The 60,948-nt window shown below is 47.6% G+C and overlaps 9 non-coding genes and 2 pseudogenes across 9 annotated transcripts; 2 read left to right on the forward strand and 9 right to left on the reverse strand.

Annotated features, from left to right (window-relative positions):
* Positions 1–179: 179 nt before the first annotated feature.
* LOC147219891 (R-spondin-2 pseudogene) lies at positions 180–719 on the forward strand (annotated as a pseudogene).
* A 5,099-nt stretch (positions 720–5,818) lies between these two features.
* Positions 5,819–5,890, forward strand: trnap-ugg (transfer RNA proline (anticodon UGG)). The gene has a single exon. It is a non-coding gene; the product is annotated as a tRNA-Pro (tRNA).
* Positions 5,891–10,248: 4,358 nt separating this feature from the next.
* LOC147219893 (U1 spliceosomal RNA) lies at positions 10,249–10,412 on the reverse strand. Its single transcript, XR_015108256.1, has one exon. It is a non-coding gene; the product is annotated as a U1 spliceosomal RNA (small nuclear RNA).
* A 24,856-nt stretch (positions 10,413–35,268) lies between these two features.
* Positions 35,269–35,387, reverse strand: LOC147219894 (5S ribosomal RNA). The gene has a single exon (XR_015108312.1). It is a non-coding gene; the product is annotated as a 5S ribosomal RNA (ribosomal RNA).
* A 1,377-nt stretch (positions 35,388–36,764) lies between these two features.
* Positions 36,765–36,873, reverse strand: LOC147219895 (5S ribosomal RNA; annotated as a pseudogene).
* A 1,380-nt stretch (positions 36,874–38,253) lies between these two features.
* LOC147219896 (5S ribosomal RNA) lies at positions 38,254–38,372 on the reverse strand. Its single transcript, XR_015108416.1, has one exon. It is a non-coding gene; the product is annotated as a 5S ribosomal RNA (ribosomal RNA).
* Positions 38,373–39,752: 1,380 nt separating this feature from the next.
* LOC147219897 (5S ribosomal RNA) lies at positions 39,753–39,871 on the reverse strand. Its single transcript, XR_015108313.1, has one exon. It is a non-coding gene; the product is annotated as a 5S ribosomal RNA (ribosomal RNA).
* Positions 39,872–41,253: 1,382 nt separating this feature from the next.
* Positions 41,254–41,372, reverse strand: LOC147219898 (5S ribosomal RNA). The gene has a single exon (XR_015108314.1). It is a non-coding gene; the product is annotated as a 5S ribosomal RNA (ribosomal RNA).
* Positions 41,373–42,752: 1,380 nt separating this feature from the next.
* On the reverse strand, positions 42,753–42,871 carry LOC147219899 (5S ribosomal RNA). Its single transcript, XR_015108439.1, has one exon. It is a non-coding gene; the product is annotated as a 5S ribosomal RNA (ribosomal RNA).
* Positions 42,872–44,073: 1,202 nt separating this feature from the next.
* On the reverse strand, positions 44,074–44,237 carry LOC147219900 (U1 spliceosomal RNA). Its single transcript, XR_015108249.1, has one exon. It is a non-coding gene; the product is annotated as a U1 spliceosomal RNA (small nuclear RNA).
* A 596-nt stretch (positions 44,238–44,833) lies between these two features.
* Positions 44,834–45,024, reverse strand: LOC147219901 (U2 spliceosomal RNA). The gene has a single exon (XR_015108151.1). It is a non-coding gene; the product is annotated as a U2 spliceosomal RNA (small nuclear RNA).
* Between the last annotated feature and the right edge of the window lie 15,924 nt (positions 45,025–60,948).

A 60,948-nucleotide genomic window follows, 5' to 3' on the forward strand; every position in this document is an offset into this window, starting at 1 on the left:
CAAGATTGCCAGTTTATTTTTACTTGGACACATCACGTTGCAAATGTTTATGTCCTGTGACTAACTCGTGTCAGTGCCGCATGCTGGACTGTGACCGAATTCTCCGGCCAACATGCATTCGGGGAGCCCACCACCGGGGCCCGGTCTCAGCCCCGAGGTGAATCTGCGAGGCCGCAGAGATGACCAAGGCCGCTGAGACAATCACCCTGTTCCCGCTTTCAGCCCAAAGAGAGACGTCAGAGGACTGTCGCAGCTGCCTGGAGTGTTCCCACGACAATGGCTGCATGCGTTGCCCCGAGCGACTCTTCCTGTTTCTGAAGAGGAAGGGGATGTCTCACCACGGGACATGTCTTCATGCCTGTCCTGCTGGACATTATGGACAAAGAGGGAAGGACATCAGTCGCTGCTCAAAGTGTCGCTCCATGGATTGCGAACGATGCTTCAGCAAGGATTTCTGCGTAAAATGTAAGCCCGGTTTCCACCTTCGCAAAGGCAAGTGTCTGAGCCGATGTCCAGAGGGAACCATCCCCCACCAGATGGACTGCATCGAGGACTGCCTCCCATCTTTGCTGGGCGATTGGAGTAGCTGGACCACCTGCCACCTCGACGGCGCCGCCTGCGGCGTCAGATGGGGATATCCGACCAGAACCAGGGACATCCACTCTTCGATGGTGGCATCCAAGGAGAGAGCGTCAGCGTCCTGTCCTACACCCACCTAGGCCGGCTCCGCGGGGCGCCGGGAGGCGCCCGTTGGGGGGGGGGGGGGGGGGTACTGTCTCGGCAGCCGAGAGGAGACACGGCTGGGTCCCAATTGAGAATCGGCGGCCAGTTGCCGCTAATCAACATCTCCATAAAGAGCAGCGGCACGCTCTGCCTGGGGCCGGAGAATTATGGGACCCTGCATGGGACTCTGCCTGTGTCTCTTCACCTAACCCTGTTGCTCGGCTCCCCCCCCCCCATTTTGCCATTGAAATAAAGAGATCTGATCCGATTCCAGCCCTGGTGGTGTGGTTCCCTGCCCAACTCTGCCTGGACTGTGACAGATAATAGCAGTGCAGACCAAACCAAGGACTTACTACAATGGACAAATATATGAGTGATTCAGAAAAAGATGATTATAATGATTTGATTGTGGAAGATGACGATGATGTTGGATTAAGTGTTATCTTTAAACTGTGTACCAACATGGCGTGGTGATGCAGAAGTGTCTAACATTGTTTGTAATCCCATAAACAGGAGGGAAATATTAGTTATCTCTATATTTATAACTATGTTATTTCGATTGCTCACATGACCTATGTCCTTAAAATGACCTTTGTCCTTAAACAGGAATTGTGTCTTCCACGACCTTAGATTCCAATGGTCATAAACATATGTAGATAAGAATTTATCCCCCTTGAACGTAAATTCTAATGGACATAAACGCTTCAGGACAGAAACCTCCCCTCCCCTGTATATCATCCTGGACAACATAAGTATATGCATGAACTATAGTATCCAATGAACGTTGTTATGTAAATAAACACATTCACACAATAAAAACCAAGCGAGGAGGAACGCGGTGGGATTCTCTGGATCTTGCCTCCAAAGAGGGCGCTAAGTCTCCCCCTCTGCAGAACTCAAAAGAATAGTCGCTTATTTTATTTGATAGCCTCAGTCCCTCTTTACAGGCTTCAGTTTAGACCAGCATGAATTAGAATTACGCTCTAACAAATTGTGTGGAATTGCGTCCTATTCAACATATTTTAGCAAAAGATACAAGTTTTAAAGAATTCCCTTCTGATTTAACAGTTGTTCCGAACACTTCAACTTGGTGAGATAACCCTAGAACACCAACGTTAAAATTAGTAACACAATCACTAACGTTGGGTTTATTTTACCCAATACAATATCCTGGATTAATACAGCTTTCATCAATTTTAAAGATGGGCTGATGGGAGGTGTGACACAATCATACACTTAATAACATCAGTGAGCAGCCTGAAGCCTCCCAAGGACCCTCAAAACTCGGGCAATGGCAACACAATGAAAATCATATGATGAAAATTGTGTGGGTGAAAATAATCCAACATTAGTGTTCTAGGGTAAACAATTTTGACCAAATGGCTTTATCTTTTAATCCTGTGGCTGTATTTCAGTAAATGTGACATATATTGTGTAGAATCACATCCTATTCAGCAAATTTCAGCACCAGACACCAGCTTTAATGAATTCCAAAGTTATTTACAACTTGTGCCAAAATCTTTCAACTTTGTGAGATAAACACTTCTTGACCTTCTTTATCTCTGAAACCTGCAGCTGCATTTCAGTAAATGTGACATACTGTAATTGTGTAGAATCACATTCTATTCAACATATTTTACCACCAGACATCAGTTTTAAAGAATTCTCTTGTTATTTGAAATGTGTTCAAAAAGGTTAAACATGGTGCAATAAACAATTTTGACCAAATGGCTTTATCTTTTAAACCTACGGCTGGATTTAAGTAAATGTAAGAATTAGCATTAGAATAGGAACAACTTTACTTATCCCGAAGGAATTTGTTGTGCCAGAGTTACAAGAAAAACATAACGATAATAAATAATAGTAGAAAATTGTATAAACAGTTATAGAAAAAAAAGGGGGAGAATAAGAAATACAAATAAACTATAAAGTATCTTAAGTAACAAGTGAAGACGATAAAGTGTCTTAAGGTCTTAAGTACCAAGTAAAAGATAAGGAGTGCACAAGAATATTGTACATGAAGCTGTTATGAAATGAAATATTTCATAGTTAGGAATATATATACAGATAAATGATTACAATTTACAGTAAGTGGATGAGAATTATTATTATTTTCTTTAAGGTTTAAGATTTTGAGATTCCCTGCGGCTAATGAGAGATGAATTAGAAAGTCTGATAGCTTCAGGTAGGAAAGACCTCCTGTGGCGTTCAGTGGAGCTTCTCGGTGGTATCACTCTGCGGCTGATCGAGCTTTGACAGGACATCAGTGTGGCATGCAGGGGGTGATGAACATTGTCGATGATGCTGAGGAGCTACCTGCGGCTAGATTTCAGTAAACGTGACATTTTTTGTGTAGAATCGCATCCTATTGAACATATTTCAGCAACAGACACCAGCTTCAAAAAATTCCAAAGTAATTTTCAACTTTCAACCAAATGCCCTAATTTGGTGAGATGAACATTTTTTACCAAACAGCTTAACTTTTCAAACTTACAGCTGGATTTGAGTGAATTTAAATATTGCGTATATTTTTATTGCATGAAATCATATCGAATTTAGTATATTTCAATACCAGACACCAGCTTTAAAGAATTCCTTAGTTATTTACAACGTGTTCCAAAAAAATTCAATTTAGCGATATGAACATTTTTGACCATGTGGCTTTATCTTTCATTTTTGTGGCTGGATTTGACTGACTTATGCTTTTTGTAGATTCTACATTGTATAGAATCATATCCTAATCAGCATATTTCATTTCCAGACACCAGCTTTAAAGAATTACAAAATTATTTACAACTTGTGCCCAAAAACCTTCAACTTGGTGTGATAAAAACTGTATTTCTCAATGGTTTATTGTTTTAATCTGCGGCTGAATTTCAGCACATGTGAAATATATTGCGTAGAATCACCTCCTATTCAACAAATTTCGGCAACAGACCAAAGCTTTAAAGAATTACAAATTTATTTACCACTTGATCCAAAAACCTTCGAAATGGCAAGATAAAAATTTTTGACCAATTGGAATTATCTTTTTGACCCGCAGCTAGATTTCAGTATAACAACATATTTAATGAAAAATCACATCCTAATCAGCATATTTCTTCTCCAGACACCAGCTTTAAAGAATTACAATGTTATTTAGAACTTGTGCCAAAAACCTTCAAATTGGTGGAATGAACAATTTAAACCAAAATGGCTTTATCCAAAATCCTTCTACTTGGTGAGATAAACACTCCGTTTCCAATGGCTTTATTTTTAAACGTGCAGCTGGTTTTCAGTATATATGACATTTATTGTCCAAGTGGACACCCAGGTACTTATAACTGTACACCCGCTGAGTACCTGGGTGCTGCTAACAGGCTGTAAGAGTTAGTGTCCGGTACTTAGATAGGATGTGAATATACACTATATATGTCACATTTACTGAAATCTCGCTGCATGTTTAAGGGATAAAACCATCGGGTTATATTTTTATCTTATCAAGTTGAAGCTTTTTGAATAAGTTTTAAGTAACAAGGGAATTCTTTAAAACTGGTGTCTGGTATTAAAATATGTCTAATATTACATGGTTCTTCAGAATATAGGTCACATTTACTTCAATCCAGACGCAGGTTTAAACTAGAGGGACTAAGGAGGGATCATTTGATCCCTAACCTTTGGAGACTACAGAGGGGTCATTTGATCCCCCTGCCATGGAATGTGGTCTGTCCAGTATGCTAATAATGTGGCAGCCCTCCTGCTGGGAGTTGAATGCAGTTTATCAGAGGAGCAGCTCTGGGAGGAGGGGGGAGAAAGAAGTGTGAATCAGTTTTACATGGATTTCACCTAATCAAGGGTAATTGTAACTTCATTGCTTCTGACTCTGATCTTTCTCTTGAAAGCTTGAATGTGCTTGTTTTTTTTTTGGAAATATTCTGCATTGCTTGATGCTGGATAACCACTTCTTGTGCAGGCTTGATACAGCACATGGGTGTTCAGGGTTGCCATGTCGACCATGTTATGGAACACAGTGACTGGCCATTTTCGTGTTCCTGCCCGCAGGCTGTACTCGCGCACCATCTGATCCAAGGCAACGACACCGGATTTTGTGGAATGTTACTGGGTGATGGTGCTTGGCTTTCTTTTGTGGCTGTCCTCAGTCTGAACCACACCGTGTATACTGCTCATTACGGAGACAGTCTTCTTCCAGCTGGCTGCATACACTGTCAGGGTGGCGTCAGTCGTTGAAAACACCTGAGTGCTGAACTCATTGCATTTCATCTCCTGAGCCGAAGGGGGAATATCTCTGCAAATCTTATTGAGTGGCCCAAGACGGGTAGTTTTCCCGGTGAGCAACTTTTTGCAAGTGAAATTGAGGTGAAAAAAGTGTCCGTTGTGACGGTTCTGCCTTGGTTCAGAAATGGTCCCATCAACTTCATTACCACACTCTCGGACAGTCTCTCCTCTTTGGGACGACCAGGTTCTTTGCAAACATATGGAAATACATTGCAGATATATTTGATGTCAAATCACAAGCCACCCAGAACTTGATGCCAAACTTATCTGGTTTTGTAGCAATATATTGAATCAAAGGGCAACGTTTCTGATGGGTAAAGCTGTTCATCAATTGTGATGTGACGACCAGGTCTGTACAGTCATGGCCAAAAGTTTGGAGAATGACACAACAATAGAACCATCTGGCAAACACCTAAAAACCATGAAGGAACAGACATTGTGAAAGTGGCAATCTCAAAACTTTTGGCCATGACTGTAGAATGTGAAGACCACGGCCTCAGCTACATTTTACACCTTGCATTGTACTCCCAGCAAGTGGCTGCCTGCTATTAGTGCCATATTAGAATAAAAGCAGGTGGTCATCAGAAGGAAACCCCAAGGCTCAGGAATCTCATATCAGTTTCGAGCTGGTCAAGGGCAGTGTTTCCTCAAAGCATCTCCAAGTGCTTGTTTATTCGGGAATGTGGGTATTCTGTAAGTCTTTCCAAAGAGTGTGGTTCAGTCCTGCTCTATATTTGTACAGCATCATGGAAACGCTGTGTTTGGTGCTATATGAATAATCAAATTTGATTGGTCGTGACTTAACTCAGCAAGCTTTTGTGGCTCGTTGGTCTAGGGGTATGATTCTCGCTTTGGGTGCGAGAGGTCCCGGGTTCAAATCCCGGATGAGCCCGAGCCCTTCCAATGCTACATTCTGCTGTGTCATACGGACAGATCCGGTCTACTCTTCGCACACACCTTGCATACTTTGCTTCAGCAGCAATGTTCAACCACTTTTCCACTCAATGATTACTTGCAGAGAAGAAAAAACTCCCAAGTGTCAGCTTCACAAGGAAGACACCTTTGTAGTAGTTGGTTCTCAGGACCACTTCGCTATAATGTCATCCAGAATGGTGAGACTAAAAATAGAGTCTACTCGTAAGCCCTTTAGTACCAGGGCTTACAATGGGCCCATGGCATTGCTGGCTACCTTCTCATTTTCCATTGCAGTAACCAGGCACTTCACCGTTTGCTTGGGGCAACAGGTGAATCTGCCTTCAGATTAGCATGCAGGCTCTGATTATTCTTCAGGGGAGCCTGGTCTTACAGCCCTCAAGGATTTTCTTTGGGATTGCTTCGGCAGGACACTGGAAACAGGCTGGATCCTCTCCAAAATACTTTTATACTTTGGCAGGAGGGGGCAGGACATCATACATGGATCTGATGGTCAAGCTCAGCTTGTGGCCTCCATGTTCCACTGCCGCTCCAAAAGATCATACTACTTTTTACACCATCTCAGCTCACCCAGCGGCCATGCTTGGCGAGGGACAAAGCTCTGGCAATTCAGTCTGCTTCTTCCTGGTGGTGCATGTCCAGTACCACCAGCTGGTGCTGCTCAGCGGGAGAAGCCTTCCGTCATGTGGGATATTTTTGTTTTCCTGCACCTCTTGCCATGTTGAATTGGCCCACAATGTCCCTTTGTCTCACGGCAGACTTTGCCTTTGCTTTACTTTTCATTTGCTCCCAGTCTCCACGGTGGAAGCAGCACTGCCGCTGAAGAGATGTTGGGACTCTTTGACATTGTCTCATGTCTTGCTTAGTAATACTTGTATTTCTCCACCAGGCCCAATTATGGTGGGGATAGGGCTCCATTGATTGTGATCAGCGTTGCAGAGAAAATCAAGTCACATCTCATTTGCCATTAGGTTTTCTCACATTCAATACCTTTTCAAGGGTGACATTTTACCAGTTCTTCGGTCTTCCCTGTCCGGTCAGCGTCAAGGTACGCTCTCACCTATCAGTTGTCTTCAACATAGGTATCCTGTGCAACAAAGGAGTCGGAGCTAATATCCCGGTTCAAATGACAACAAAACAAAACAAACGTACTTGCTCACATTAAAGCGCTGTGAAAAAGTAGGAGCAAAGGAGATGAGAGTCAGGGAATCATCAGTGATATGAATCCGGGACCTCTCGCACCCTAAGCGAGAATCATACCCCAAGACCAACGAGCCACGCCCACTGCTTGCATGTTGACTGTTTTTGGCGCTTTATTAAATCTCTATTTTAGTTTGTTTTCTTTATTTATATTCCCTTCATCCACCTGGATGAGCCCATGAGGTGGGGTAGCTAAATGACTGGTGACAAGGAAGATGAAGAGGACAAAGGCAGAGCAGAGGACAAAGTGGTGGGAGCTGAAAAGGGAGGAGTGTTGCATGGTTTTAAGGGAGGAGTTGAGAAAGGGTCTGGGTGGTCACGGTGAGCTTACAGATGATTGGACAACAGCAGCTCGTGTTATCAGGGAGACAGATAGGAGAGTACTCGGTGTGTCATCTGGAAGAAAAGTAGACAAGGAGACTTGGTGGTGGAATGAGGAAGTGCAGGAGTGTATACAGAGAAAGAGGTTAGCAAAGAAGAAGTGGGATACTGAGAGGACTGAAGAGAACAGACAGGAATTCAGGGAGATATAGCGAAAGGTAGAGATAGAGGTAGCAAAGGCAAAACAAAAAGCGTACGATGACTTGTATGCTCGGATGGATAGAAAGGAGGGTGAGAATGATCTATACAGGTTGGCGAAAACAGAGAGATAAAGATGGAAAGGATGTACAACAGGTCCGGGTGATTAAGGACAGAGAAGGAAATGCATTGACAGATGCTAGAAGAGTGATGGGAAGATGGAAAGAGTACTTTGAAGAGCTGATGAATGGGGAAAATGAAAGAGAGGCAAGGGTAGAAGAGGGGACTATTGTAGACCACAAAGTAGCACAAATTAGTAAAAGTGAAGTGAGGAAGGCATTGAAGAGGATGAAGAGGGGAAAAGCAGTTGGTCCTGATGATAATACCTGTGGAGGTGTGGAAGTGTCTAGGAAAGGGAGCAGTAGATTTTCTGACTAGATTATTCAACAGGATCTTAGAGGGTGAGAAGATGCCTGAAGAATGGAGACAAAGTGTGATTGTGCCTATTTTTAAGAATATAGGGGATGTGCACAATTGCGGCAACTATAGAGGGATAGAGGGATGAAGTTATGGTAAAGAGTAGTGGAAACTAGACTGAGAGCAGAAGTCAGCATTTGTGAAAAGCAGAATGGCTTCATGCCGAGGAAGAGTACTACAGATGCAGTATTTGCGTTGAGAAAGCTAATAGAGAAGTACAGAGAAGGCCAGAGGGAGCTGCATTGTGTTTTTGTAGACCTAGAAAAAGCATATGACAGGGTGCCAAGAGAGGAGCTCTGGTATTATATGAGGAAATCTGGAGTGGCAGAGAAGTATGTTAAACTGGTGCGCGACATGTATGCTAGATGTGAGACATTGGTATGGTGCGCTGTAGGGGTAACAGAGAAGTTCAAGGTGGAGGAGGGACTCAACCAGGGATCAGCTCTGAGCCCGTTCTAGTACGCAATGGTGATGGACAGATGAGGTTAGACAGGAAACCCCTTGATGTTTGCGGATGACATTGTGATCTGTAGTGAGAGCAGAAAACAGGTAGAGGAAAATCTAGAGAGGTGGAGGTATGCTCTGGAAGGGAGAGGAATGAAAGTTAGTTGCAGCAAGACAGAATATATGTGTGTGAATGAGAGGAACTCAGCTGGAACGGTGAGGCTACTGGGAGTAGAGATCAAGAAGTTGGAAGATTTCAGGTACTTGGGGTCAAAAGTCCAGAGTAACGGAGAGTGTGGAAAAGAGGTGAAGAGACGGGTCCAAGCAGGTTGGGATGGGATTGAGAAAAGTGTCAGGGGTACTATGTGATAGAAGACTACGGGCCAGAATGAAAAGAAAGGTGTACAAGACTGTGTACTAACCAGGCCCGACCCTGCTTAGCTTCCGAGATCAGACGAGATCAGGCGTGTTCAGGGTGGTATGGCCGTAAACGAGAGAGGACCGCGCGGAAGGGCACTTTATAAGCAGCCGTCCACCTCCAGTCATTTCCACATCTGTCAGGAGCTCCTTCTATTTAGTCGCCATGATTACAGCCAGTGGCGCCCAAGGCTACTCTAACCAAAAATCATCAGACACACTTTACCTTCGGCTGCAGCCTCAGGTAAAGGGGGAGCTGCCAAAGGCCATACCAGGACTGGTATGCACGCCGGGACAGTACATGACAAGAGAAAGAGAAAAATAAATAAAATACACATGGAAAAAAGGAAGAGTACCACAGATGCAGTATTTGCGCCCAGCATGCTCATAGACAAGTACAGAGAGGGCCGGCGGGAGCTGCATTGCCTTTTTGTACACCTCGAAAAGGCCTACGACAGGTTGCCAAGAGAGGAGCTCTGGTATCCCAATGAGGAAGTCTGGAGCGGCAGAGAAGTGTGTTACACTGGTGCAGGACATGTATGCTAGCCGGGAGACAGTGGTGCGTGCGGTGTGCTGTAAGACGGTACCAGAGAAGTTCAAGGTGGAAGCGGGACTCCGTCGGGGATAGGCCCTGAGCCCCTTCTTGTTCGCAATGGTGACGGACGGGCGGCCTGACGGATGAGGGTCGACATGAATCTCCACGGACCGTGACCTTTGCAGATGCCGTTGTGATCTGTAGTGAGAGCAGAAAACAGGTGGAGGTCGAGATAAGATAAGATAAGATAAGATAAGATAAGATAAGATAAGATAAGATAAGATAAGAACAACTTTATTAATCCCGAAGGAAACTGTTGTGCCAGAGTTCCAGAAAATATAACAGTAATAAATAATAAAAGGCAGAATTAAAAATCAAAATACACTATAAACTGTAAAGTGTCTCAGTGAAACTATAGAGAGGTGGGGGTATGCTCTGGAAAGGAGAGGAACGAAAGTTATTCGCAGCAAGACAGCATACATGTGTGGGGATGAGAGGAACTCGGGTGGAACGGTGAGGCTACAGGGAGTGGAGATCAAGAAGCAGGAGCATTTCAGGGACTTGGACACTCTGGATTGTTTGTTGGCCCGATCGTAAATCCACGCTTTTGCGGTGCACCAACGATAACTCCCTCGTTGGGTCACAGCCCGGCCAGGGAGGGTGGGCGCGTGTGACCATTAACAGTGAACCCGGCCTCCAGCTCGACTTGCTCTTGAACAGCACAACAGGGGAGAGCGCGGACGCAGTCCCCCACTACCAGAAATTATGCAGTCGAGATTCCCACATTTGGGGAATTCGCAGGGGTCAGCACAGCCGCAGTGCAATGGCTGAACCTCGCACTGGGTGAACCACCTTCTTGATCATGGTATCTCTCCTGTCAGGTAAGTATGAGTCCCAGGCGTCCCGCGCACGGAACGCTTTCACACGCACGCCGTTCTCAGTCGGGGGGGAACCCACGCGGACTCTTCCGGGAGCTCACACACGATCCCTCTCGCACACACACAGACACACACACACACACACACACACACACACACTCCGTCAAGAAAACATCAACTCTGAGTTCTGACGGGCCGGGACGCCGAAAACGACACGGACGCTTCAGTTTTCACGAAGAAGTCAGAGGACAACCGGAACACGTTCCGTCCGTCCTCCTGATGCCGCGAGGGGTTTCTGCCGCTCTACGACCGGGAGAACTTCCCCCTGAGCCCAGTCTGACACAGTCTATCGGGGGCAATCCATCCGTTTCAAATGCGATCCATTTAGGCTCAGTTCCGGTCCAGTGGGATTTTATTGGGCAGCACGGTGCGAATGGTAGGGACAGGGTTTCAGGCAGACACGCTCGTGTGTCGCTATCTACCGCTCCCTACCGGCAGAAACAACGGGGACAGTGTCGCTGGTCACGCAGGGCACAGACAAGATCTGGATCCCGTGTATGTTGGTTACGTATGACGTTGTTGGAGGACACGGCAACCTTGACATCGGACACAAAAGCGGGGGGTGCACCGTTCCCAGAAATACAGCAATACCGAGTCGAAGAGTGGACGGAGCAAACCCCTAATCCGTCTTCCTGCTCCATAAATTGACTTAACGGCTGATCCGATGATACGGATCAGATATTTAAATGATGATGATGATGATGATGATGATGATGATGATGATGATGATGATGATGATGATGATGATGATGATGATGATGATGATGATGATGATGATGATGATGATTACTGCACTTGATGTCAGCCAAAATACCGTGGAGTAACCGCACTGCTCTGTCGCTCGACGCAACCCTATTCCCCGCACCGTCAGCTTCACTCACGACTTCATACAAGAAACAACATGGCTAAAGCATCTTCCGCATCTGCCCGGTCACGTGGTGCACGCCCCCCCGACAGGACGCCGAAGTATCAAAGTAAATCCAGGACTTCAACAACCAGACTCCTAGGAATCGTGTCCCCTTCAAATCCACCTGGAATGTGGCAAAAAGTCGCCCGTGAGGAGAAAAGACACATGTGGAAACGGGACGTTTGCACCGCTCACGATACACTGGGCTGCAAACGGGCGCCATCTTGTGAACCCGTCTGGTTACCGCATCGTTGCGACCAGCTCTCACAGAGACTCGTTGCTCATCGCCGGGAAACACAATTCAAAAAACGTCACGAACACAAGACAACAGTAAAATGGATTTAAATCCACATTTACATTTAATTACATTCATGTTTTCGTCACTACCAGCAGAACAATTTCTAAACACGACGGTAAATCGTCTCGTCACCCACTGGACCCCGGCACCCCAAACAGCCTTCGACGGCCTTGAACGCTAACCCCGCCCCGCACCGGCTAATACCGGCTGTTACGACGACTGCTGGTCTGGACGGAGCCGATCGCGCTCGGTTAGACCACCGCTTTATCGTTGTCGTTTGAGTCGCCAACACTCAATTACCGACGCGCTCCGAGGCAAGATGGCGGAAGGCCGCGAGCTAGTCTGTTTGGCTAGCGGAGCGGCTTAGTTAGCCTTACCTCAGCTCACCAAATCTGTGACGTCGTCGAGATTTCTCGGCCGAAAGGCCCTAAATTACCGTCAAAAATCACCGGGAGCTGCTTCGCGGTTGTTATAAACACGGTCAATTCGGTTTTAGGTCGAGAAATCGTCAAATTCTCTGTAAAAGTGAACTTACGTCGCGGGGCTGGACAGCGCTCTTGACCGGGAACACATCCTTCAGGGACCGACATAAACGGCCATAAACTCTTCGGTTCAATTCTACTTCGAACTATTTAAATTAATTCTACTTCAAACTATATGAATTAATTCTAATTCTAACCATATGAATTAACTGTACTTTAAATTATGAATTACGAAAAGAGAGGTGGGACCTGTGGAATCCCCTCCGTGGACACTTTCATCCCGAGTCCCGCTTCTCTGTACTCTTATACTGGCATTCTGTGGCTTAACTGATGCCAGACCACCATCGATGACATGCAGAGGTTTTTAAATGCACTGAATGGAGAGAAGTTCTGACACACTGTTGATGAATCAGGTCCAAGTCCAGTCACCCAGCAGCCCAGGAGTCTCCTTCTGTGCGCCGGTCTGCTCCAAGACCTCCAACATCATCCCCGTCTGCAGGAAAACAAAGAACCACAGGACCCTGACGTCCTCTGAGCACCTTGTTGTTCTGTCTTACCTGAGATCCAACACCGACCCGCCCTGGACCCCCTGCTGTCCACCTAGAGTGAACAGGACCAGAGGAGATGCTGTGATAATGAGCACTGTTGTGCAACTTGAAAGTCCTAGAAAGTGACATCTGGACATCTGGAGCTCATCTGAATATAAACCACAGCGGGTAAAAACACAAACACATAAGCTGCACTTGTCTGTAAACTGCAGGTGTTCACATTGTAACGAGATATTTACACATTAACCTTTTTTTTTTTTTACTTTTAATTAAATACATACTGGTAACATTTGCAAATATGTCCTGGAAAAGCAGTGCCTGTAACACGGCTGATGGAAAACGTTCATAATGAATAAAACAAGGAAAAGTTCATCCATTTTTTATCCCCACTTTGTCCCAATCCGAGTCATTTATGGCTTTGAACATTTCACTCTCTGTTGCTATTCAACTATGAGAGACAGTGCTGGGGTTAAAGAGATTTAATAAATTAACTGGTAAATTCTTCAGTAAAATAAGTATTTGGTTACCAATAAACAAGATATCACAGAGCTCCCACAGACCTGTAACTTCTTTTTTAAGATGCCCCTCTGTTCTCCACACCTCACCTGTATTAATGGCACCTGTTTGAACTGGTTACCAGGATAGAAGACACCTGTCCACAACCTCAAACCGTCACACTCCAAACTCAATCAGGCCAAGACCAAAGAGCTGTCTAAGGACACCATAAACAAAAATGTAAACCGGCACCAGGCTGGGAAGACTGAATCTGGACTAGGAAAGCAGCTTGGTGTGAAGACATCAACTGTGAGAGCAATTATTAGAAAATGGAAGACATACAAGACCACTGATAATCTCCCTCCATCTTGGGCTCCACACAAGAGCTCACCCCGAGGGCTCAAAATGATGAGACGCCCACAGGGGGACCTAGAGAATAAGCTGCAGAGAGCTGGGACCAAAGTAATAAAGGCTACCATCAGTAACACACTACGCTGCCAGGTACTCAAACCCTGAAGTGCCAGATGTGTCCCTCTACTGAGATAGCATGTGTCCCATCGCGTCATCTAAATTTACTGGAGGGCATTTGGATGATCCAAAAGAGGACTATGAATGTCCTATGGTCAGATGAAACCAAAATACAACTTTTTAGTAAAAGCTAAGTGTGTCGTAGCTGGGGGAAGGAATGCTGAATCACATTCAAAATAACACCATTGCCAGTGTGAAGCATTGCTTTGGGGCTGTTTTTCTACAAAGGGACCAAACGACTGATCAGAAAGGCTGAAAGGAAAGAATTAATGCGGCCATGGATTCTGAGATTTGGAGTGAAAATCTCCTTCCATTTGCAGGAGCATTGAAGATGAAACGTGGCTGGGTTTCAGCATGACAATGATCCCAAACACACCGCCCAGTCAATGAAGGAGTGGCTTTGTAGGCAGGATCTACAAGAGGTAAGAGGTCTGCATGGAGGAATGGGCCAAACTACCAGCAACAGTGTGTAAAAACCCTGTGAATACATCAAGGGTAGGCAAACCCTTCAGCCGAAGGGGATATTCAAATCTTTGTACTTTTTAAGACCTTAAAACACTTTATAGCCTTGCCTTTGACACTTTATGGTTTTATTTGTATTTCTTATTCTCCCTCCTTCCGACTATTATTTATTATTGTTATGTTTTACTTGAAACTCTGGCACAACAATTTCCTTTGGGATAAATAAAGTTCTTCTTATTCTTATTCTTAAACAGGCCACATCTGGCCCATCAAAGATTGGTACAGAATTCATGCTTGATATGTATGGTTGGATCAACGAATGTGGGAGCTCAAACTGGAGATTATCATTTTTTGGAGCTACTTCAGAACTCTTGAGAATTTATCCTGAACTGAATGACACGGATTGGCTCTGTTATTTAACATTTACTGTGGACCTACTGACACACATGAATGAGCTGGATGTGAAGATCCAACCAAAAAAACGGTTTGCGAATGAAATGCAAGCAAATGTCAGAGCCTTCAAAACCAAGTTGGTTTTATTTTCAAAGCAAATATCAAAAGAGTCTGATATGTACTGTTCACAAATACATTTTTTGTTTTACATGTATCGTATTGTCAAATTTTAAAAGTCAATCCGGCCCCTGAGCCAAAAAGTTTGCCCGCCCCTGGAATACCTTATGAAGACTTTTCAGAAAACCTTTGACCTGTCATTGCCAGCAAAAGGTATATCAGAAAGTATTGCAATGAATGTTTATTCCTGACCAACTACTTATACTCCATCATTATGTCCAAATAAGTTTGTTAAAAATCAGACAATGAGATTTTCTGTCTCTCATAGTTGAAGTATACCAATGATGAAAATGAAAGACCTCCATCATGTTTTTAAGTGGGAGAACTTGCACAATTGTTGGCTGACTAAATACTGTTTTGCCCCACTTTATCTGGATACTGGGTACTGACACCTATTCAAATCAACATTTTGAAATGAGCTGATTTAGACTGTAATGATCATTTTGAGCTTATTTTAATCAAATTGTCAAATATTCAAATACAACATTCAAGTTTTTAGTTTCACCTATGAACAGGGTGATGGCAATCAGCACCAACAACACACTGAAGTCTCACAGCACCTTGACTGGACTGAAAATCAATGTCAAAATTAAGCTATGACAAACAGTGCACCTCTGCGTGAATTCTGTCCTCTTTAAACATATCTTGAACCCCCGGTGCATGTCTTTGCGATAACAAGTCATAACTTCTCACTCCAAACTTACCTGAAACACAATAACAAATAAAATCTTCAAAGGGTACAGAAGAGACCTACATGTTTTATTCCTCAACCGAGCCAAGGCTTCTTAATCCATCCCCACATCTGTCATCTGGGAGGCCTTCAACCTCTTCCAAGTGCATGAAACCACCACAAACCTGGTCAGAAGCTTCCTCCAGCATTTCTTATTCTGTAAAACAACCACAGAGTACAAAATATGGTGATCATTGGAAGTGGGCTTCAGGGCAGGCTGCGCCACATCCCCTCTAGCCTTTACCATGGCAATGGAGATGATCATCGGTGCATCTTGGTGGAGCAACGGATGCTCCCGGCAGAGAGCTGTGTTCCACTAATACAAACCTACTAGCAGTACCTTTTGCTCGCCCTAAGCGATCTCAGGCTAAACTGTTCTCAGTTCTACTACCTCAGCGGTGGAACAAACTTCCAGAAGCAACAAGTGTAGCGTCATCTATCTCAACCTTCAAGAAACAGGTAAAAACTGTTCTCTTTCAGGACTTTTTACAGCGCTGATGCCCCAGATCAGGTTAGGCAGCAAGTTAGGCTATGCAGTGTGTGTGTGTGTATGTTTGTGTATGTCTTTGTCAAAAAAAAAAAAAAAGCTCACTAACCCAAGCTTACTGTTCTGTATATTTCATGTGCATCGTGTATTTTGCAGGTGTATTTGCAAGTGTATTTGCAGTCCCTATGTCCTCTATTGTAAGTCGCTTTGGATAAAAGCGTCTGCCAAATGCAATGTGATGTAATGTGATGTAATGTAACATGATCTTAGAGAGTGAGAAGATGCCTGAAGAATGGAGACAAAGTGTGATGGTGCCTATTTTTAAGAATAAAGGGGATGTGCAGAATTGTGGCATCTACCCTTGCCTCTCTTTCATTTTCCACATTCATCAGCTCTTCAAAGTACTCTTTCCATCTTCCCATCACTCTTCTAGTATCTCTCAATACATTTCCCTCGCTATCTTTAATCACCTGGACCTGTTGTACATCCTTTCCATCATCATCGCTCTGTTTCGCCAACCTGTATAGCTCATTCTCATCCTCCTTACTATCAACCGAGCATACAAGTCATCGTACGCTTTTTGTTTTGCCTTTGCTACCTCTATCTCTACCTTTCGCTATATCTCCCTGAACTCCTGTCTGTTCTCTTCAGTCCTCTCAGTATCCCACTTCTTCTTTGCTTACCGCTTTCTCTCTATATACTCCTGCACTTCCTCATTCCACCACCAAGCCTCCTTATCTACTTTCCTTCCAGATGACACACCAAGTACTCTTCTACCTGTCTCCCTGATAACACTAGCTGTAGTTGTTTAATCATCTGGAAGCTCACCGTGACCACTCATACCCTTTCTCAACTCCTCCCTGAAAACCATGCAACACTCCTCCCTTTTCAGCTCCCACCACTTTGTCCTCTGCTCTGCCTTTGTCCTCTTCATCTACCTTGTCACCAGAGTCATCCTACAAACCACCATCCTATGCTGTCTGGCAACACTCTTTCTGTAACTCTGCCTGGGACCCTTTCTGTATCTCTGCCTGGGACCCTTCCTATAACTCTGCCTGGGACCCGTCCTGTAACCCTTCCTGAGACACCCCGCCTGCTTGCCTGCCTGCCTGCCTGAGACACCCTGCCTGCTTGCCTGCCAGACACTCTGCCTACCTAAATAAAAGAGTTCCTACCCTGATTTCAGCCTTGGTGGTGTGGTTCCCTGCCCGAGTCCACCCCCGCCCCGTGACAGAACTCTCTGGCCAATATGGACTCGGGGAGCCCACCACCGGGACCCGGTCTCAGCCCCGAAATGGATCTCCAAGCCGCCCTGACCATACACAGCCAAGTGCTTGGACAACACGAGAGGATTCTGGGAGAGTTAGCAGATGCCAGATGTCAGGCCCATGGCAGGTTGGAGTCCATCTCCAACAGGCTTGCGCAGCTAGCCACCACCCCAGACACCTTAGATAGGCACAGCCAGACACTACGCGACCTGGCTGCCTCTCTACACCAGACTCAGGGGCAAGTGGAAAACATCTTCGCCCGGTTGAGCCAGATCTCCTCTGTCCTAGCCCAGAGATTGTTGCGGCAGAATCCTTCCGCTCCGCCGACCCCTGGTCCGGAACCAGCCCCCGCCCCTCGACATCAACCCGCAAGGGAACCGCATGTACCTGACCCCCCGCGATACTCCGGAGACCAAGGCAAATGTGGAGGATTTTTGCTACAGGTCTCACTAGTGTTTGGCTTGCAGCCGATGACCTACCAGAGGGATGAACAGAAAATAGCTTGCACCATCAGTTTACTTACCGGAGCTGCACTACGCTGGGGGTCGGCGGTGAGGCGGACTGCCATGTCGGTCCTATGCCGCTTTCACCGCCGAGATGAGAGAAGTGTTCGACCACCCTCTCCAGGGAGACGACGCAGCGAAATGCTTGGGCGACCTCACCCAAGGGGGGCGGAGTGTCGCTGAGTATGCCGTTGAGTTTTGGCCCCTTGCGGCAGCTTGTGACTGGAACGACCCAGCACTACAATACGCCTTTCTGAGGGGAATCAATGAGGAGCTGAAAGACGAGCTGGCGGCGAGGGACGGACCTCCGGACCTGCATGCATTGATCAACCTCGCAATCCGGATAGACAATCGTCTCCGCGAGAGGCGGCGGGAGAAGAAAGCCCAGGGACCCCCTTCGGACCGAGCCCGAACCCCAGTCCTGCCTCGCCCCTATCCCGGCTCCCGTAACCCCACTTCTCCACTCCGCCCGAGTTCATTTGCCCATCCTTTGCCCTCAGCCTCAGGTCCCGCCGCGTTGGGGGAGGAGCCCATGCAGCTGGGCCGAGCGCACCTCACCGCTGAGGAGAAGACTGCCCAGCGGTGCCGGAATGCCTGCCTCTACTGCGGTGAGGTGGGCCGCTTCGCTGCCACCTGCTCAGCCAAGCTGGGAAAAGCCAAGGCTCGCCAGTGACTCGGGGGGTCCTGGTGAGTCGTACGGTGATTCCCCCCTGGCCCACCTAGGGGTGCCAACCTCGCTGGAGTGGGGCATGCACCAGCGCTCAGTCTCGGCGCTGGTAGACTCAGGGGCAGAGGGCAACTTCATAGACGAGGCCCTGGTTAAAGAGCTCCTCATCCCCACCACAGCTATCCAACCACCCCGCTGCGCCCTGTCATTGAACAACCGCCGGCTGGCCCATGTACAGTGCCACACCGCGCCCGTCCGCACCCGGATTTCCGGTAACCATTCCAAATCAATCTCTTTCGCCATCCTGTCTGGACTTCACTCCCCCCTGGTGCTCGGGTTCCCCTGGCTGCAACACACAATCCCCACATCGACTGGGCCACTGGCAAAATCTGGACCTGGAGCACATCATGCCATTCAACCTGCCTGACCTCCGCCCCAACCCCCGGTAGTTCCGCAGCCCCAGATCGACCGTCAACCCCGGACCTATCCTGCGTCCCTTCCGAGTATCATGACCTCGTCCCGGTCTTTGTCAAGGACAAAGCCCTGACCCTCCCCCCTCACCGGCCTTATGACTGCGCCATAGACCTCCAGCAGGACACAGTTCTACACAGAGGTCGACTATATAATCTGTCAAGACCCGAGAGAACCGCCATGGAAGAGTATATTACAGACTCCCTGGCGACGGGCTTGATTCGACCATCCACCTCCCGGGGCGGGGTTCTTCTTCGTGGGGAAGAAGGATGGGTGCCTCAGACCCTGCGTGGACTACCGGGGTCTGAACAGGATCACCATCCGGAACAAGTACCCACTTCCCCTTATCGATTCGGCTTTTACCCACCCTCCACGGACCCCAGATTTTCACAAAATTGGATTTAAGGAATGGAAGACGGCCTTTAATACGCCCCTGGGGCATTTTGAGTATCTAGTAGTGCCCTTTGGCTCAACCAACGCCCCCGCCGTCTTCCAGCATCTCGTCAATGACGTCCTGCGGGACTTCTTGGACTGGTTTGTTTTTGTTTACCTAGACGACATCCTGATCTTCTCCCGCGGCGAGGAAGAGCACCGGCGTCACGTGAGACAGATGTTGGAGCGCCTTCTAGAGAACCACCTCTTCGTAAAGGCGGAGAGGTGGGCGTTTCATGTGCCGTCGGTGTCCTTCTTGGGTTACATCATCACTGCGGGAAAGATCGGGATGGACCCCTCCAAGATAGCGGCGGTGAGGGACTGGCCGGAGCCCGGGGACCGCAAGCAGTTGCAGCGGTTCTTGGGCCTCGCCAATTTCTACCGCCGCTTAATTCAGAACTACAGCCAAATTGCCGCACCCCTCACCGCACTCACCTCCAGCAAGATTCGCTTCTCATGGACCCCGGCCGCCCGCAACGCATTCCTAACCCTCAAAACTCGGTTCACCACCGCCCCAATCCTCACTTAGCCCGACACCTCACGTCAGTTTATCGTGGAGGTCGACGCCTCGGATAACGGAGTGGGGGCGGTGCTGTCTCAGCCCTCCCGCGGGGACAGCAAGCTCCATCCCTGTGCCTTTTTTTTCGAAAAAACTGTTGCCGGCCGAGTGGAACTATGACGTGGGAAACAGGGAGCTGCTAGCCGTCAAGCTGGCACTGGAGGAGTGGAGACACTGGCTGGAGGGGGCGTTCCTGAGAGATGCCGTTCCTGGTCTGGACCGACCACCGGAACCTGGAGTACCTGCGGACCGCCAAAAGATTGAACCCCAGACAGGCCAGGTGGGCACTCTTCTTCGATCGTTTTAGTTTCTCTTTGTCATACCGACCTGGTAATCGAAACATTAAGCCTGATGCCCTGTCCCGTGTCCACTCTAAAGAGGGGGGTTCCGAGCCCCCCGAGCCCATCCTGTCTCCATGCCACCTGGCCTGCTTGGTCTGGGATGTAGAAACCGCGGTCCGACAGGCTCAACAGAACCAGGTATTTCCGGAGGCCGGTCCCCCGGGGACGACGTTCGTCCCGGAGACAGCCCGGGCCGACGTCCTCCGGTGGGCCCACTCCAGCCAGCTATCATGCCACCCAGGGAGGTACAGAACTCTGAGGGTGGCGCGGCAGAGATTCTGGTGGCCCTCCATGTCCTTGTGCCGGTACATTTCAGCCTGCTCAGTCTAAGAGCAGTCTAAGTCCTCTACTCAACCTACCTCGGGGTGGCTACTGCCCCTCCCGATTCTCTGGCGACCTTGGTCCCATATTGCCTTAGATTTCGTTACCGGTTTACCCCCCTCTAAGGGGCACACAGTTATCCTGTCCATCACTGATCGTTTTTCTAAATTCACACACTTTATTCGACTACCCAAACTTCCCTCTGCACTAGACACGGCTAAATTATTAGTTTCTCACGTTTTCCGCGCTCATGGCATCCCCGTAGACATCGTTTCCGATAGAGGTCCCCAGTTCACGTCCAGCGTTTGGAAGGTCTTTTGTTTAGCAATTGGGGCCAAGGTCAGCCTGTCGTCCGGGTTCCACCCCCAAAGTAACGGCCAGACGGAGCGGCTGAACCAGGAGATTGAGGCGGCCCTCCGCTGCGTCACCTCTAGAAACCCCAGCTCTTGGAGTGATCACCTTCCCTAGGTGGAGTACGCGCACAACACCCTCCCCAGCGCCGCTACCCAGCTCTCGCCTTTCCATTGTGCGAACGGCTACCAGCCTCCCTTGTTTCCCGAACACAAGCGAGAGATTGCGGTTCCCTCGGTCGGCGTCCATCTCCGCCGGTGCGCTCTGACCTGGCACCAGGCACGCGCCGCCCTCCTCCGTGCTTCCCGGCGAACTCAGACACAAGCTAACCGCCGCCGATCAGAGGCGCCGATCTACGCCCCCGGTCACAAAGTCTGGCTCTCCACCCAGGACCTTCCTCTGAACGCATCCCCCAAGAAACTCTCTCCGCAATACATTGGCCCATTCGAGATCACTGCTATTATCAATGCGACCCTTCCTGTAACTCTGCCTGCGACACCCTGCCTACCTAAATAAAAGAACTCCTACCCTGATTTCAGCCTTGGTGGTGTGGTTCCCTGCCTGAGTCCGCCCCCGGCCCGTGACAGTCTGGTCCAGGCCTGGGAGAAGACAGAAACACTACAGATTCTGTTAGTGCAGCCCAATATGCTTTTTTTAACAGCGGGAGGGGTCCTGACACTGTCCGGACCCCACCAGCAGGATGTTCATACCCTCTTCTAGTCGGAAGCTGGTGCGGCGTGTACCAATATCAATCATTCTGGGCTTTATTTCTGATATTATGCAGTGCGATGACTAATGCTTCAAGCCATGTCAATTTGTAGTGGGAACAGATCTCTCTTTGTCCTTAGTCCTGGTTTGGGGTTGTGTTGGCTACATACTGTACAACCATCCAATGTTTCCCTTACCTTTTGTTTGAAATATGGCAACCACCAACCCCTGAGCCACCTTATTGTTTTATTGTATTGTGAGTTGGGCCGTGTGCTTCTCGAAATACACCATGTGCGGCTTCCAAAGGGGGCACCATTTCTCCCGTCGGTGTCTGCCAGAACCCTTCGTTGTTCTTTCTTGCTCCGTGCCCCGTCCAGACAGACTTTTCCCATGGGGTGCCTGGTTCTTGCAGCTGCTTTAGTTGGTCAGGGTTCATGCTTGTCCAGGAGCTTTGTTCTATTTCCGCTTGGGAGGCTTCCTGCTCCATCTCGTTTAGCATTAGCGGTAGTTCACCATCCGCTGGAAATCCTGCAACTAATTTCGCATATCTGTCTGCTTGTTCGTTCCCTTGTGAATCTTCATCCAGGCCCCCGGAGCGTGCTGTTATATTTCTGACTGCCAGTTCATCTGGTTCCAGGATTTCTCGTGTCAGTCGTATCACCAGGTCTCTGTGCTTACATGGTGTTCCTGCTGATATAGTCTGTCCAGACCTGGACATTCCTGCCGATCCTATATGGCATAAACCATATAAATATTGGGAGTCTGTTCAGATCTCTCCTCTCTGACCTTTGAGCTCTATGAGTGCTCCCACCATGACCTGTAGTTCAGCTCTCTGGGCTGAAAGTTTCCCATCCTCTTCCAGCGTTTTCGTTTTAAACACCTGCCATGTTCCTTCTCTTCTCTCCACAATTGCGAAGCCTGCTCTCAATTCATACGTGCCACACATTGTGCCGTGGCAACAGCCATTGATGTACAGTACTCTTCTATCGCCTTGTAGCGAGTCAGCTCGGAGGTCGGTTCGGAACTTCACGTCTTGGCGCACAATTGGGGTGCACTTGTGCAATGGAAACAGCAAGATCTCATCTGCCAGCAGAACGTCAGGTGTTTGGAATGAGATGTTTGGCCTCAGCAATATTTTGCTTTGACACCTTAACGATGTCATGGAGATGGCTGTGGACTCCAAGAACGCTTGCACCCCATGTGTTGTATACACTATTAATGGGTGATGCATTGTCACTGCGACATTTCAGTGGGGTCCAATTTTGAGCTGTAGTACATCAACACTTCTTTTTGATCCTTTGCCTGTCCACTCCCTCTCTGGAAGTGGCTGTCAACGCCGTTCTTTTTCAGCAAACAAAAGGGTTTAGAGTAATCTGGCACGGCAAGGGCGATTGCTTGGCTAATCAGGCCTTTAATTTTTGATGAAATGCACCTCCATTTGTGTAGTCCACGAAAGGGGAGCTGAGAGGTTAGAGTATTCTGCCTTGGCCATCATCTGTCTCATGGGAGCCGTCTGGTCCACGAAATTAGGGATGTGGTGGCTGTGATAGTTCAGAAGTCCAAGAAATCCCATCATATCACGTACAGTTTCTGGCCTAGCATATTGCAGAATCGAGGTCATTTGGATGGTTGTAAGGGATAGCCCTGCTGGGGAAAGTAGGCGTCCGAGGAATACCACTGATTGACGCACACATTAAAGTTTTTTCCTCGACATCTTGTGGCCATGGGCCGCTAGGGGCAGTAGGACATTCTTGGTGGCTTCAAGACATGATTGGGGATTCGTAGCTGCAATTAGGATCTCATCGACATATTGGATGACCTCAACCTCATTAGGGATTTGTACGTCATTCAACAAAGCACGTACGCAACGACTGAATATACCTGGAGAATTAGCCAAGCCCTGAGGGAGACGAGTGTACATATACTTGTTTCTGTAACACGTAAACGTGAGTTGGTCTCGGCTGTTGTCATGCAGTGGGATACAAAAAAGCAGTGGATAAATCGAGCGCCTTAAACCATGTTTGAGCTGGCATTATTGTGCCAAAAATAAGCAGTGGATTAGGAACGGCTTCTAAAGCCTTCACACACTGAGCATTGACTTCCCTCGAGCCGTGTGCTATTCGCCAGAATCCATCGGGTTTTCTAACTGGCAGCAATGGGGTGTTTGATAGAAGCTGGTGTGTTGCTTCCCACTAATTCGATATCAAACCGGCTATGGTCTCACGGATGCCCTCTGCTGCATCTGGTTTAAACGGATATTGTGGGTTATAATTATTTCTTGTTTAAATGCAAGCTCGACAGGTGGGGTGTTAATCAACCCTACATCAAAACTGCCCTTTGACCAGGAGGGTCAAACTCAAGTGGGCCGGAACATTAAAATAATAGCATACTCAGCAATAGATAATCATAATGTCATGTCTTTTCTCTGTTTTGGTGTGAGGAAGTACAAGGACATTTGGAAAATCTTGGAATTTAATGAACAATCCTTTTACAAAACATTTCATGAAACACCAAATATTTCCTGAGACAAAAGTGTAATTTACTTTTATCATTCACATGTATGCATTGCAACTGATCCCACTGATCTTACAAAGGCACAAAACTTTAACAAGTAATTGGTATTGAAAAATATAGAAAAGCACTTCAAGATTAAATGAGACTTGTAAAGAAAGGGATTTGTAAACCATATACCAGTGGTGGGCTGTCAGGGCCTGCAAGGCCTTCTCTGCTGGCCTAAAAAAATACCTGAATCACAAACGTTAATTAAAATTTGTCCATGAATACTTATTAAATAATTCCAAACGGTCTGTTCACTTCCATTCATAACTTTTCTCCTGGTTGTGCCGCTTCCAGACAAGCATTTTCATACTAAAGCTTTTAACCAAACACTTTTCAGCCATAATCTGTTGCTAGGCAGGGTCATAGTCAAAGGAGTCTGCCTGGGGGGGGCCTGCACAATCGGTTCTGCAAGCCCTTTACGCATAAAAAGTGTTGATGATGCTGTTGCTTCAACCAATCAGATTTTGAGCTGGCGTAGATTTTGAGGAGAAGCGTACTAGCGAGTTGTGAACAGAAATATAGTTGTGTTTGTTTAATTTCGTTTTTTTCAACCCACAATGGCTGCAGGAGGAGAAGAAACTGATTTAGTTACTAACATATTGTTCAAGTGATTTTCTTTTTGAAGAAAAGCTGGACATAGTAAAGAAAGGTCGGGCAACTCCTAAGCTCGTGAACCTGTCACAAACAGGAAAAGGATTTGTCCAACATTTCCAAGCCACGAACTACGACCGGTACCCCTGGGTCACAGGCTCCGAGGTACACTGCAAATTGTATTGCTGGGAGTGCTTGGAGACGAAGCGCAGGGATGATCTGTGCGACAGGATAATAGAACTCTATTTGAGGAAAGGAAGGAGGATGGATTTTGTCTACAAATCATCAGAATTTGAGTGAGTAAAATACTGCTATTTTCCTTAATAATACGGAAAGCTTATAAGGTTATTATTGGGTTTTTTTATGTGTTGCATACATTTGCTATAAAGGCATTGATTGTGGCTTCTGTCCGTTTTTGTGGCTTCCGCCACGGGACACCTGAATGCCACAGGGGTATGTAGAAAGTCCATTAATTTTTGCAGCAGAAATTCAAAAGGTCATTGCTGATTTACGGCCTGAAGCAGGAAAAAAACGCTGTGAAGAAAGCTCCTAAACCAAGAACAAAGAAAGAAATGGTGTCTGTCCTTGGTTTATGTAACTATTGTACAGCATTCATCGCAGAATTTGCAATCATCACCGCTTTTGAAAGTGGTATGTGAAAACCCATTGGCTATGAATGATGTTCTATCACCTGGACACCAGAAGCAGATGAATTGTTTGCGGAAAGCAAACACCAACTTTGCAGTGTATCCGTACTGGCACATCTAAACTACAATAAGCCATTTATCGTAACTGTGGACTGTAAACAGCCACACATGACGTTCTTACTCTTACAGAAATGTGGGGATAAATTTAGACCAGTAGCTTACCACTCAAAACAGTTGGACAGTGTAGCTAGAGCTTTCCCACCATGTGTACAAGCAGTAGCAGCAGCCGCTGTAGCTGTAGAAAATTCGGCTGATGTAGTTCATCCATTTGAACTATTAGTACCACATGCAGTTGATGTTCTCCTACTGCAAGCAAATTGTCTTTTCTATCTCCAGCTAGACAAATCAATTTTACAGCGGTGCTGCTAAGTCAACCACATCTTACCATCAAACAATGTACTCAACTCAATCCAGCTACATTTTTACCTTTACCAATAGATGGCACACCTCATGATTGCATAACAGAAACATAACAAGTAGTTCTACCAAGACCAGATTTGCAAGACACACCACTACATAATGGTTGTGTGTGGTTTGTAGATGGATCATCTTTTAAAGATGACAGAGGAGTCACACACACAGGCTGTGCTGTGGTAGAACTCCCGAACCAGGTCATAACTTCAAGGGCGTTACCAACATCACTATCAGCCCAAGCAGCTGAAATTATAGCATTGATAGAAGCCTGCCAAGTAGCAGAAGGGATTGATGTAACAATTTACACTGATTGCCAATATGCCTATTCCACACTCTTTGTATTTGCAAAAATGTGGCAACAGCGAGGCATGGTGACGACTACAGGAAAAACAGTGACACACGCAGCACTCTTAACAAAACTACTAGAAGTTATACTGCTCCCACGAAAATTAGCAGTAGTAAAACGTAGAGCACATCACTCAGGAACAGATGATTTTACAAAGGAAATGCCCTTGCTGACAAAATAGCAAAGGAAACAGAAAAACAAAAATACAGCATGCATGCTGAAAAACTATCTACCACACCATCATTAATTGACAATGATGTACTAAAAGATGCTCAGGAGAATGCGTCAGCTGCTGAAAGACAATCCTGGCTCAAGAGAGGAGCAACAGACTTCAATGGAATTTTGATGATAAATGAAAATGACCCATGGGCCTTGCCATGTGTCAACAGGAGGGATGGAGGTACTTACGTCAAAACACTTCTATACCATTATCCTAAATTCCTACTTAAAAAAAATCGTGTGCACAATGTATAACATGCTTTAAAAATAATACTCAAGGAAACTAAGACCAAAGAAAGGAAGGTTTCCAGATCCACAATATCCTTTAGAAGTGATGGACATGGATTTTATTGAATTCAATTCTGTAGGAAAATATAGATATTGTTTGGTAATGATTGACAGCCACAGCAAATGGGTGGAAATTGCAACGATGACGGCGCAAAGACCAGACATCCCCCTCTCTTTTTTTTAAATTTAATGTATTTTATTTCCTGAGTTAGCAACTTGCTCCTTTCCTCTCACTCACTGTTCGTAAGTATGTAGTACCACATTCCACCACAGGATGGCGTGAAACCAACTGTGATTAGTTTGCCGAGACGCCGTCACAGCATTAGTTCAGTGCTGTGTTGGACGTCAGTAATGTGGCTAATGTCTGTGTTACAGCCGACAACAAAACCCGCAAAACCTACACACTGAATCATCATCATTCACGTGTGCAACACAACCACTACAAAAGCTGATGCAGAAGCTGTAGTTAAACCTATCTGTAAATATATTCTGCCAACCCATGGCATACTGCAGAGAATAAATGAAGTTGTACACAATGGGTCAAGTTATGGACATTGACTTAAAGAGACATTGTTCTTATCATCCACAGACTGCAGGGTTAGTGGAAAGAACAAATGAAACAGTAAAAAACAGACTAAGAAAATGTATGGAACATACAGGAAAGACATGGCGAGAGTGCATATATATGGTAAAAATGTATATGCACATAGTTACCACAGTGAATGGTTTGACACCATTATAGATAATACATGGTGGACCATTCAGGTTACCGATGACACATCCAGATCTAGAGAAGGCCCACACAGAAGAAATTTAGTGGAATACATTAGAAATACACTAAGGCAATGAGACGTAACAGACGCAAATGATCTGCCTGAATCTCAATCTGCTCCACAGGTGAAGGTCCAAGTTGGTGATTGGATCTTCGTGAAAGTCATAAAGAGAAGCTGTTGGAGTTCAGCACGCTGGGAAGGACCATTCCAAGTACTTCTGACCACGCCGACTGCAGTGAAAACTGCGGAACGATCCACTTGGATTCATAATCACACTGTAAGGTACTCCCTGTTGATCCTACTAACACTGGCTAGAGGGGAAGGCTGACTACAAAGGGGAGTAAGAAGGATCGTCTTACTCGTCTCAAGGCATCGGCTGCATTAGTGAAGAAACCACCAGGTCCCTAACCGTTTAGGTTGGAAGGATCCAGGATGAGCCCTCCAAAACAGGAGCACCCAACCCAGCAGGAGAAGGCAGAGACAAACAATGGCAAGTCTGATGAGTAAAGAAGGGCCTATCTCAAACTTATAAAGAACTATGAAATGAGAACAATGCTCCACACTGTGACAGTCTCTGGTGGCGATTGATAAATATAACAGCAGGAGACCAAACTGATGCTATGTTTGTACTGTAATGCCAATATCAGTGTCTCCTAACCCGTCTATACAACCTCATCCAATTAATGAAAGTGAAACATTGTCCATAATATGGGTGTATTCCCAAGGACTGAATCAGAGATTTTGAATTTTTCAGAATATAACAAATACCTCAGTCCTTCCCTTTTTGCCTTACAATCCATCAAATTGGCGATTGCCAGCTAATTATTCTATGGCAACCAACAGAACTGTCATTTAGGGATTCATTCTAATTAAAATGAAAAAGACACCACCATTTTGCATGAAACGACAGTGTGGTAAAAAGGATCATTATCTGGGCCAACTTAAGTGTGACACTGTGCTAAATATGGAAAGGGATAGACTAGTTAGGAAAACTTATGACTCCTATAGTAATAGTATATGTGAGGTTGGAAAGTGGGGAATGGATGCGTGCGCCATGAATCTGACTGCCCTCAAGCCATTATTGGGTATTGAAACAAACCTCACCAAATTTGGTATTCCGCCATGGAGGATTTTCGCATTCCCACATAAATACGGTTCTCCATGCCCAAAAACACATGTATGGATTTGTGGCAGATGAGCATTTCTGTATCTGCCCCAACACTGGTGTGGCACATGCAATTTGGCCCGATGAAGATGCGCCATGACTTTTATACCACAGCATAACATGACTCATGGCATACAACCCATTAGGCCAGGGGTGGGCAATTATTTTTTCCATGGGGCCACATAAGAAACATAAAATATTGTGGAGGGCCGGGCCTAAAGGCTGAACTCAATTCTGCATAATATTGATTGTATTTCTTTATAAAAAGCAGTAAATAGCACTGTTTTGACAAGCTTGCAAGAGTATATGTTAAAGTTAAGCAATGAAAAAATGAGGTTGCCTTACAAAAATTTATTCATTCAAATTTCTCAGCACAATGGTAGACAAAATTTAAATATTTTTTACTATTTGTGACTCATATTAGTGAACATTTTCAGTCACATTCACTTCAAAACACATTTTGAGTTCCATATTGACTGTCACTGAACTGTGATTTTGAGAAAAAGTGTCCCAGTTCACTGTTATCTGATGCCTTAACATGCCTACATTTGTGGTCTAGCTACCTCATTTGGTGTTTTAAAGTTCTTCTTTCTTGTTCAGTGAGAGAAATCTAATCTCTGCTGGGCTTTAACGAGTGCATCGAAGTCAGGTTGAATGTCTGAAGTGGAGATGTGAAGCACAGCTGACAGATGATCATCAGTGAGAGGATCTATACCTGGATTTTGTAAACCTCATCATTGAAAATGTTTGTTCACAAATGTAGGTAGAGCCAAAGAGAACAAACATCTTCTGAGCATGTCTCCTAATGTTTGGAAAGTTCTCCTCCTTGAGAGAAGAGTAGAAATCCAGCAGAGATCCTGACTTAAAGTGCTCTGCCAGTACTACATCAGACTGCAGGTCAATGAGTTCCAGCTGAAAATCACTGGGTGCATCATCCACACGGAAGGTAAAGGGAGAAGAAATCATGTGCATGTCATCCTCCATTGCTGTAAGATCCTCAAATCACCTTGAAAACTGACCATACAATGCTCCCCACATGGATGAGTACCTGCAGAGGTTATCAGCTGGTGGTGTGACTTCTTTCAGGGTCAGCATGTGAGTGAGAGTGTTGCTCTCCTGTTGTCTTGAAAGCAACTGTATCTTTCTCATGAAAGCCTTCACCAGGCTGTGCATTTCATGCACAAAAAGGCCCTTGCCTTGCAGCTTGGTGTTCAGTTCATTCATCAGTGCAGTCACGTCAACAGCAAATGCAAAATCTGCCATACTGTCCTCATCTGCAAGCTCTGGGATGGCTTTGCCTTTTGTCTCACAAAACTCCTGGATTTCTGTTTTCAGATCCCAGACTCTTTTTAGCACTTTGCCCAGGCTGAGCCATCTCACAGAAGTGTGGTAGCCAATGTCACTGTGCTCACTCTCATGCTCCTCCAGAAGTGTTATAAACTGTCTGTGATTCAGTGCCCGCGCCCTGATGAAGTTAACTATTATAGTAACAACATCGATAACATGGTTAATTTTTAGCACTGATGTGCACAACACATGTTGGTGTAAAATGCAATGTAAAAATACCAATTTCTGATCAGGGTCAATTTCAGTCACTTTATCCTGCAAGCGTTTTAAAAGTCCGACATTTTTCCCTGTAAGATTTGGACAACCGTCCTTGGTGACACCTGCCAGTCTGTCCCATTTCAGTCCCAACGTGTCCATACAAGCATTTACCTCAGTGAAGAGATCGCTCCCTGTCGTCATCCCTTTTAACGACCGCATTGCTGCCAGCTCCTCCGTAATCTTGAAGTCCGGCGCTATCCCACGGACAAATACGAGTAGCTGGGCTGTGTCGCGGACATCACAACTCTCGTCCAAAGCCAAGGAGAAAACGTCAAAACTTGGCACTTCACGTTGCAGCTGTAGCTCCAGATTCCCCGCAATGTCCTCGATCCTTCTCGTCACGGTTCGCCTGGACAGCGGGACTTGCTCAAATGCCGCTTTTTTTCAGGGCATATTAGTGCTGCAGAGTCTACCAAGCACTCTTTCACAAACTCCCCCTCTGCGAATGGCTTGCTGTTTTTGGCTATTTTGTGGGATATCACGAAGCTGGTCTTGGTTGCTGCATCCCTGGATGTATGAAGCTTGGTAAAAAAGCCTTGCTGCGTTTGCAGCTTGGCTAGCAAAGCTTCCAATGTCCGCGTTCTTTCGTCATCAGTCAGGTTTTTATATTTCTCTGCATGTTTCGTCTGGTAATGCCGACTCAAATTGTAGTCCTTAAACACGACGATCTGCTCCCCGCAAACTAAACACACAGCTTTACCTCCAACTTCAGTAAATAAATACTTAGCTGTCCAATTTTTGTTGAAAATCCTACATTTGGCATCTACCTTTCTCTTTTTAGCCTGAGCGGATATTTTTGAGGGCGAAAATTGCCTTCTTGTGATTCAATCGCGCGCATGTCTTGATATTCGCATTACGTCATTATGTGCGTGAATTAAGAAAAAAAACAACAACTTCAGAATAAAAGCAGTGCAGCTTTAGCCCATGAATGAGGTGAAATTGGAAAGTATGTTTATTTTGTAATTTCCAATTAACCTTACACTGGCGGTCAGAGTCAACCAAAGGTATGTGGCCCGGGCCATACAATGCCCAGGTCTGTTATACAAGGTATGCTCAGGCATTTCCTACAAAGGACCAAAAGTCAGTTACCGTTGCCAAAGTATTGTGGGAAAGTACTTTGTTCATTATGGACTACCCGCTAGAATACATTCAGACCAAGGTAGAGATTTTGAAAGCCGCCTCATAAAAAAACTCTTATCCATGCTTGGAGTAAGAAAGTCGCACACCTCACCTTATCATCCGCAAGGTGATGCTCAACCAGAACATTTCAACAGAACACTTCTCTCAATGCTTGGAACTCTTGAAAATGTGCAGAAACAAAACTGGAGTCAACATATCAGTCAGTTAGTACATGCGTATAATTGCACTAAAAATTAGTCCACTGGATATTCCCCATACTACTTAATGTTCGCGCGCAATGCCAGATTGCCTGTTGACCTCTGTTTTGGTACAGCTCTCGACGGTAATTCAGAGACGTCTCACCTACAGTATGTGGACAAAATGAGAAAAGAACTCCAAAAAGCTTACCATTTAGCTGCAGAGTGTGCAACCAAGAGCCATCTGAGAAACAAAACCTGTTATGATCAATGAGTAAGAGACCAACCTCTACAAGAAGAGTCCTCATAAGAAATGTTGGCGTAACTGGGAAACAAACTACAAGATAGATGGAAATCCACACCCTATATTGTGATTAAAAAGTTTTCCAACTTACCTGTAGACAGAGTCAAACCCGAACAAGGAACTGGAAGTGTCAAAACTCTACACAGAGACCACCTTCTACAAATTGGTTATCTTGTCAGGATTCCCGATAATTCTGAACAAACTAAAAGAGTCAGAACACCAGTTACCAGGAGACAACATACTCTAAGACATCAAACACATCACCAAAATGATCAGACATCTGACATCTCTTCAAACTCTGAATCTGAGTATGAGTGTGTCTACGAGTGCCCAACCTATGATAAGGTCAGGAAACCACTGTCCATACCAGACCGAACCACCCCAGAGCATACTCCCTTTGAAAATTTCCCCTCATCTGAGAGTGAACCGGAGGTGGAGAAAGTACATTCTGTCAGTTCACAGGAAGAGGAATATCAGTCCTCCAACAAGGAAGCAGATACTAATGATACAGCTGAAGACACTGATGTGGAGTTGAGAACTCAAACCAGCCCTAGAAGCAGAAAGTCAATGCGTGAAGTAAAACCAGTGATCCGCTTGACCTATGATAAACCTGGAACTCAAGCTGGGGAACCTGTGACTATTGTGCACCGGGGCATGGTCATTCACTTGAACCTCAGTGCCAGAGGAAACCCTGATCTTGTGAAACATCCTAAAACATGCCCCTACAGATCTAAGTCTAAACAGTACAGTTAGATGAGGACATCTACACCTTTTAGAAGGGGGAGGATGTAGCCCGTCTAAAATTTCATTACAGACCATACAGGCTAAAATGTAAAGATGTTTTAACATTTAAGTAAAATTAATTAAGACTGAAATGGCTGTAAAACATTTAATATTTCATGTTTAAAATGTGTTCATAAATGGTTAAAAACAAGGTTTAATCTTATCTAAGGTTTTTGTCATTTATTTGGGAATCGTGCTTTTAATCGCCACAAGCTTGTGTGAAACGTACAGCTCAACATGTGCTTTTGTTTGCATCCGAACTTGTTAAGTGTCATTATGGTATTTTCTTGAATTGTATTGGTTGATGTACACTTAGTGTCCAATCCCATGCGTGATGGCGGGATCTGAATGAGGAAGGCAATAGAACATCTAGGCGCGAGGCATTCGACTGCTGCGTTTGCCGAGGGAAGTTTGTGAAGCTAAGCTGAAAGGAGAATGGTCATAAAACATTGTGGATGCAGAGTCTACGTTGCTGTTTTCGACTATTTAACCCTGTGATGAGTGAGTACTCGATGTATATGATTTTTATGCTTAGACGATATGTTTAAGTGCACATATGCGATGCTAATCGAGCGTTAGCATTGTTAGCATTTTACCGCGAGTTAATTTCATACTCTGTATGTAAAGTATATGAGCTTGGAATTGGAGACCTTTGATGCTCAGTGGACCGAGAGGAATTCTCTGGACGTTTCTGCTGAGGCTTAACCGATGAGTTTCACCGAGTGCACTTCGTGATGCCGTGATGCCAAGTCATTGCTAACCCGTTTGCCGAGAGGGAATCGCATGGTGATGGACAACATTTGACTATCCATTGCTTCAACGCCAAAAGAATTAGTGAGTACATCAAAGCACATGCATTTTATTTTGGGGCTTGTGAACAAGTGAAACGGACATTTTCTGTTTTTCTGGTCCAACGATCCCGAGCATCGAATCAGGCCTGCCACGATTGAACTTTCTGAGAAAAACAAAAAGGACTTTAAGGTTATGGTTTTTGAACTGGACTGAACTTGAAGGGATGTACATGGTTTTTGAATATGTTTATGTAGTTGCAAAGCGACAAAATCTCAAATGAACGCACTACCAATTTCATTTCATTTTTCTTTCTTTTAATTTTGTGAAACTAAACTTCAACTTTGTACTTAAAGAGATCTGTGTTTGTCTTAATTCATATTTTATCCTTAGGAGATGGAGGCACCGCTATAATCAAACAGCATAAATAAGTTTAAGTTATCAAAAAATAGGTATTATTGTTTCTCCTGTTTACCATTGAAAATTTCATCGAAGTAACGTTCCCAGGGCCCAAACCATTGTACTATCACTGCATTAACTAAGAGGTTGGGTGCTACACTGCTCTAACCAAAAATCATCAGACACTCTTTACCTTAGGCTACAGCCTAAGGCTAAAGCCTAAGGTAAAGAGGGAGCTATCAAAGGCCATACCAGGACTCAAATGCACGGCGGGACAGTTAATGACAAGAGAAAGAGAAAATTAAATAAAATACACATGGAAAAAGGAAGAGTACTACCGATGCAGTATTTGCGCCGAGAATGCTCATAGAGAAGTACAGAGAAGGCCGGTGGGAGCCCCATTGCCTTTTTGTACACCTTGAAAAGTCATACGACAGGTTGCCAAGAGAGGAGCTCTGGTATCCTATGAGGAAGTCTGGAGCGGCAGAGAAGTGTGTTGCACTGGTGCAGGACATGTATGCTAGCTGGGAGACAGTTGTGCGGTGTGCTGTAAGACGGGACCAGAGAAGTTCAAGGTGGAAGCGGGACTCTGTTGGGGATAGGCCCTGAGCCCCTTCTTGTTCGCAACGGTGACGGATGAAGGTAGACGTGAATCTCCACGGACTGTGACCTTTGCAGATGCCGTTGTGATCTGTAGTGAGAGCAGAAAACAGGTGGAGGTCAAGATAAGATAAGATAAGACCTCCGTCTCGTCCCGGACACGGAGGTCCCGGTGGAGGCTGATGTTCCTGCTTTAAAAAAATCAACATGGCTGATGCATCTTCCGCATCTGCCCGGTCACGTGGTACACGGCCCTCCGACAGGACGCCGAAGCATCAAAGTAAACCCAGGACTTCAACAACCAGACTCCTAGGAATATGATGAATGAATGGGGAAAAATGAAAGAGCCAAGGGTAGAAGCGCTGATTACTGGCGATCGCAAAAGGAGCAGAAACGAGTGTAAAAAGAAGCGAGGAGGGCATCGAAGAGGAGGAGGAGTTCAAAGGCAGGGGGTCCTGATGACGTACCGTACATGTGGAGTCCTGGAAGTGCCTAGGAGAGCCAGCGGTATGGAGATCAGCGGTTGGATTATTCAACAGCGACAGGTATAAACGAGAGAAAAAGAAATTCAGCACACATGGAGAAATACTGTACGGGGATGACAAGAACGGCGGCGAGCGACGGACGGAGGCGGCGAGACAACGGAAAGTGACCCGAAAGGTAAGGCGGGGAACTATGACTGAGCGCGTGTCGCGCCGGGCTTCACGGTGACTCCGGTGGGACAGACACAAGGGAATGAGCGGTGTGTGTCCGTGTGTGAAATGTTGGCGCTCTTGAGAGACAGCACCCCCTGCTTTTGACAGAGGGAACGAACATGAAAAAGCTTACGGCACCTGGTATTCCCAGGCGGTCTCCCATCCAAGTACTAACCAGGCCCGACCCTGCTTGGCTTCCGAGATCAGACGAGATCGGGCGTGTTCAGGGTGGTATGGCCGTAAACGAGACTAGCCTACGCGGAAGGGCATTTTATAAGCAGCCGTCCTCCGTCTTTTCCACCTCCAGTCATTTCCAGATCTGTCAGGAGCTCCTTCTATTGCGTTTCCATGATTACAGCCAGTGGCACCCAAGGTTACTATAACCAAAAATCATCAGACACACTGCACCTTAGGCTGCAGCCTAAGGTAAAGAGGGAGCTAGCAAAGGCCATACCAGGACTCAAATACACGGCGGGACAGTTAATGACAAGAGAAAGAGAAAATTAAATAAAATACACATGGAAAAAGGAAGAGTACTACCGATGCAGTATTTGCGCCGAGAATGCTCATAGAGAAGTACAGAGAAGGCCGGTGGGAGCCGCATTGCCTTTTTGTACACCTTGAAAAGTCATACGACAGGTTGCCAAGAGAGGAGCTCTGGTATCCTATGAGGAAGTCTGGAGCGGCAGAGAAGTGTGTTGCACTGGTGCAGGACATGTATGCTAGCTGGGAGACAGTTGTGCGGTGTGCTGTAAGACGGGACCAGAGAAGTTCAAGGTGGAAGCGGGACTCTGTTGGGGATAGGCCCTGAGCCCCTTCTTGTTCGCAACGGTGACGGATGAAGGTAGACGTGAATCTCCACGGACTGTGACCTTTGCAGATGCCGTTGTGATCTGTAGTGAGAGCAGAAAACAGGTGGAGGTCAAGATAAGATAAGATAAGACCTCCGTCTCGTCCCGGACACGGAGGTCCCGGTGGAGGCTGATGTTCCTGCTTTAAAAAAAACAACATGGCTGATGCATCTTCCGCATCTGCCCGGTCACGTGGTACACGGCCCTCCGACAGGACGCCGAAGCATCAAAGTAAACCCAGGACTTCAACAACCAGACTCCTCGGAATATGATGAATGAATGGGGAAAAATGAAAGAGAGCCAAGGGTAGAAGCGCTGATTACTGGCGATCGCAAAAGGAGCAGAAACGAGTGTAAAAAGAAGCGAGGAGGGCATTGAAGAGGAGGAGTTCAAAGGCAGGGGGTCCTGATGACGTACCGTACATGTGGAGTCCTGGAAGTGCCTAGGAGAGCCAGCGGTATGGAGATCAGCGGTTGGATTATTCAACAGCGACAGGTATAAACGAGAGAAAAAGAAATTCAGCACACATTGAGAAATACTGTACGGGGATGACAAGAACGGCGGCGAGCGACGGACGGAGGCGGCGAGACAACGGAAAGTGACCCGAAAGGTAAGGCGGGGAACTATGACTGAGCGCGTGTCGCGCCGGGCTTCACGGTGACTCCGGTGGGACAGACACAAGGGAATGAGCGGTGTGTGTCCGTGTGTGAAATGTTGGCGCTCTTGAGAGACAGCACCCCCTGCTTTTGACAGAGGGAACGAACATGAAAAAGCTTACGGCACCTGGTATTCCCAGGCGGTCTCCCATCCAAGTACTAACCAGGCCCGACCCTGCTTGGCTTCCGAGATCGGGCGTGTTCAGGGTGGTATGGCCGTAAACGAGACTAGGCTACGCGGAAGAGCATTTTATAAGCAGCCGTCCCCCGTCTTTTCCACCTCCAGTCATTTCCAGATCTGTCAGGAGCTCCTTCTATTGCGTTTCTATGATTACAGCCAGTGGCAACCAAGGTTACTATAACCAAAAATCATCAGACACACTTTACCTTAGGCTGCAGCCTAAGGTAAAGAGGGAGCTAGCAAAGGCCATACCAGGACTCAAATGCACGGCGGGACAGTTAATGACAAGAGAAAGAGAAAATTAAATAAAATACACATGGAAAAAGGAAGAGTACTACCGATGCAGTATTTGCGCCGAGAATGCTCATAGAGAGGTACAGAGAAGGCCGGTGGGAGCCGCATTGCCTTTTTGTACACCTTGAAAAGTCATACGACAGGTTGCCAAGAGAGGAGCTCTGGTATCCTATGAGGAAGTCTGGAGCGGCAGAGAAGTGTGTTGCACTGGTGCAGGACATGTATGCTAGCTGGGAGACAGTTGTGCGGTGTGCTGTAAGACGGGACCAGAGAAGTTCAAGGTGGAAGCGGGACTCTGTTGGGGATAGGCCCTGAGCCCCTTCTTGTTCGCAACGGTGACGGATGAAGGTAGACGTGAATCTCCACGGACTGTGACCTTTGCAGATGCCGTTGTGATCTGTAGTGAGAGCAGAAAACAGGTGGAGGTCAAGATAAGATAAGATAAGACCTCCGTCTCGTCCCGGACACGGAGGTCCCGGTGGAGGCTGATGTTCCTGCTTTAAAAAAAACAACATGGCTGATAAATCTTCCGCATCTGCCCGGTCACGTGGTACACGGCCCTCCGACAGGACGCCGAAGCATCAAAGTAAACCCAGGACTTCAACAACCAGACTCCTAGGAATATGATGAATGAATGGGGAAAAATGAAAGAGAGCCAAGGGTAGAAGCGCTGATTACTGGCGATCGCAAAAGGAGCAGAAACGAGTGTAAAAAGAAGCGAGGAGGGCATCGAAGAGGAGGAGGAGTTCAAAGGCAGGGGGTCCTGATGACGTACCGTACATGTGGAGTCCTGGAAGTGCCTAGGAGAGCCAGCGGTATGGAGATCAGCGGTTGGATTATTCAACAGCGACAGGTATAAACGAGAGAAAAAGAAATTCAGCACACATGGAGAAATACTGTACGGGGATGACAAGAACGGCGGCGAGCGACGGACGGAGGCGGCGAGACAACGGAAAGTGACCCGAAAGGTAAGGCGGGGAACTATGACTGAGCGCGTGTCGCGCCGGGCTTCACGGTGACTCCGGTGGGACAGACACAAGGGAATGAGCGGCGTGTGTCCGTGTGTGAAATGTTGGCGCTCTTGAGAGACAGCACCCCCTGCTTTTGACAGAGGGAACGAACATGAAAAAGCTTACAGCACCTGGTATTCCCAGGCGGTCTCCCATCCAAGTACTAACCAGGCCCGACCCTGCTTGGCTTCCGAGATCAGACGAGATCGGGCGTGTTCAGGGTGGTATGGCCGTAAACGAGACTAGGCTACGCGGAAGAGCATTTTATAAGCAGCCGTCCCCCGTCTTTTCCACCTCCAGTCATTTCCAGATCTGTCAGGAGCTCCTTCTATTGCGTTTCTATGATTACAGCCAGTGGCAACCAAGGTTACTATAACCAAAAATCATCAGACACACTTTACCTTAGGCTGCAGCCTAAGGTAAAGAGGGAGCTAGCAAAGGCCATACCAGGACTCAAATGCACGGCGGGACAGTTAATGACAAGAGAAAGAGAAAATTAAATAAAATACACATGGAAAAAGGAAGAGTACTACCGATGCAGTATTTGCGCCGAGAATGCTCATAGAGAAGTACAGAGAAGGCCGGTGGGAGCCGCATTGCCTTTTTGTACACCTTGAAAAGTCATACGACAGGTTGCCAAGAGAGGAGCTCTGGTATCCTATGAGGAAGTCTGGAGCGGCAGAGAAGTGTGTTGCACTGGTGCAGGACATGTATGCTAGCTGGGAGACAGTTGTGCGGTGTGCTGTAAGACGGGACCAGAGAAGTTCAAGGTGGAAGCGGGACTCTGTTGGGGATAGGCCCTGAGCCCCTTCTTGTTCGCAACGGTGACGGATGAAGGTAGACGTGAATCTCCACGGACTGTGACCTTTGCAGATGCCGTTGTGATCTGTAGTGAGAGCAGAAAACAGGTGGAGGTCAAGATAAGATAAGATAAGACCTCCGTCTCGTCCCGGACACGGAGGTCCCGGTGGAGGCTGATGTTCCTGCTTTAAAAAAAACAACATGGCTGATGCATCTTCCGCATCTACCCGGTCACGTGGTACACGGCCCTCCGACAGGACGCCGAAGCATCAAAGTAAACCCAGGACTTCAACAACCAGACTCCTAGGAATATGATGAATGAATGGGGAAAAATGAAAGAGAGCCAAGGGTAGAAGCGCTGATTACTGGCGATCGCAAAAGGAGCAGAAACGATTGTAAAAAGAAGCGAGGAGGGCATCGAAGAGGAGGAGGAGTTCAAAGGCAGGGGGTCCTGATGACGTACCGTACATGTGGAGTCCTGGAAGTGCCTAGGAGAGCCAGCGGTATGGAGATCAGCGGTTGGATTATTCAACAGCGACAGGTATAAACGAGAGAAAAAGAAATTCAGCACACATGGAGAAACACTGTACGGGGATGACAAGAACGGCGGCGAGCGACGGACGGAGGCGGCGAGACAACGGAAAGTGACCCGAAAGGTAAGGCGGGGAACTATGACTGAGCGTGTGTCGCGCCGGGCTTCACGGTGACTCCGGTGGGACAGACACAAGGGAATGAGCGGCGTGTGTCCGTGTGTGAAATGTTGGCGCTCTTGAGAGACAGCACCCCCTGCTTTTGACAGAGGGAACGAACATGAAAAAGCTTACGGCACCTGGTATTCCCAGGCGGTCTCCCATCCAAGTACTAACCAGGCCCGACCCTGCTTGGCTTCCGAGATCAGACGAGATCGGGCGTGTTCAGGGTGGTATGGCCGTAAACGAGACTAGGCTACGCGAGGAAGAGCATTTTATAAGCAGCCGTCCCCCGTCTTTTCCACCTCCAGTCATTTCCAGATCTGTCAGGAGCTCCTTCTATTGCGTTTCTATGATTACAGCCAGTGGCAACCAAGGTTACTATAACCAAAAATCATCAGACACACTTTACCTTAGGCTGCAGCCTAAGGTAAAGAGGGAGCTAGCAAAGGCCATACCAGGACTCAAATGCACGGCGGGACAGTTAATGACAAGAGAAAGAGAAAATTAAATAAAATACACATGGAAAAAGGAAGAGTACTACCGATGCAGTATTTGCGCCGAGAATGCTCATAGAGAAGTACAGAGAAGGCCGGTGGGAGCCCCATTGCCTTTTTGTACACCTTGAAAAGTCATACGACAGGTTGCCAAGAGAGGAGCTCTGGTATCCTATGAGGAAGTCTGGAGCGGCAGAGAAGTGTGTTGCACTGGTGCAGGACATGTATGCTAGCTGGGAGACAGTTGTGCGGTGTGCTGTAAGACGGGACCAGAGAAGTTCAAGGTGGAAGCGGGACTCTGTTGGGGATAGGCCCTGAGCCCCTTCTTGTTCGCAACGGTGACGGATGAAGGTAGACGTGAATCTCCACGGACTGTGACCTTTGCAGATGCCGTTGTGATCTGTAGTGAGAGCAGAAAACAGGTGGAGGTCAAGATAAGATAAGATAAGACCTCCGTCTCGTCCCGGACACGGAGGTCCCGGTGGAGGCTGATGTTCCTGCTTTAAAAAAAACAACATGGCTGATGCATCTTCCGCATCTACCCGGTCACGTGGTACACGGCCCTCCGACAGGACGCCGAAGCATCAAAGTAAACCCAGGACTTCAACAACCAGACTCCTAGGAATATGATGAATGAATGGGGAAAAATGAAAGAGAGCCAAGGGTAGAAGCGCTGATTACTGGCGATCGCAAAAGGAGCAGAAACGATTGTAAAAAGAAGCGAGGAGGGCATCGAAGAGGAGGAGGAGTTCAAAGGCAGGGGGTCCTGATGACGTACCGTACATGTGGAGTCCTGGAAGTGCCTAGGAGAGCCAGCGGTATGGAGATCAGCGGTTGGATTATTCAACAGCGACAGGTATAAACGAGAGAAAAAGAAATTCAGCACACATGGAGAAACACTGTACGGGGATGACAAGAACGGCGGCGAGCGACGGACGGAGGCGGCGAGACAACGGAAAGTGACCCGAAAGGTAAGGCGGGGAACTATGACTGAGCGTGTGTCGCGCCGGGCTTCACGGTGACTCCGGTGGGACAGACACAAGGGAATGAGCGGCGTGTGTCCGTGTGTGAAATGTTGGCGCTCTTGAGAGACAGCACCCCCTGCTTTTAACAGAGGGAACGAACATGAAAAAGCTTACGGCACCTGGTATTCCCAGGCGGTCTCCCATCCAAGTACTAACCAGGCCCGACCCTGCTTGGCTTCCGAGATCAGACGAGATCGGGCGTGTTCAGGGTGGTATGGCCGTAAACGAGACTAGGCTACGCGGAAGGGCATTTTATAAGCAGCCGTCCCCCGTCTTTTCCACCTCCAGTCATTTCCAGATCTGTCAGGAGCTCCTTCTATTGCGTTTCCATGATTACAGCCAGTGGCAACCAAGGTTACTATAACCAAAAATCATCAGACACACTTTACCTTAGGCTGCAGCCTAAGGTAAAGAGGGAGCTAGCAAAGGCCATACCAGGACTCAAATGCACGGCGGGACAGTTAATGACAAGAGAAAGAGAAAATTAAATAAAATACACATGGAAAAAGGAAGAGTACTACCGATGCAGTATTTGCGCCGAGAATGCTCATAGAGAAGTACAGAGAAGGCCGGTGGGAGCCGCATTGCCTTTTTGTACACCTTGAAAAGTCATACGACAGGTTGCCAAGAGAGGAGCTCTGGTATCCTATGAGGAAGTCCGGAGCGGCAGAGAAGTGTGTTGCACTGGTGCAGGACATGTATGCTAGCTGGGAGACAGTTGTAAGGTGTGCTGTAAGACGGGACCAGAGAAGTTCAAGGTGGAAGCGGGACTCTGTTGGGGATAGGCCCTGAGCCCCGTCTTGTTCGCAACGGTGACGGATGAAGGTAGACGTGAATCTCCACGGACTGTGACCTTTGCAGATGCCGTTGTGATCTGTAGTGAGAGCAGAAAACAGGTGGAGGTCAAGATAAGATAAGATAAGACCTCCGTCTCGTCCCGGACACGGAGGTCCCGGTGGAGGCTGATGTTCCTGCTTTAAAAAAAACAACATGGCTGATGCATCTTCCGCATCTGCCCGGTCACGTGGTACACGGCCCTCCGACAGGATGCCGAAGCATCAAAGTAAACCCAGGACTTCAACAACCAGACTCCTAGGAATATGATGAATGAATGGGGAAAAATGAAAGAGAGCCAAGGGTAGAAGCGCTGATTACTGGCGATCGCAAAAGGAGCAGAAACGAGTGTAAAAAGAAGCGAGGAGGGCATCGAAGAGGAGGAGGAGTTCAAAGGCAGGGGGTCCTGATGACGTACCGTACATGTGGAGTCCTGGAAGTGCCTAGGAGAGCCAGCGGTATGGAGATCAGCGGTTGGATTATTCAACAGCGACAGGTATAAACGAGAGAAAAAGAAATTCAGCACACATGGAGAAATACTGTACGGGGATGACAAGAACGGCGGCGAGCGACGGACGGAGGCGGCGAGACAACGGAAAGTGACCCGAAAGGTAAGGCGGGGAACTATGACTGAGCGCGTGTCGCGCCGGGCTTCACGGTGACTCCGGTGGGACAGACACAAGGGAATGAGCGGCGTGTGTCCGTGTGTGAAATGTTGGCGCTCTTGAGAGACAGCACCCCCTGCTTTTGACAGAGGGAACGAACATGAAAAAGCTTACGGCACCTGGTATTCCCAGGCGGTCTCCCATCCAAGTACTAACCAGGCCCGACCCTGCTTGGCTTCCGAGATCAGACGAGATCGGGCATGTTCAGGGTGGTATGGCCGTAAACGAGAATAGGCTACGCGGAAGGGCATTTTATAAGCAGCCGTCCCCCGTCTTTTCCACCTCCAGTCATTTCCAGATCTGTCAGGAGCTCCTTCTATTGCGTTTCTATGATTACAGCCAGTGGCAACCAAGGTTACTATAACCAAAAATCATCAGACACACTTTACCTTAGGCTGCACCCTAAGGTAAAGAGGGAGCTAGCAAAGGCCATACCAGGACTCAAATGCACGGCGGGACAGTTAATGACAAGAGAAAGAGAAAATTAAATAAAATACACATGGAAAAAGGAAGAGTACTACAGATGCAGTATTTGTGCCGAGAATGCTCATAGAGAAGTACAGAGAAGGCCGGTGGGAGCCGCATTGCCTTTTTGTACACTTTGAAAAGTCATACGACAGGTTGCCAAGAGAGGAGCTCTGGTATCCTTTGAGGATTTCTGGAGCGGCAGAGAAGTGTGTTACACTGGTGCAGGACATGAATGCTAGCTGGGAGACAGTATTGCAGTGTGCTGTAAGACGGGACCAGAGAAGTTCAAGGTGGAAGCGGGACTCCGTCGGGGATATTCCCTGAGCTCCCTCTTGTTCGCAACGGTGACGGACGGCCTGACAGATGAGGGTAGACGTGAATCTCCACGGTCCGTGACCTTTGCAGATGCCTTTGTGATCTGTAGTGAGAGCAGAAAACAGGTGGAGGCCAAGATAAGATAAGATAAGATATGATAAGATAAGATAAGATAAGATAGATAAGATAAGATAAGAACAACTTTATTTGTCCCGAAGGAAACTTGTGCCAGAGTTACAGAAAATATAACAGTAATAAATAATAGAAGGCAGACTTGGAAATCAAAATAAACTATAAACTGTAAAGTGTCTCGGTGAAACTATAGAGAGGTGGGGGTATGCTCTGGAAAGGAGAGGAACGAAAGTTAGTCGCAGCAAGACAGCATACATGTGTGGGGATGAGAGGAACTCGGGTGGAACGGTGAAGCTACAGGGAGTGGAGATCAAGAAGCAGGAACATTTCATGGACTTGGACACTCTGGATTGTTTTTTGGGCCGATCTTAATCCACGCTTTTGCGGTGCACCTGCCATGTGCAACGACAACTCCCTAGTTGGGTCACAACCCAGCCAGGGAGGGTCGGCGCGTGCGACCATAAACAATGAACCCGGCCTCCGGCGACACAGACTTGCTCTTGAACAGCACAACAGGGGAGAGCGCGGACGCAGTCCCCCACTACCAGAAATTATGCAGTTGAGATTCCCACATTTGGGGAATTCGCAGGGGTCAGCACAGCCGCAGTGCAATGGCTGAGCCTCGTCCTGTGTGAACCACCTTCTTGATCATGGTATCTCCCCTGCCAGGTAAGTATGAGTCGCACGCGTCCCGCGCACGGAGCGCTTTCACACGCACGCCGTTCTCAGTCGGGGGGGAACCCACGCGGACTGTTCCGGGAGCTCACACACGATCCCTCTCGCACACACACACACACAAACACACACACACTCCGTCAAAAAAAAACGTCAACTCTGAGTTCTGACGGGCCGGGACGCCGAAAACGACACGGACGCTTCAATTTTCACGAAGAAGTCAGAGGACAACCGGAACACGTTCCGTCCGTCCTCCTGATGCCGCGAGGGGTTTCTGCCGCTCTACGACCGGGAGAACTTCCCCCTGAGCCCAGTCTGACACAGTCTATACAAGGCAATCCATCCGTTTCAAATGCGATCCATTTAGGCTCAATTCTGGTCCATAGTGGGATTTTATTGGGCTGCACGGGGCGAATGGTAGGGACAGGGTTTCAGGCAGACACGCTCGTGTGTCGCTATCTACCGTTCCCTACCGGCAGAAACAACGGGGACAGTGTCGCTGGTCACACAGGGCACAGACAAGATCTGGGTCCCGTGTATGTTGGTTACGTATGACGGTGTTGGAGGACATGGCAACATTGACATCGGACACAAAAGCAGGGGGTGCACCGTTCCCAGAGGCACTGCAATACCGGGTCGATGCGTGGAGTGGACGGAGCAAGCCCCTATTCCATCTCCCTGTTCCAAAAATCAATTTAATATTTGGTCCCCGGATAGGGGACGTATCTGATATTAAACTGATAAGAACAGATACTACACTTGATCTTAGCCAAAAGGCCGAGAAGCGATAGCCCCACGCCCTCGCTCGACGCCAGCGCATTCCCCGCACCGTCAGCTTCACTCACGACTTCATTCCCAAATAAACCCCCACCCCGTCTAAGCCGCTCGGCCCGGAGCGACGGCGCATCTCCCCCATCGCCCCCATCGCCCCGGAGACGGAGGTCCCGGTGGAGGCCGATGCTCCTGCTTGACAAGAAACAACATGGCTAAAGCATCTTCCGCATCTGCCCGGTCACGTGGTGCACGCCCCCCCGACAGGACGCCAAAGCATCAAAGTAAACCCAGGACTTCAACAAGCAGACTCCTAGGAATCGTGTCCCCTTCAAATCAACCTGGAATATGGGAAAAAGTCGCCTGTGAGGAGAAAAGACACAGGTGGAAACAGGACGTTTGAACCGCTCACGATACACAGCGCGGCAAACGGGCGCCATCTTGTGAACCCGTCTGGTTACCGTATCGATGCGACCAGCTCTCACAGAGACTCGCCGCTCATCGCCGGGAAACACGATTCAAAAAACGGCACGAACACAAGACAACAGTAAAATGGTTTTAAATCCACATTTACATTTAATTACATTCATGTTTTCATCACTACCAGCAGAACAATTTCTAAACACGACGGTAAATCATCTCGTCCCGTGGCGAACACCCACTGGACCCCGGCACCCCAAACAGCCTTCGACGGCCTTGAACGCTAACCCCGCCCCGCACCGGCTAATACCGGCTGTTACGACGACTGCTGGTCGGACGGAGCCGATCGCGCTCGGCTAGACCACCGCTTTATCGTTGTCGTTTGAGTCGCCAACACTCAATTACCGACGCGCTCCGAGGCAAGATGGCGGAAGGCCGCTAGCTAGGTTGTTAGCTAGCCTTACCTCAGCTCACGAAATCTGTGACGTTGTCAAGATTTCTAGGCCGAAAGGCCCTCAATTACCGTGAAAAATCACCGGGAGTTGCTTCGCGGTTGTTATAAACACGGTCAATCCGATTGTAGGTCGAGAAATCGTCACTATTCTCTGTAAAAGTGAACTTACGTCGTGGGGCTGGACGGCGCTTTTGACCGGGAACAAATCGCGGAACCCCGGAGCCTTCAGGGACCGACAGCTCCCTTCTTCACTTCCGTTAACGGGGTATGTTCGGAAAATGGCCATAAACTCTTCGGTTCAATTCTACTTTGAACTATATAAATTAATTCTACTTCAAACTATATGAATTAATTCTAATTCTAACCATATGAATTAACTGTACTTTAAATTATGAATTAAGAAAAGAGAGGTGGGACCTGTGGAATCCCCTCCGTGGACACTTTCATCCCGAGTCCCGCTTCTCTGAACTCTTATACTGGCATTCTGTGGCTTAACTGATGCCAGACCACCATTGTTGACATGCAGAGGTTTTTAAATGCACTGAATGGAGAGAAGTTCTGACACACTGTTGATGAATCAGGTCCAAGTCCAGTCACCCAGCAGCCCAGGAGTGTCCTTCTGTGCGCCGGTCTGCTCCAAGACCTCCAAAATCATCCCCGTCTGCAGGAAAACAAAGAACCACAGGACCCTGGGTACAGATCTTCCATCCTGGCTCTGTAGGAGTGACTGACGTCCTCTGAGCACCTTGTTGTTCTGTCTTACCTGAGATCCAACACCGACCCGCCCTGGCCCCCCTGCTGTTCACCTAGAGTGAGCAGGACCAGAGGAGATGCTGTGATAATGAGCACTGTTGTGCAACTTGAAAGTCCTAGAAGTGACATCTGGACATCTGGAGCTCATGTGAATATAAACCACAGCGGGTAAAAACACAAACACATAAGCTGCACTTGTCTGTGAACTGCAGGTGTTCACATTGTAACGAGATATTTACACATTAACCTTTTTTTTTTTTTACTTTTAATTAAATACATACTGTTAAAATTTGCAAATATGTCCTGGAAAAGCAGTGCCTGTAACACGGCTGATGGAAAATGTTCATTATGAATGAAACAAGGAAAAGTTCATCCATTTTTTATCCCCGCTTTCTTTATTATTGTTATGTTTTACTTGAAACTCTGGCACAACCATTTCCTTTGGGATAAATAAAGTTGTTCATATTCTTATTCTTAAACAGGCCACATCTGGCCAATCAAAGATTGGTACAGAATTCATGCTTGATATGTATGATTGGATCAACGAATGTGGGAGCTCAAACTGGAGATTAGCAATTTTTGGAGCTACTTCAGAACTCTTGAGAATTTATCCTGAACTGAATGACACGGATTGGCTTTGTTATTTAACATTTACTGTGGACCTACTGACACACATGAATGAGCTGGACGTGAAGATCCAACCAAAAAAACAGTTTGTGAATGAAATGCAAGAAATGTCAGAGCCTTCAAAACCAAGTCGGTTTTATTTTCAAAGCAAATATCAAAAGAATCTGATATGTACTGTTCACAAATACATTTTTTGTTTTACATGTATCATATTGTCAAATTTTAAAAGTCAATCCGGCCCCTGAGCCAAAAAGTTTGCCCGCCCCTGGAATACCTTATGAAGACTTTTCAGAAAACCTTTGACCTGTCATTGCCAGCAAAAGGTATATAAGAAAGTATTGCAATGAATGTTTGTTCCTGACCAACTACTTATTCTCCATCATTATGTCCAAATAAGTTTGTTAAAAATCAGACAATGATATTTTCTGTCTCTCATAGTTGAAGTATACCAATGATGAAAATGAAAGACCTCTATCATGTTTTTAAGTGGGAGAACTTGCACAAATGTTGGCTGACTAAATACTGTTTAGCCCCACTTTATCTGGATACTGGGCACTGACACCTATTCAAATCAACATTTTAAAATGAACTGATTTAGACTGTAATGATCATTTTGAGCTTATTTTAATCAAATTGTCAAATATTCAAATACGACGTTCAAGTTTTTAGTTTCACCTATGAACAGGGTGATGGCAATCAGCACCAACAACACACTGAAGTCTCACAGCACCTTGACTGGACTGAAAATCAATGTCAAAATTAAGCTATGACAAACAGTGCACCTCTGCGTGAATTCTGTCCTCTTTAAACATATCTTGAACCCCCGGTGCATGTCTTTGCGATAACAAGTCATAACTTCTCACTCCAAACTCACCTGAAACACAATAACAAATAAAATCTTCAAAGGGTACAGAAGAGACCTGCATGTTTTATTCCTCAACAAAGCCAAGGCGTCTTAATCCATCCCCACATCTGTCATCTGGGAGGCCTTCAACCTCTTCCAAGTGCATGAAACCACCACAAACCTGGTCAGAAGCTTCCTCCAGCATTTCTTATTCTGTAAAACAACCACAGAGTACAAAACATGGTGATCATTGGAAGTGGGCTTCAGGGCAGGCTGCGTCACATCCCCTCCAGCCTTTACCATGGCAATGGAGATGATCATCGGTGCATCTCGGTGGAGCGACGGAGGGGAGCTACCGCAGGCTTGACAGCGGCTGCCTCCGATTCGTGCCTCCAAATAATTATTGGAAAAGCCCCCCAGTACAACAGTTGAAGAACATGAAATGACCACCTAGATCCCCACCATCACCTCTACCAAATGCCAGCTGGAGAAGCTTCACTCCAACACTACCTGGGGAAGAAGAAGTTGGAAGCCAACAAGTAAGGGAGCATTTCCATCGTGAAAGGAAAGCTTACTGGCCACGGTTCCACCTCGTCGAAACAGCCATTCCTTTGATATCAGAGCTGCAGGTCCAGCCTTGGATGGTGGAAGCCTCAGATGCAGAACAGACCAACGCTGCATTGAATCCCTTCAGTGGGTTGTAGGACAGGATACAGATTGGATTGGAAAAGCAGGATTTCCCTTGAAAGGTAGTAAACATCAGACTTTTCTACTCATCCTGAAATTTATTACAAAACACACAAGAGATGTGTTTCAGTATTACACATTTACAATACGCAATTAAAAATGTGTCTGTAGATCTTTGTGCAAGTCGCTACAAATCAGCCTTGCTTGTTCAGAGATGATTAAAAAATCCTTTTCACAGAAAGGTGGATTTAGAACTCAGTAAAATAAAAAAAAAACATTGTAGCAGTTTTACCAGAGATTTTCAATAATAATGTTTTCGTTTCCCATATGAACAAGTAGATGAAAATGTGTACAAACAACAGACGAGAGTGCCACATGACCACAAGCATGTAATTGATTCCTAAGTACAAATACAACCACTAATACAAAAGTTTTTGAGTCATGCATTGCTCCATTCAGAAGCTGATCCAGGGTCAGCCATCGCAGCCATTCAACGACAAGAAAAACGTAAACTCTGAGTTCCGATGGGCCAGAATGACCGAAACGACACAGTCGCTTCATTTTTCATGAAGAAGTCAGAACACAGAACACATTCCGTCCATCCTCCTGATGCCACAATTGGTTTCTATTGTTTTACAAACGGGAGAACTTTGCCACGATCCCGGTCTGACAGTCTTTAAACGCGACCAGTGTGGTGGACGGATCAGGGCTGTCGTCTTTTGTCGTCAAACACAATCCATTTGCGCGAAGATCAGATTCCTTGGTGGGAATTTACTTCGGTACACGGAAGCAAGGCGTAGAGACAGGTTGTCCAGTTAACAAACTTATGTCACACGTCACCCACAACCCTCCTGCCTCTTTGCATTATCATCTACCAACACAATACAGTAGACGCACCAAATGGCACGTTAAACATTCGTCTCCACGATCTTTGAGATGTCTCCCATCGAATATGTTATTATTTGCAATTTGAGAGGGTGCACCGTCAGCTTCACTTAAAACAACATCGCTGATGCATCTTCCGCATCTCCCCGGTCACGTGGTGCACGGCCGACCAATAGGACGCCGAAGCATAAAAAAAATCAACAATCAGACACATGGAAATCCTCCTCAAATCCACGGGACGATGAACGGGCGCCATCTTGTGGACACCACCGGTTACTGTGTCTACTCGACCCGTTCTCGTGGAGACTTGGCGCTCATCCACGGGAAACGAGATGCAAAAAGCGCAATGGACACAAGCAAACTGTCAACTGGATATAAATGTAATTTAAACCGTGGGACACCTCGACCGGGAAACCTCTATCAGCCGTACCTTCGACTGCGTTCGCCACTATCGCCACCCTGTTGTCAGTCACCAAAGTTAAATTACCGTAAACTCATAAATAGATATGGCCCGCTTGTCTAAATCACACAGGGAGAAGTCCATCCATTTCCTATTCCTGCTTTGTCAGTACAGAATGCTGCAGCACGGTTGGTATTCACTTAATTATTGGAAAAGCCCCCCAGTACAACAGTCAAAGAACATGAAATGACCACCTAGATCCCCACCATCACCTCTACCAAATGCCAGCTGGAGAAGCTTCACTCCAACACTACCTGGGGAAGAAGAAGTTGGAAGCCAACAAGTGTCAAGCATAAGGCCCTGACCCTGGCATTCAAAACCACCTCAGGAACAGGTCCAGCATATCTGAACGAAATGATAAGACCTTATGCTCCCGGCAGAGAGCTGCGTTCCTCTAATACAAACCTACTAGCAGTACCTTTTGCTCGCTCTAAGCGATCTCAGGCAAAACTGTTCTCAGTTCTACTACCACAGTGGTGGAACAAACTTCCAGAAGCAACAAGACTAGCATCATCTATCTCAACCTTCAAGAAACAGGTAAAAACTGTTCTCTTTCAGGACTTTTTACTGCGCTGATGCCCCAGATCAGGTTAGGCAGCAAGTTAGGCTATGCAGTGTGTGTGTGTGTACGTTTGTGTATGTCTTCGTCAAAAAAAAAAAAACCTCAGTAACCCAAGCTTACTGTTCTGTATATTTCCTGTGCATCGTGTATTTGCAAGTGTATTTGCAGTCCCTATGTCCTCTATTGTAAGTCGCTTTGGATAAAAGCGTCTGCCAAATGCAATGTAATGTAATGTGATGTAATGTAACATGATCTTATAGAGTGAGAAGATGCCTGAAGAATGGAGACAAAGTGTGATGGTGCCTATTTTTAAGAATAAAGGGGATGTGCAGAATTGTGGCATCTACCCTTGCCTCTCTTTCATTTTCCACATTCATCAGCTCTTCAAAGTACTCTTTCCATCTTCCCATCACTCTTCTAGTATCTCTCAATACATTTCCCTCGCTATCTTTAATCACCTGGACCTGTTGTACATCCTTTCCATCATCATCGCTCTGTTTCGCCAACCTGTATAGCTCATTCTCATCCTCCTTACTATCAACCGAGCATACAAGTCATCGTACGCTTTTTGTTTTGCCTTTGCTACCTCTATCTTTACCTTTCGCCGCATCTCCCTGAACTCCTGTCTGTTCTCTTCAGTCCTCTCAGTATCCCACTTCTTCTTTGCTTACCGCTTTCTCTGTATATACTCCTGCACTTCCTCATTCCACCACCAAGTCTCCTTATCTACTTTCCTTCCAGATGACACACCAAGTACTCTTCTACCTGTCTCCCTGATAACACTAGCTGTAGTTGTTTAATCATCTGGAAGCTCACCCTGACCACTCAGACCCTTTCTCAACTCCTCCCTGAAAACCATGCAACACTCCTCCCTTTTCAGCTCCCACCACTTTGTCCTCTGCTCTGCCTTTGTCCTCTTCATCTACCTTGTCACCAGAGTCATCCTACAAACCACCATCCTATGTTTTCTGGCAACACTCTTTCTGTAACTCTACCTGGGACCCTTTCTGTAACTCTGCCTGGGACCCTTCCTATAACTCTGCCTGGGACCCCTCCTGTAACCCTTCCTGAGACACCCTGCCTGCTTGCCTGCCTGCCTGCCTGAGACACCCTGCCTGCTTGCCTGCCTGAGGCACCCTGCCTGCTTGCCTGCCTGAGACACCCTGCGTACCTAAATAAAAGAGTTCCGACCCTGATTTCAGCCTTGGTTGTGTGGTTCCCTGCCCGAGTCCACCCCCGTCCCGTGACAGAATTCTCTGGCCAATATGGACTCGGGGAGCCCACCACCGGGACCCGGTCTCAGCCCCGAAATGGATCTCCAAGCCGCCCTGACCATACACAGCCAAGTGCTTGGACAACACGAGAGTATTCTGGGAGAGTTAGCAGATGCCGGATGTCAGGCCATGGCAGGTTGGAGTCCATCTCCAACAGGCTTGCGCAGCTAGCCACCACCCCGGACACCTTAGATAGGCACAGCCAGACACTACGCGACCTGGCTGCCTCTCTACACCAGACTCAGGGGCAAGTGGAAAACATCTTCGCCCGGTTGAGCCAGATCTCCTCTGTCCTAGCCCAGAGATCGTTGCAGCAGAATCCTTCCGCTCCGCCGACCCCTGGTCCGGAACCAGCCCCCGCCCCTCGACATCAACCCGCAAAGGAACCGCATGTACCTGACCCCCCGCGATACTCCGGAGACCAAGGCAAATGTGGAGGATTTTTGCTACAGGTCTCACTAGTGTTTGGCTTGCAGCCGATGACCTACCAGAGGGATGAACAGAAAATAGCTTACACCATCAGTTTACTTACCGGAGCTGCACTACGCTGGGGTCGGCGGTGAGGCGGACTGCCGTGTCGGTCCTATGCCGCTTTCACCGCCGAGATGAGAGAAGTGTTCGACCACCCTCTCCAGGGAGACGACGCAGTGAAATGCTTGGGCGACCTCACCCAAGGGGGGCGGAGTGTCACTGAGTATGCCGTTGAGTTTCGGACCCTGGCGGCAGCTTGTGACTGGAATGACCCAGCACTACAATACGCCTTTCTGAGGGGAATCAATGAGGAGCTGAAGGACGAGCTGGCGGCGAGGGACGGACCTCCGGACCTGCATGCATTGATCAACCTCACAATCCGGATAGACAATCGTCTCTGCGAGAGGCGGCGGGTGAAGAAGACCCAGGGACCCCCTTCGGACCGAGCCCGAACCCCAGTCCTGCCTCGCCCCTATCCCGGCTCCCGTAACCCCACTTCTCCACTCCGCCCGAGTTCATTTGCCCGTCCTTTGCCCTCAGCCTCAGGTCGCGCCGCGTCAGGGGAGGAGCCCATGCAGCTGGGCCGAGCGCACCTCACCGCTGAGGAGAAGACTGCCCTGTGGCGCCGGAACGCCTGTCTCTACTGCAGTGAGGTGGGCCACTACGCCGCCACCTGCTCGGCCAAGCTGGGAAAAGCCGAGGCTCGCCAGTGACTGGGAGGGTCCTGGTGAGTCATACGGTGATTCCCCCCCGCTGGCCCACCTACGGGTGTCAACCTCGCTGGAGTGGGGCATGCACCAGCACTCAGTCTCGGTGCTGGTAGACTCAGGGGCAGAGGGCAACTTCATAGACGAGGCCCTGGTTAAAGAGCTCCTCATCCCCACCACAGCTATCCAACCGCCCCGCTGCGCCCTGTCATTGAACAACCGCCGGCTGGCCCATGTACAGCGCCAGACCGCGCCCGTCCGCATCCGGATTTTCGGTAACATTTCCAAATCAATCTCTTTCGCCATCCTGTCTGGACTTCACTCCCCCCTGGTGCTCGGGTTCCCCTGGCTGCAACTACACAATCCCCACATCGACTGGGCCGCTGGCAAAATCTGGACCTGGAGCACATCATGCCATTCAACCTGCCTGACCTCCGCCCCGACCCCCGGTAGTTCCGCAGCCCTAGAGTCGACCGTCAACCCCGGACCTATCCTGCGTCCCTTCCGAGTATCATGATCTCGCCCAGGTCCTCGACAAGGATAATGCCCTGACCCTCCCCCCTCACCGGCCTTATGACTGCGCCATAGACCTCCAGCAGGACACAGTTCTACACAGAGGTCGACTATATAATCTGTCAAGACCTGAGAGAACCGCCATGGAAGAGTATATTACAGACTCCCTGGCGACGGGCTTGATTCGACCATCCACCTCCCGGGGCGGGGTTCTTCTTCGTGGGGAAGAAGGATGGGTGCCTCAGACCCTGCGTGGACTACCGGGGTCTGAACAGGATCACCATCCGGAACAAGTACCCACTTCCCCTTATCGATTCGGCTTTTACCCCCCTCCACGGAGCCCAGATTTTCACAAAATTGGATTTAAGGAATGGAAGACGGCCTTTAATACGCCCCTGGGGCATTTTGAGTATCTAGTAATGCCCTTTGGCCTAACCAACGCCCCCGCCGTCTTCCAGCATCTCGTCAATGACGTCCTGCGGGACTTCTTGGACTGGTTTGTTTTTGTTTACCTAGACGACATCCTGATCTTCTCCCGCGGCGAGGAAGAGCACCGGCGGCACGTGAGACAGATGTTGGAGCGCCTTCTAGAGAACCGCCTCTTCGCAAAGGCGGAGAGGTGGGCGTTTCATGTGCCGTCGGTGTCCTTCTTGGGTTACATCATCACTGCGGGAAAGATCGGGATGGACCCCTCCAAGAGAGCGGCGGTGAGGGACTGGCCGGAGCCCGGGGACCGCAAGCAGTTGCAGCGGTTCTTGGGCTTCGCCAATTTCTACCGCCGCTTAATTCAGAACTACAGCCAAATTGCCGCACCCCTCACCGCACTCACCTCCAGCAAGATTCGCTTCTCATGGACCCCGGCCACCCGCAACGCATTCCTAACCCTCAAAACTCGGTTCACCACCGCCCCAATCCTCACTTAGCCCGACACCTCACGTCAGTTTATCGTGGAGGTCGACGCCTCGGATACCGGAGTGGGGGCGGTGCTGTCTCAGCCCTCCCGCGGGGACAGCAAGCTCCATCCCTGTGCCTTTTTTTTCGAAAAAACTGTCGCCGGCCGAGCGGAACTATGACGTGGGAAATAGGGAGCTGCTGGCCGTCAAGCTGGCGCTGGAGGAGTGGAGACACTGGCTGGAGGGGGCGGAGATGCCGTTCCTGGTCTGGACCGACCACCGGAACCTGGAGTACCTGCGGACCACCAAAAGATTGAACCCCAGACAGGCCAGGTGGGCACTCTTCTTCGATCGTTTTAGTTTCTCTTTGTCATACCGACCTGGTAATCGAAACATTAAGCCTGATGCCCTGTCCCGTGTCCACTCTAAAGAGGGGGGTTCCGAGCCCCCCGAGCCCATCCTGTCTCCATGCCACCTGGCCTGCTTGGTCTGGGATGTAGAAACCGTGGTCCGACAGGCTCAACAGAACCAGGTATTTCCGGAGGCCGGTCCCCCGGGGACGACGTTCGTCCCGGAGACAGCCCGGGCCGACGTCCTCCGGTGGGCCCACTCCAGCCAGCTATCATGCCACCCAGGGAGGTACAGAACTCTGAGGGTGGCGCGGCAGAGATTCTGGTGGCCCTCCATGTCCTTGTGCCGGTACATTTCAGCCTGCTCAGTCTAAGAGCAGTCTAAGTCCTCTACTCAACCTACCTCGGGGTGGCTACTGCCCCTCCCGATTCTCTGGCGACCTTGGTCCCATATTGCCTTAGATTTCGTTACCGGTTTACCCCCCTCTAAGGGGCACACAGTTATCCTGTCCATCATTGATCGTTTTTCTAAATTCACGCACTTTATTCGACTTCCCAAACTTCCCTCTGCACTAGACACGGCTAAATTATTAGTTTCTCACGTTTTCCGCGCTCATGGCATCCCCGACATCGTTTCCGATAGAGGTCCCCAGTTCACGTCCAGCGTTTGGAAGGTCTTTTGTTTAGCAATTGGGGCCAAGGTCAGCCTGTCGTCCGGGTTCCACCCCCAAAGTAACGGCCAGACGGAGCGGCTGAACCAGGAGATGGAGGCGGCCCTCCGCTGCGTCACCTCTAGAAACCCCAGCTCCTGGAGTGATCACCTTCCCTGGGTGGAGTACGTGCACAACACCCTCCCCAGCGCCGCTACCCAGCCCTCGCCTTTCCATTGCGCGTACGGCTACCAGCCTCCCTTGTTTCCCGAACACGAATGAGAGATTGGTTCCCTCGGTCGGCGTCCATCTCCGCAGGTGCGCTCGGACCTGGCGCCAGGCACGCGCCGCCCTCCTCCGTGCTTCCCGGCGAACTCAGACCCAGGCTAACCGCCGCCGATCTGAGGCGCCAATCTACGCCCCCGGTCGCAAAGTCTGGCTCTCCACCTGGGACCTTCCTTTGAAGGCATCCCCCAAAAAACTCTCCCCGCAATTCATTGGCCCATTTGAGATCACTGCTATTATCAATCCGTCTTCTATCCGTCTCCGACTCCCGCCTTCACTAAAGCTCCACCCCACGTTTCACGTTTCCCAGGTCAAACCGGTCCGTAAAGATCCCCTGGCCCCTCCCATTTCCACTCCCCCTCCTCCTCGCGTTCTAGATGGTGATCCCATTTACACCATCTCCAGCCTCCTGGATGTTCACCGGCGGGGTAGGGGGCTGCAATATCCGGTGGACTAGGAGGGCTATGGTCTGGAGGAGAGATCCTGGGTTCCGGCTCGGCAGATTCTGGCCCCCTCGTTGATCCGGCAATTCCACCGCGACCACCCAGGCCGGCTCCGTGGGGTGCCGGGAGGCGCCCGTTGAGGGGGGCTACTGTCAGGATCTCCTCTCGGCAGCCGAGAGGAGACACAGCTGAGTTCAATTAAAAATCAGTGCCAGCTGCAGCAGCGGCCAGCTGCCGCTAATCACAATCTCCATAAAGAGCAGTGGCACGCACTGCTCTGGCACCAGAGAATTGCAAATATATCGTGATTCTGTATTGAGAGCTTGCCTGTGAGCCTGCTTGCGAGACCCTGTCTTGTGACCCTTCCTGTAACTCTGCCTGCGACACCCTGCCTACCTAAATAAAAGAGTTCCTACCCTGATTTCAGCCTTGGTGGTGTGGTTCCCTGCCTGAGTCTGCCCCCAGCCCGTGACAGTCTGGTCCAGGCCTGGGAGAAGACAGAAACACTACAGATTCTGTTAGTGCAGCCCAATATGCTTTTTTTAACAGCGGGAGGGGTCCTGACATTGTCCGGACCCCACCAACAGGATGTTCATACCCTCTTCTGGTAGGAAGCTGGTGCGGCGTGTACCAATATCAATCATTCTGGGCTTTATTTCTGATATTATGCAGTGCGATGACTAATGCTTCAAGCCATGTCAATTTGTAGTGGGAACAGATCTTTCTTTGTCCTTAGTCCTGGTTTGGGGTTGTGTTGGCTACATACTGTACAACCATCCAATGTTTCCTTTATCCTTTGTTTGAAATATGGCAACCACCAACCCCTGAGCCACCTTATTGTTTTATTGTATTGTGAGTTGGGCCGTGTGCTTCTTGAAATACACCATGTGCGGCTTCCAAAGGCGGCGCCATTTCTCCCGTCGGTGTCTGCCAGAACCCTTCGTTGTTCTTTCTTGCTCCGTGCCCCGTCCAGACAGACTTTTCCCATGGGGTGCCCGGTTCTTGCAGCTGCTTTAGTTGGTCAGGGTTCACGCTTGTCCAGGAGCTTTGTTCTATTTCCGCTTGGGAGGCTTCCTGCTCCATCTCGTTTAGCATTAGCGGTAGTTCACCATCCGCTGGAAATCCTGCAACTAATTTCGCATATCTGTCTGCTTGTTCGTTCCCTTTTGAATCTTCATCCAGGCCCCCGGAGCGTGCTGTTATATTTCTGACTGCCAGTTCATCTGGTTCCAGGATTTCTCGTGCCAGTCGTATCACCAGGTCTCTGTGCTTACATGGTGTTCCTGCTGATATAGTCCGTCCAGACCTGGACATTCCTGCCGATCCTATATGGCATAAACCATATGAATATTGGGAGTCTGTTCAGATCTCTCCTCTCTGACCTTTGAGCTCTATGAGTGCTCCCACCATGGCCTCTAGTTCAGCTCTCTGGGCTGAGAGTTTCTCATCCTCTTCCAGCATTTTCGCTTTAACCACCTGCCATGTTCCTTCTCTTCTCTCCACAATTGCCTAGCCTGCTCTCAAGTCGTATGTGCTACACGTTGTGCGGTGGCAACAGCCATCGATGGACAGTACTCTCCTATCGCCTAGTAGCGAGTCAGCTCGGAGGTCGGTTTGGAACTTCACGTCTTGGCGCACAATTGGGGTGCATTTGTGCAATGGAAACAGCGAGATCTCATCTGCCAGCAGAACGTCAGGTGTTTGGAATGAGACGTTTGGCCTCAGCAATATTTTGCTTTGACACCTTAACGATGTCATGGAGATGGCTGTGGACTCCAAGAACGCTTGCACCCCATGTGTTGTATACACTATTAATGGGTGATGCATTGTCACTGCGACATTTCAGTGGAGTCCAATTTTGAGCTGTAGTACATCAACACTTATTTTTGATCCTTTGCCTGTCCACTCCCTCTCTGCTGAAAAAGAACGGCGTTGACAGCCACTTCCAAATAAAAGGGTTTAGAGTAATCTGGCACGGCAAGGGCGATTGCTTGGCTAATCAGGCCTTTAATTTTTGATGAAATGCACTTCCATTTGTGTAGTCTACGAAAGGGGAGCTGAGAGGTTAGAGTATCCTGCCTTGGCCATCATCTGTCTCATGGGAGCCGTCTAGTCCACGAAATTAGGGATGTGGTGGCTGTGATAGTTCAGAAGTCCAAGAAATCCCATCATATCACGTACAGTTTCTGGCCTAGCATATTGCAGAATCGAGGTCATTTGGATGGTTGTAAGGGATAGCCCTGCTGGGGAAAGTAGGCGTCCGAGGAATACCACTGATTGACGCACACATTAAAGTTTTTTCCTCGACATATTGTGGCCATGGGCCGCTAGGGGCAGTAGGACATTCTTGGTGGCTTCAAGACATGATTGGGGATTCGTAGCTGCAATTAGGATCTCATCGACATATTGGATGACCTCAACCTCATTAGGGATTTGTACGTCATTCAACAAAGCACGTACGCAACGACTGAATATACCTGGAGAATTAGCCAAGTCCTGAGGGAGACGAGTGTACTTATTCATGTTTCTGTAACACGTAAATGTGAGTTGGTCTCGGCTGTTGTCATGCAGTGGGATACAAAAAAGCAGTGGATAAATCGAGCGCCTTAAACCATGTTTTGGCTGGCATTATTGTGCCAAAAATAAGCAGTGGATTAGGAACGGCTTCTAAAGCCTTCACACACTGAGCATTGACTTCCCTCAAGCCGTGTGCCATTCGCCAGAATCCATCGGGTTTTCTAACTGGCAGCAATGGGGTGTTTGATATCGAATTAGTGGGAAGCAACACACCAGCTTCTATCAAATCGGCTATGGTCTCACGGATGCCCTCTGCTGCATCTGATTTAAACGGATATTGTGGGTTATAATTATTTCTTGTTTAAATGCAAGCTCGACAGGCGGGGTGTTAATCAACCCTACATCAAAACTGCCCTTAGACCAGGAGGGTCAAACTCAAGTGGGCCGGAACATTGAAAAAATAGCATACTCAGCAATAGATAATCATAATGTTATATCTTTTCTCTGTTTCGGTGTGAAGAAGTACAAGGACATTTGGAAAATCTTGGAATTTAATGAACAATCCTTTTACAAAACATTTCATGAAACACCAAATATTTCCTTGGACAAACGTGTAATTTACTTTTATCATTCACATGTATGCATTGCAACTGATCCCACTGATCTTACAAAGGCACAAAACTTTAACAAGTAATTGGTATTGAAAAATATAGAAAAGCACTTCAAGATTAAATGAGACTTGTAAAGAAAGGGATTTGTAAACCATATACCAGTGGTGGGCTGTCAGGGCCTGCAAGGCCTTCTCTGCTGGCCTAAAAAAATACCTGAATCACAAACGTTAATTAAAATTTGTCCATGAATACTTATTAAATAATTCCAAACGGTCTGTTCACTTCCATTCATAGCTTTTCTCCTGGTTGTGCCGCTTCCAGACAAGCATTTTCATACTAAAGCTTTTAACCAAACACTTTTCAGCCATAATCTGTTGCTAGGCAGGGTCATAGTCAAAGGAATCTGCCTGGGGGGGGCCTGCACAATCGGTTCTGCAAGCCCTTTACGCAAAAAAAGTGTTGATGATGCTGTTGCTTCAACCAATCAGATTTTGAGCTGGCGTAGATTTTGAGGAGAAGCGTACTAGCGAGTTGTGAACAGAAATATAGTTGTGTTTGTTTAATTTGGTTTTTTTCAACCCACAATGGCTGCAGGAGGAGAAGAAACTGATTTAGTTACTAACATATTGTTCAAGTGATTTTCTTTTTGAAGAAAAGCTGGACATAGTAAAGAAAGGTCGGGCAACTCCTAAGCTCGTGAACCTGTCACAAACAGGAAAAGGATTTGTCCAACATTTCCAAGCCACGAACTACGACCGGTACCCCTGGGTCACAGGCTCCGAGGTACACTGCAAATTGTATTGCTGGGAGTGCTTGGAGACGAAGCGCAGGGATGATCTGTGCGACAGGATAATAGAACTCTATTTGAGGAAAGGAAGGAGGATGGATTTTGTCTACAAATCATCAGAATTTGAGTGAGTAAAATACTGCTATTTTCCTTAATAATATGGAAAGCTTATAAGGTTGGGTTTTTTTATGTGTCGCATACATTTGCTATAAAGGCATTTATTGTGGCTTCTGTCCGTTTTTGTGGCTTCCGCCACGGCACACCTGAATGTCACAGGGGTATGTAGAAAGTCCATTAATTTTTGCAGCAGAAATTCAAAAGGTCATTGCTGATTTACGGCCTGAAGCAGGAAAAAACACTGTGAAGAAAGCTCCTAAACCAAGAACAAAGAAAGAAATGGTGTCTGTCCTTGGTTTATGTAACTATTGTACAGCATTCATCGCAGAATTTGCAATCATAACTGCACCGCTTTTGAAAGTGGTATGTGAAAACCCATTGGCTATGACTGATGTTCTCTCACCTGGACACCAGAAGCAGATGGAGTGTTTGCGGAAATCAAACAACAACTTTGTAGTGTATCCGTACTTGCACATCTACACAACAAGAACCCATGTATCCTAACTGTGGACTGTAAACAGTCACACATGACGTTCTTACTCTTACAGAAATGTGGGGATAAATTTAGACCAGTAGCTTACCACTCAAAACAGTTGGACAGTGTCGCTAGGGCTTTCCCACCATGTGTACAA

This window comes from Fistularia commersonii, chromosome 24, assembly GCF_037954325.1.
Source record: "Fistularia commersonii isolate RoL2024-O1a breed Wild chromosome 24, RoL_Fcom_v1.0, whole genome shotgun sequence".
Taxonomy (NCBI): Eukaryota; Metazoa; Chordata; class Actinopteri; order Syngnathiformes; family Fistulariidae; genus Fistularia; species Fistularia commersonii.